Source organism: Ictalurus furcatus, chromosome 27 (assembly GCF_023375685.1).
Source record: "Ictalurus furcatus strain D&B chromosome 27, Billie_1.0, whole genome shotgun sequence".
Lineage (NCBI taxonomy): Eukaryota > Metazoa > Chordata > Actinopteri > Siluriformes > Ictaluridae > Ictalurus > Ictalurus furcatus.
Genome location: NC_071281.1, coordinates 7,657,703 through 7,719,622, shown reverse-complemented (window position 1 = coordinate 7,719,622; position 61,920 = coordinate 7,657,703). Strand labels below are relative to the sequence as shown.

Below are 61,920 nucleotides of genomic sequence, written 5' to 3'. Positions count from 1 at the left end.
AGTTGTATGTGGATGGCGGGGGCCATAACTGGAGTGAGCTATAGTGATGATTTCAACATATTTCATAATAGTATCTCAAAATAGTGCGCAACCGATGCAGTTATGGAACCTAAGGCCTTCTGATCTGGCATAGCATATTTATTAGTGCGAAATATACTTTGGAATGCAGCCCATGTGATGGAGGTCATTTGGGGGTTTTAGTCTTGGTAAAGGCATGCAATCAGATTTTCAACATAAGTAGGTGATATGACTAGTTTCGGCATTTCAAGCATTTAAAACCACACTAGTCAGGTATAACAGAAATCAGTCGTCACTGTCAAAGGCAATGCTCAAGTATTGACTTGAAGGTCCAAGATGGCAAAGATGTTATAGATGTGCTTATAGATAGATTTACTCAGTCATCCTACTGTTAAAATCCAGCTGTTCAGCAGATAGACGCAGGATGATTCATTCATTCAGCTTTAGACTGAAGATGACGTTATAACGTCAGCACAGGTAAAGGGAGAAAATGGTCCAATTTCGCCATCTGGTGTTTACCTTGTAAGCTGCAATCATCTGCCTATGTTGATGGCATGACAGGACTAGTTTTTATTCATTGTTCATTCATTTTAAGTAGTGTTTATCCTGTTTTTTGTGTATTTTTTCCCACAAGTTCCCAGTCACTCATCTTTCCACAACAGCTAAACACCTGATTAACACAAGCGTTTTATAACACTTCCAACAGAAATGTAAACTCACTGGAGGTTCAGTTGTTACATGGTGCTACTTCATTATCAACATATGGGAGTTATAATTGCCCATCCATCCATTTTCTGTACCACTTATCACAGGGAGCCTGGAGCTTATCCCAGGGGACTTAGGGCACGAAGCAGGGGACACCCTCAATTTGGTGCCAATTCACTGCAGGGCACAATTGCACACACACTACGGATCATTTTCAAATGCCAATAAGCCTACAGTGTATGTCTTTGGACTGGGGTAGGAAACCGGAGTACCCGGAAAAAAACCCCGAAGCATGGGTAGCGCATGCAATTTACACACCCAAAAGGTGGAGGCGTGAATTGAACCCCAAACTCTGGAGGTGCGTAGCTCAGGCTCTGAACTTTGACTTGCTCTGATCACAAATCAAGTTCTACTGGAAAACTTTGGAGCAGCACTGATAAAGCAGAGGATTGGCTTTTAGTTTAGATCTCAATTTCCAGTGTTTGCATTTGTTATACATTTACTTATGAAAAGACGTAGATTAATTGTGTTGTTTATACACAAAGACTTTTGTTATTAGGAACAAGGAGTCTACAGCAGCTGTATTAGGTCTTGCACTATAAATATTTGGACTGAGACAATTAGTAGCCTTTACCATCATATAGTTTGGAGTTAATGTTCACAACAGTTTTGGGAATTAAATGAAGCATAATTTTATGATGATATTCTAACATAAGCATATGGTCACTTGATGAGGGTTGCTTTGTTTAAATTTACTGCCATCATATTAAATTATTACACACTTACAAAAAGGTACAGGTACATTTGTTGTTCTGCAAGGTAGAAAGCATGCAAATACTTTTTTCCAATAAAAAATGCATTTTAAAAGGTTGCATCTGCAAGCACAAAAATTATACTATCTGAGTACCATACCAGGGAATAGCATATATATGTTAAACCCTGGATTAGTAATTTTAAAAGAGGTAAACAATATGTTTTATATTACAGTTTAATTACTGTATATGTTAGGGCTCAGGACACAAAGGTTAAAGGCTGAACACAATATTGGCCATTGATTTTACAGATTTTGGTTGTCTCACCCACCTCCTGCTACCTTGTTTAATTGTTTATCTTGTTTTATTACTGAGGAAGTGCCACCTGTGTCGTGTTTTTCTGCTGGAAATACGGGAAGTGTTATGTGTTTCTTCTAGGAGGAACAGTCAGCACTGTATGTGCTGAAGAGCCCACGCTGCTATTTATGAGAGGTTAGGTTTACTCTCAGTGTCTCTCCATGACAGATATACACACAAGTGAATGTGGAGGTAGTGGAGATGTTTATATGTGCCTTGGACTGCTTGGCAACGAGGTTCTCTAGCTGAGGTGACTCACTGCTGGCTTTGGATCTCTTTGTTCTGCACTTTCAGTTGCATAGCGAGTGGAGAGGTGTGCGTAGGACTAATGTAACCACGCTGGTTATTGTGTCAAACAAGATAATGGACATGATCAGGCTGGCTAAAAAAGGAAAAATGAGAGACATGGCCCCACGCTGCAGGTTGTTTATGGCAATATTTTTCATAGCAGAGCTTTAAAGAGGTAATTAACACAAAAATCAGAGACCTGAGAATGAGCGACATCATGTGGATGCTGATATAAATTACAAGCTGCAGCCACTGATTTTGCTCTACAGCTAAGCTGCTTATTAAAATATCTGTAAAATAAGCTGGACTTCTCTACTAAGGAGGATAAAACAAATTAATATATATAAATCAATACTTTCGCCAGAAATGAAATGTACATAGTTTTCACCCAAATGTAATAATAGTCAAGACATATTTGGTATAAGAGGTTACAGTGGTGCTTGAACGTTGTTTAAACCTTTTGAACTTTCTATATTTCTATTATATTATATAAATATGTCCTAAAAGCAGACAAAGAGGACACAATTATATAGGCTAAATGAGACAAAAACATACTTGACCACTTATTTACTGACGATGATGAATATTATTGAAATTAAAAATTTATTGAAAATATTATGAAAGAATATTACATATCTGTGAGTTGCAATAGTATGTGAATCTTTGCTTTCAGTATCTGGTGTGACCCCCTTGTGCAGCAACAACTGCAACTAAATATTCCTGGTAACTGTTGATCAGTCCTGCACATCGGTTTGGAGGAATTTTAGCCCATTCCTCAGTACAGAACAGCTTCAATTCTGGGATGTTGGTGGGTTTCCTCACATGAACTGCTTGTTTCATGTCCTTCCACAACATTTCTATCGGATTAAGGTCAGATTTTGACTTGGCCATTCCAAAACATTACCTTTGTTCTTCTTTAACCATTCTTTGGTAGAACGACTTGTGTGCTTAGGCTCATGTCTTGCTGCATGTCTTGCTCCAACTTTCTCTTGAAATTCAGTTCATGAACAGATGTTCTGATATTATCCTATAGAATTCACTGGTGTAATTCAGAACTTATTGCTCCATCAATGATGGCAAGTCATCCTGGCCCAGATGCAGTAAAGCAGGCCTACCACCTCCATGCTTCACAGATGGGATAAGGTTCTTATGCTGGAGTGCAGTGTTTTCCTTTCGCCAAACATAACGATTCTCATTTAAACCAAAAAAATCTATTTTGGACTCATCTGTCCACAAAATTTTTTTCCAATAGCCTTCTGGCTTGTCCACATGATCTGTAGTAGGCAGCAATGTTCTTTTTGGAGAGCAGTGTCTTTCTTCTCACAACCCTGCCACGCACACCGTTGTTGTTCAGCGTTCTCCTGATGGTGGACTCATGAACATTAATATTAGCCTATGTGTAAGAAGTCTTTGGTTGCTTAGAAGTTACCCTGGGTTCCTTTGTGACCTCATGGACTATTACACGTCTTATTCTTGAAGTGATCTTTGTTGGTTGACCACTCCTGGGGAGGGTGACAATGGTCATAAATTTCCTCCATTTGTACACAATCTCCAGTAGCTGACTGTGGATTGGTGGAGTCTAAACTCTTTAGAGATGGTTTTGTTACCTTTTCCAGCCTGATGAGCATCAACAACTCTTTTTCTGAGATCCTCAGAAATCTCCTGGTAGATCCCTGTTTTTTTTTTTTTTGTTTTTTTGTTTTTGTTTTTTTGTTTTTGTTTTTTTTGTTTTTTTAATAAAACAGGGTGTTCACTCACATCTGATTGTCATTGACTGAAAACACCTGATTCTAATTTCACCTTTAAATTAACTGCTAATCCTAGAGTTTCACATACTTTTGCCACTCACAGATATGTAATATATAATAATATATAAGATATGTATATGTAATCATTTTCCTCATTAAATAAATGATCAAGTATAATACTTTCGTCTCATTTGTTTAAGTGGGGTATCGTTGTCTACTTTTAGGACTTGTGTGAAAATATGATGTTGTTTTAGGTCATATTTAGACAGAAATATAGAAAATTCTAAAGGGTTTACAAACTTTCAAGCAGCCCTATAGCATGAAGGACAAGCGAGCAAATGCAATGATTTCCCCCTCTTAGTTCATTAATATTTCTGTGACAACATATACAGTATATGTGGTAATGAACATCTAACAAATTTTGGTTAAGATCTCAATTTTGTTCTTTTTCTTTCTTTGCATACGTCACCATCAGCATCAGCATCAGAACAGCCTAATACTAAATAGTAGGACAACATGTATAACCACTGTCCTTTTTTGTGGCAGTATTAGTTAAAAGTCACTTAGCAGAGGATGGTTTCGATCCATCGACCTCTGGGTTATGGGCCCAGCACGCTTCCGCTGCGCCACTCTGCTGCTAGAAAGAGGTTGGTTATGTGGTATATAGAAGGCTTACAATTATTATTAATTAAGTATTGAAAGATATATTGAATTCTTTCGTTCTACATGTATATCGGAAATAAAACAACATACATCAAATTCTGAATGTCTTGTTTAGATTCTCCACTAGGGTGCACTGTGGGAATAAGGGAAAATAAGGAAAAGCGTGCGTGCGTGTGCGTGTGTGTGTGTGTGTGTGTGTGTGTGTATCATGCCGGGCTTAACTTAACACTCAAACACACCTGTTCCAACTTGAACCTGATAATTAACTGATGATGATGAAATTTGATTGGGTAATGCTGGAAGAAAGGAGAACATGAAAGTCACTAGGGTAGTATTCCTCCTGCAGTGGTGCTGACAGATGTCAAACTCAAATTGTTGATTTACTCACCTACCCTGCTACAAATTCTGTCCGTATTTTTAGGTGACGAAAAGTTCTAGATCATATAATGATAGCCATACAAGTAATACATAAATAGGAGCATTTCATACATATCTTTATTTTAAAATGGCACTATACTGTACACAGTATATTTGTGAATCTGAAACAATCAAGCCTACCTATAATTGAAACATCCGATACAAAATACAAGGTCAAAAGTTTGTGGACTCCTGAATTCACACTCTCATGTGAGTCTTTGCGAAACTGATGCCAAAAAGTGGGAAGCACAGAATTGTAAAGGATGTCTTTGTATGCTGTAGAATTAAGATTGTCCTTCACTGGAACTAAGCAGCCCAAACCTGTTCCAGCATGACAATTCCTTTTGCACAACGTGAGGTCAGTAAAGACATGGTTTGCCAAGGTTAGCTTGAAAGAACTCGTGAGCCCTGTCCTCAACCCCACTGAACACTTTTGGGATCAATTGGAACACCGACTGAACCCCAGGCCTCCTCACCTGACCTCACTAATGCTCTTGTAGATAAATGAGCAAATCCCCACAGCCATGTTCCCAAATCTAATGGAAAGCCTTCCCTAAAAAGTGGAGGATTTTATAACAGCAGAAGGGGACTAAATCTGAAATGGAATCCTTACAAAACATAAATGGGTATGTGGTCAGGTGTCCATAAACCTTTGGTCATATAGTGTGTTTTAATAATATCTTTCCTGTATAGTTTAATGTTTAAATCCATCAACCATGCTGAAGATTCAAAACAAAAGGCTGAGCTGGTTAAGCTGGTAGACCCATCTTTGCCAGCTTGTAAATAATTTTCCAGATCAGTGCATTTTGGAGAAATTTTGAAAGTGCCTTACTTTGAAATTGTTTTCTTAAACACAACTTATCTAACATATTGCGCTGGTAGCAGTAATTCAGAAACTGTTCCCATCTACCAGCACTTACAACCTCTGGCAAAAATTATGTAATCACCACACTTCTAGGATGCTCACCCATCTTTTTTACTTCGTAGCAAATAAATAAATCACAGATATGACAATTTTTGTTTAATAGCTGAACATTCTGGCTTCATGAAACATTGTTTTAGTTAATGACATATTTTTTCCAGATCAAGTAGAGGAAAAATTATGGAATCACTCACTGTTGAGGGAGAAAAAATATGGAATCATCAACAAAAAAAAATCACAATTAATACTTTGTTGCTCCTCTTGGGGCTTTTATGATGGCCTGAATTCTTTGAAGCGTGGACATCACTCATGAAAAACAATATTCTCCATCAAGCTGGTTGAACTTTCTCGAATAACGGTCGACAGATCAGCTTTGCAGGATGGCACTTTGTCATAGACCATTTTTTAAAATTTCCACCATAGATTTTCAATCGGATTGAGATCTGGACTGTTTGATGTCAATGAGTTGAACTGCCTTTTCTGAAGAAAAGCTTTAACACTCTTTGCTCTGTGGCAAGATTCATTATCCTGAAAAATGACTTCATCACCACCAAGCCTATTTTCTATCGATGGAATGAGAAAAGTGTCCAAAATTTCAACGTACACCAATGTTCAACTGTTCAGGTCTCCCCTGGTATTTTACCTGGCATGCAACCCCATATCATAAATAAGGAAGGAAATGTGATTGTTTTCTTCGTCTTTATATGTTTCATTAGAACAGCACCAGACAAAAGTTCCAGCATCATCTCCGTGGCCAAAGCAGATTTGTGATTCATCACTGAATATCACTTTCATCCCATCATCCACACTCCATGATTGCGTCTCTGTAGTCCACTGTAACCTTATTTTCTTCTGTTTAGGTGTTAGTGCTGGTTATGGTTGGCTTTTCTATACGAAAATCCCATTTCATTCAGCCACTTTCTTACAGCTCTGTCACAAACATTGACTCCTGTTTACGCTCATTTGTTTTTCATTTTGTATTTTCTATTTTCAAGGCATATTGCACCAAATTTTAGACACAACTGACTGGGAACAACCGGCATCTTTTGCCACACTCCGTGCTGGATTTCCTTTTTGAAGGAGTTTTATAATCCTTTCCATTGTTTCAATTGACCACTCTCTTGTTGAGGCCATGTTTCCTTTCAAAAAGTCCAAGATTAAAGTCAGTAAGCACACTCTTAATATCTGTAGGCACTATCTTAACTGCAGACTAATTTACTGCAGTTTTTAGACTTGTGCTGGTATTTGTTATAGAAATGAAATTACAAGGTGATTCCATAATTTGTTCCTCTACTTGATCTGGAAAAAAAAATATGCCATTAATTAAAATTTCATTTAACTTGTTTGAGGTATGTTTCAAGAAACCAGAATGTTCAGGTATTAAACAAAATTTGTTTTGTGTCACATCTGTGCTTTGTTTATTTGTTATGAAGTAAAAAAGCCAGGTGAACATCCTCTAAGTGTGGTGATTCCACAATTTTTGCCAGGAGTTGTTCCAGCAGGTCCAGCTTGATCAGCTCAGCCAGTGTTTTGGCAGCTGGAAACCATTTTAGGGCACAATGTTTTCATACCACTTTAAACTTTACTCTTCTTTGAGGTGCATTAGGGAACAGTAATTGAAAATTACATTTTCCATGGAAAAACTTTTGTTTTTGTCAGAAAGTAACACGGTCTGCAAACTGGCAAATATTAAAAAAAAGAAAGGAAAAAACTTTAATATGAAATCATCTGAATGAATTCCAGATCATGTCTGTCATTACATTTTGTTCATCTTTTAGAAGTTGCTTGCACTTACATAATTACAAACATATTAAAACATTTTCTTTTCCTTTGCATTGCATTTCAACTGTGCACAGGACCAAAAATCTCTTAACGAACATAAGAAAGAATGTTATCAAGCATGTTCAACCTAGCAAGTGTGTGAGTTGAGAGAAGTGTGTGACTGAGTTTCATCCAAAGAATAACAACTAAACACTAATTGTGTCATGCAGGTCTTGTGGAAAGGCATTGGTTGACAACCTCCAACAGATGAGCGTTCTCCAAAGCTGCAGCCACTCTCTCCTTATCTGCTAGCTGCTTATTAACTAAGAGGAAATGGAAAGAGAAGGCCAAAGTAAACTTACTGGCAATGGAATACGATTAAATAATCTAGTTTGATAAGAAGTAGCAGTGTAAATAAATATGTAATAGATTTGCTGTTAATATTATTCTATAAAATAGTTGACCGCATTTTCAAAACAAAACAGCTTATTATTAAAGGAGAAAAAATATCAAACCATGAAATTGAGTTTTGTGGTTATCATAATGTGAATTAAAAGTACACAGGTAAATTGATGTTTCACTGTCAACAATGCACAGTTAATGTTTTTGGATTTCTGTAATCTCTTTCATCATCAACATTAAGTACTGAGAATATGAACAGGGTTCTTAACCTTTCCTTCTGAATGTAATGCAGGGTTAGTGACAGAATTTTGCAGTGTGCATCATTAATATGTGTAATTTTGTGTTATAGCATATAACTGATTATCAGCACTTGCCTGGATGCTCACTGTATGAACACAGAGCACATAACAAAGAAAGTCTGCATTGTATTACACTGAGGCAGTGCTGACTTACCTGCATCTTCTGAAGCATGTGTTCCTGGCGTGATGTGGACATCAATCTACAGGCACAGGTACAACAAATGAATAGCACTAGAAATATCAATAACAAAACCTTGGATCTTTTTAAAAAAAAAAATAAATAAAAAAAAATAAAGCTTAACCATGGGATATACCTTAAACCTGTCAGGCAGTGAGCGCAGTAGCTTGACTTTGATAGAGAGCCCTATGAGAGTAGCCATGCTACAGTGAGGGATGGTTGGTGTGAACTCCACAGAGACTATGCTCTCCTGATCATTCACCTGAAATTAAAAGACTCTTTTAAACAGGATAGAGTTTTCTGATTGCCTTACCATTTCATTTTGCATTTTCTACAATAGAATAATGTATGTCAGCAGAAATGTAATACGATGCTTAAGATAATGAGCCAAATAAACTCACTTTCACACGCACTTGCTCCACAACATTTAACTCCTCCAGGGACAGTGGGTGCTCAGGATCATTGATGGACCTAATGTGATGTGAGCATTAAGTTAAGGTTTCATATAGTATGTGGCCTGATAATGAGTTAAAATGATAAAATATATCCTGTGATCATCCGCTTAAGGTGGAAATGGCATTACACCTATTACTGACAGTCTGTATTCATAATATTCATTTAGATGCTGGGCATTAAGAGATTTAGCATGAGTGAAGCTTAATATCATGTAAAGTCGGGTCAATAAGTATTTGGACAATGATACGATTTTCGTAATTTTGATGGATTTAATTTTTTTTTTTTTACATTTTAAAAAGATGGATAACAGTGAAAGCAACCGAAAGAAATTGACTGTTCTCAAATGGCCGCGTCAGTCACCTGACCTCAACTCAATGAGCATGCTTTTCACAAAACTGAAGGCAGAAAGACCCACAAACAAGCAGCAAAATGCGGCTGGAGTAAAGGCCTGGCAAAGCATCTCAAGGTAGGAAACTCAGTATTTGGTGATGTCTGTGGGTTCCAGACTTCACAGTGTCATTGACTGCAAAGGATGTACATCCAAATATTTAAAAATAGTCCTTATATTTATAATTAATAATGTTAGTTTGTCCAATTACTTTTGAGCCTGTGAAAGTGGAGGGACTATGTCAAAAATGGCTGTAATTCCTAAACAGTTAATGCAATATTTTTGTTAAACCCCTTGAATTAAAGCTGAAGGTCTACACTTCAATCACATCCAGACTGCTTCATTTCAAATCCACCAAATGTGGTGGGGTACAGAGGCGAAATGACCAAAATTGTGTCCCTGTCCAAATACTTCTGGACCCTACTGTAAATAAGCAGACTGACAGATGAAATGGACAGACAGGCACATAGACCGAAACGGGACAGGAATTATATAAATATATAGGAGTATATATTACTGTCGCACGCTTGCTTGTTTATTTGTGACACTTTTTTTTTTTTTTTTTTACTTAATTTGTCTTTGAATTGTCTCCATTGATGGTCTTTCCTTTTTTGGTAGAAAGAGTAACTACACGACTAAGTGGGTATGTAGTTTTAGTGTAGGGATGCTCTAGTGAATATGTATTAGTATTAGCATTTTACTTTGTAATATTGGCTGTGCTAGCAGCTCGCTAACGCTACGTCTGCAGAAGCACATCGCTCTCTATTAGACTCACAATGCACTACATAGTCTACAGTCTGTTATACTCATAGTGAACCTAATTACAGAGCGATTTGCGACGCACCCTAGCTTGCCATCAGCTGTTCATACAATATTTTCGGAGTAAAAAAAATAATGTTAGACAAAATAATGCACTGGACCTTAAAAGAAAATTAGAGGCAGTTATTTAACTATCCAGCAGTACACACACACACACACACACACACACACACACACAGAGTATGGATGTTTTTAGCATGAAGCTTAGTTAAACAGTCAGGCTACATGGTATATTTTGGAACATCGAAAGGATATCGAAAATTTCTCTATCATCAATGGGATCAGCCACATCTTCGTCCTCTTCACTCGCAGTCAGGAGTCTTTCTCCAGATCGCTGAAAAATTAAAGGATTTGCGTTTTCTAGTCGTGTTCCTCCAGACATCCTCCTCCTGACACCTAACTGCTGCAGCCACTCTGTGCCAGCGCTAGATAGTTACATACACGTGTGATTGTTCCAAATTATTTTTTAAATACATACATATAAATCAATAAATAACCAAACTGGCTAAACTACAAGGCACACGTGTATATTAAGTTCAGTAAGTAAACAAATGTAAAACAAAACTGTCAGTGCTGACTGCAAGGCTCGTGAAGTAAACTTCCGGATACAGGAAGTGGTTTTTTCCACAACAAAAGTCTCGAGCGCATGGTGGAAATGCATCACACCACTGTGGTGAACTTGCAAAGTGCACAACTAATCCATCCGAGCGCAGAAGCAATCAAAAATGGCAAAGTGCAAAATTAATCCATAATTGCAGTGTAAATTTAAAGTAATGGACATTTAAAGGTTTAAACGTAGTCTCATATAAAACCTGGATTAAATAATTGCATAAAATTCAATATTGTTTGTATTTAAATAAGGCTGAAACAAAATTAGTAGATCGACTTAATCAAAGTTAAATCTTAATCTACTGTATGTTGGTGCATAATCATTTAATTTTCAATTTGTGCATAAACCTAAACCTTTCTGTAATCAATAGCTAATTAATTCTCTGTCAATCAATCAATCAATCAATCAACCAATATATATATATATATATATATATATATATATATATATATATATATATATATATATATATAAACTACAGACAGCTGTAGTGCAACTGTCCTCAATGAATTGGCCCCTACAAAGTACTTACAGTGGGGGAAATAAGTATTGGACGCGTCAACATTTTTTTCAGTAAACATATTTCCAATGAGGTTATTCATATGAAATTTTCACCAGACATCAGTATTAACTCAAGAAATCTGCGAATATAAAGAATTCACAACATTAAAGTTCATAAATAAAGTTATGTGTAATAAAGTGGAATGACACAGGAAAAAAAGTATTGAGCACGCTAAGAAAAAGCAGTTCTCCAAGATAAGGTAAGGCAAGGAACCAGCTGAAATCTGTAAGTAATTATACCCCCTATTTGTGCAAATTAATATCAGCTGGGTTAGTAAATTGATGGTCTATAAATAGGCATTTAGTTACCAAGGTGTCACACAAGAAACATCTCATGATGGGTAAAAGCAAAGAGCTCTCCCAAGTCCTTCGGAACCTTATTGTTGCAAAACATATTGATGGAATCGAATACAGACATATTTCAAAACTTCTGAATCTTCCATTAAGCACCATTGGGGCCATTATCTGCAAGTGGAAGCAACGTCACACCATCATCAACCGGCCACGCACAGGAGCTCCTCGCAAGATTTCTGACCAGGGAGTCAGAAGAATAGTCAGAAGAGTAGCCCAAGAACCAAGGACACACTCGGAAAGAGCTCCAGAAACACTTGGAGGCAGCAGGCGCCACCGTCACAGAGAAAACAATATGCAATGCACTCCACTGCTCACCGTCACCCCGCAAGACTCCATTACTAAAGAAAAGGCATGTCGACGCTCGTTTAAAGTTTGCTACAACTCATTTGGACAAGAATATGAAATACTTGGAGAGTGCAGTCTAGTCAGACGAGAGCAAAACGTAACTTATTGGCTGTCATACTACACACCATGTTTGGAGACTGCACATCACCCTTAAAACACTATACCAACAGTAAAGTTTGGAGGTGGAAGCATCATGGTGTGGGGCTGATTGGAGCCCTTTACAAGGGAGATTCTTGAGAAGAATCTACTGCCATCCACTAGGCTTCTCCACTAAGTATTAAATAAATTTCAGTTAGCATGTTCAATACTTTTTTCCTGTGTCATTCCACTTTATTACACATAACTTAATTGGATTTCTTTATATGAGTGGATTTCTTGAGTTAATGCCAAAGTCTGGTGAAAATTTCATGTGAATAGCCTCATTGGAAATATGATAACTGTAAAAAATTTTGACGCGTTCAATACTTATTTCCCCCACTGTATATGAGTTCCTGTTGCGCTGTTAGGAGAGGCGGAGGAGTAGCTGCAATATTTAAAGATATCTTTCAATGCAAGCAGGTGTCACTTGGTGATTACTTGTCATTTGAGTATCTTAGTATTGTACTAAAAGGTGCTCCACAGATTTTATTCTTAATTATTTATAAAATAATCTTCCACATTTATTGATGATTTTACAGAACTTTTATCAGCAACTTCATCTGAATTTGACTGTTTTAACAGCATTGCCAAAGAGCTCATATCTGTTTTAAACACTTTTGATCTAACTCAGCACGTGAATAGACCCACACACAATCGGGGCTACACTCTGGATCTGCTCGTTAGTAAGGGTCTAAACAGCTCATCTATCTGACCATTATTGTGCTTTCTTGGATACACTGATTTTTCTTGTCACAGAAACTAGATCTGTAACAGTCAAAAAGAGGTACATAAATGAGAATACTAGTGTGCAATTTAGGAAGGCTATATCTATGACAGCAAGTATATCTGCAGACTCCGTTGATGTTCTCCTTGATAATTTTACCTCAAAAGTTAAAAATACTATTGATGCCATTGCTCCTGTAAAGGTCAGGAAGATGACTGGTAAGCGTAAGGCACCTTGGAGAAACACAACAGCAGTACAAAGCATGAAAAGAAAATGCAGGAAAGCTGAACGCTTGTGGCAGAAAACAAAACTTGAAGTAACATCTACAAAGACAGCCTTCATACTTTCAATGCAGAACCACGCACAGCTAGACATACCTACTTCTCAAACATTATAAACAGCAACATCAACAACACACATACTCTTTTTGCTACAGTAGAGAAATTAACAAACCCATCAACTCACATTCCATGTGAAATGCTGACTGAACACTATGCTGCACTCTACTGATTGATCTATATCATTTTAGCTCTGTAACCTTTCCTCTTTTTACCCATTAAATTTTTTTATTCGTATCTCCTGCTCATTTTAATGCATTTTTCTCATTTTTATTTCTTACATTTATTTCTTGTTCTTATATATTTTTAAATATCTTGTACTTTCATTATGTAAAGCACTTTGAGTTGCCAGTGTGTATGAAATGTGCTATATAAATAAACTTGCCTTGCCTTGTCTTGCCTAAACAGTTATTGCACATGCACCTGTGGAACAGTCATTAAGACACCAACAGTTTACAAATGGTAGGCCATTAAGGTCACAGTTACAATAACTTAGGACACTAAAGAGACCTTTATACTGACTCTGAATCGCACCAGAAGAAAGATGCCTTAGGGTGCCTGCTCACCTGCGTGAACATGCCATAGGCCTGCTGCAGGGAGGCATGAGGACTACAGATGTGGCCAGAGCAATAAACTGCAATGTTTGTAAAGTAAGATGCCTAAGGGGCTGTTTATAAAATATAGTTAATAAAATATAGAAGCAGACTGAGTGCCAGTGTCTCACTATTTGATTTGTATTTGCTGATTTTGTTCCATTTTTGTACAGTGATGGTCAATTTTTAGTACTTAAAGATGAACTATTTAGATTTTTTTCAGTAAGTAAAAATGAACGAGCTTTGTTAACTGAATTCTGACATGGAGCACAAGAAAAGCTAAAAGATGGGAAGACAGAAAAATCCATTTCCACAATGAAAATAACTTTATGCACACTTCATGCACATTAAAATATATTACATTGGTGACATCTCAGCACTTAATAACCAAGAAAAATAAGCCAGATCTGTGCTTAACAAGCATGAGTTTTCACTCCTTATGACAATTAATAATTTTCCAAATCTAACTATTGAGATTCTAAGTAACTGGAGACAGAACTTTTTTTTGTACTCTACGTAGATCATAAACCATTGAAATCATTTGAGAAATGTAAACGTTATTGTACTTTTTATCCAGAAAAACCACAGCTCCTCCAATTACTTGTATTTGTTTGTAGGTCAGTCTTGCCCGGATAAATATGGCGGACACTTTGTGACGTGAAGGCGCATAATGTTTCTTTACAAATTGACATTGCCAACTACTGGCCTGGCATGCATAATACAGTGTTTTTAGTTGTTCTGTGTGAATGGGGATCGTTTTGACAACATTGTCATCTGTATGTGAAACTTTTCAGAAACACAAAGGAAACACTTTTCCGTTTTTAGTACATCATTGTCATGTAAATGTACACTAAGACAGTGCTACATGGAGACAGGAAGGACAGCTGATAGTCCTTGCAGTGGAATATTACATGTAACCATTTGTCCCCACAGATGTGATCAAGAACTTGCAAATACCTTGGTGGAAGAGTGGGATAACATCTCACAGCAAGAACTGACAAATGTGGTGCCTTCCATGAGGATGAGATGCACTGTAGTACTTAAAGCAACTGGTGGACACCAGATACTGACTGTTACTTTTGATATTGAACCCCCATCCCCCCTTTGTTCAGGGACTCATTATTCCATTTCTGTTCATCAAATGTCTGTAAAACATGTTCAGAAATTAAGCAACTTTCTGGAAATAAAAGCAGTTGAATGTGAGAGGACGTTTCTTTTTTTTGCTGAGTATAGATGTGTAAACAACCTAGAACATGGCACCTTTTGTTTGAACCAGGGGCGTTAGCTGGATTGTTAATCATCCGGGGCTGAGCCCAGACTCACTAATCTTTATTGATGATGTAACTCATGATGGTAGCAGCAGAATTAATTCAGAAGTCTACAGAGACATTCTGTCTGGCAATTTACAGAGAAATACATCCAATGTAATTGGAAGAAACTTCATCATGCAGCAAGACAATGACCCAAAACACTGCCAACACCACAAAGGACTTCAATGGGGGAAACAGTGGAAGATTTTAATCTGGCCAACCACCAGACTTTAACCCAATTGAGAATGCAATTCACCCCCAGAAGAGGAGACTGAAGGGAGAAACCCCCCCCCCCCCCCCCCCCCCAAAAAAAAAAAAAGTACAAGCCTGGAAAAGCATAACAAAAGAAGAATTAAACAAATTGGTGATGTCCGTGGGTTACCAGCTTGATGCAGTTATTGCAAGCAAAGGATATACAACCAAATACTGAGTGTTATTTAATTTTATTTACTTTAAGTCTATCTCTTCCTATACTTTTGCTCACCTAAAATTGGGTGGTCTGCCACCAAATATGCCATGCTATAAGTTGTTTAACACATCTAGATGTAAATATCAGGAAATGAAAGCCAAAATTCTGTCATCTCATATTCATCTTTTGATTTCAAACCCAAATGTCTTCAGTGAATAGCAAAAACAACACAATTGGCCTTGCCATTCCAGTACTTTCAGAGGGGACTGTAGTATGACAGTTGCACTTTTTTATGAGGGCTGTCTGTTAATGTCTTGGAAGGGGTACCATCAGGTGGTGGTCGGGAAGGAAAAAGAAATAGAACAAAAAAAAGTTACGTATGTAACCATGGTGAGTATGGTGGTACTGCTAGGGCCACCTGGATCCACTGGGTTGAGAAGAATGGGCAAAGAATTAGTGTGACACAGAGAGGGCCTTTATAGGCTGCTCCTGTGAGGTTACAGTCCAAGCTGACGACTTTGATATTAGTACTAGGCAAGGAAAAAAGCAAATGGGAAAAGTCTACTACTTCTGAAGGAAACCACTCTGGCAATCTTCCTCTCAGCCATGGTTACATAACCCGAAAAACAAAAAAAAAGACTATTGTTAAAGTTGAAAGCCTGTCTTTCTATCATGCACAAATGACTAAGCTTTTTTACAATGTTTCTGACAGCAACACCACACTCAGCACGCTATATTCTGATTAATTACAGCAAATGGCCTGACCCAGAATGATTCATTATTGTCCTGGTTGCATAATTTATGGACACTTGTCCAATCTGAGAAAGATTAATTGTCATCTATAAACAACTTCTGGCTATATAAGTTTAGCCAAGATGATTGATTACATGAAATTACACATCATGGTGACTTATCCAAAGTCACAGTTTTTTATTGCACACAATGAGGAACAGTGTTTTTTATTGCACACAAAGAGGAACAGTAGCTCACACCTCAACACTTTAAAGAGTGTTATGCATTAATCTTATCACAAATAGTGGGGGGGGAAATGGCTGAAATGAGTCACTAATTTAGTGATCCACCCATAACTGATGTGTTTTTGAAAGACATATACACATTTTCACCTTTTTTATTCATATTGTTTCAAATGCACACAATAATGTGTAACACAAAAAGTACAAGAAATGATTTAAAATGATCCAAATGTTTACAGCTGTCATGTTTATGGCAAAATATTTGGAAGTGGGTTTTTACTGAAAAGCAACAGTAAAATGTATATGTAAATGCACTCTTAAAACAAAGAGATCTTCAAGGGTTTTTGGCTGGTTAAGAGTTCTAGCTTCATAGTAGGGTTCAGCATGGAACTGTTTACTTTTGCTTGTATTTTTCTCATTTGTAAGTCGCTTTGGATAAAAGCGTCTGCTAAGTGAATAAATGTAAATGTAAATGTACTAGCTCATCCTGCTTTGAGCAGTTTCAAGTTGTTAATGAAAGATGAAATTCCATATACAACTCAAATGTGTGAATTCTAATTAGGATGCATGAATTAATCTGCTACACTCAGTGGTTCTTCAAGGTTCTACCTTTGGACTTGCAACCTTATGTGAAAAGAAAACCTCTATTTTTAAGCCTTACAGAGAATCTTTCTCAGTTTCTCCAGAGAGACAAAAAAAAAAAAAAAAATTAGGATGCTATATGTATCTTTTTCCCTAAGAGTGTTAGAATAAGAGAATATGAGACATAAGACCTCCATATTTAGTCATCTGTTCAGAGAGTACTGATAGAGAGCATTTAATTACTCTTTAAAGGCATTTATCAATTAATCATACTGCAGAAATACATGTAATTATCAGTCAAGAAGAATTTAAAATACTACAAGTTATTGTCCACATATCTATTATATTTGCAATAAGCTAGGGTTAGAGTTAGGGTTAGGGTATTTGTTTGCAAATATGAAATGCATATCTGAAATGCACTCATACATTGTTTGATGCATTTGGATTCATTCTTGGCTAATGACTGAGATTGTTGCAATGCAAGCGAGTAACATGAGTCATTATTAGCATTATTACAATTCAACATTATTAAAAATATCTATTCATTATTCACAACTGAATCAGCCATGCTTTTTCCGCTCTGTCATTGTTTGTCATGTGATTGAAACTGAAGAAATTCGGCAGAGAACCACAGATAGGTGCAAAGGAGTGGCAGAACTTCATCTGATCCTATCTGTAGCTCTGACTGATATCTCGGTGTTTAGGTTTTGATTGGCATTACTATAAGTGCCACCCACGTTGATGAAAGTAGCAAGATTTCTATAAGTGGAGGAAAGGCTATAATCTGTTATGACTTATTGACATAAGGAACACTGACATGAAAGTGTACAGCATTTCTGACCTTACTGGAAACTTTTTATATCATAGATTGATTAACTACTCTTCTGTTATGAGGCCTCCACCCTGTTTCTCTGATCACATAAATACAGAAATCACAGCAATGACGGGGAACTTCACTGGCAGGTAAGTCTCATATTCTTTTAATGAGAAAATAAGTTTTGATATTATTATTGATAAATTAATAATAATTAAAATGGCTTTCAATGGTGGTAATAGTTAGGACATAACTGATTCTTAAAAACTGGTAGAAAACAGATATTCAACTAAAAACATGATTACTGTCAATAACAAAATATGTGCTTTAGCTCAAACTTTTTTAAAAATGAAAAATACCAGTACTAGATTTTTACCAAAAGCATCATATTTAAAAAGCTACACTCTAAAAAACACTGGGTTTAAAAACAACCCAGATTGGGTTATTTTTAGCCCTACAGCTGGGTAAATATAGGACAGAACACATTTGGGGCTAAACTAACCCATCAAGTTGGGTTGTTAATTTTAATCCAGCAAATGGTTAGTTTTTCAACCCAAAGGATTGTTTCATTTTTACAAAAATGCTGGATGAATTTTATTTCATAAATGGGTTAATAACCAGAATACCCGGAGAAAACCCCCGAAGCACAGGGAGAACATGCAAACTCTGCACAAACAGGGCCGCAGCAGGAATCGAACCCTCAATCAAAAGGTCAAAGCAATGAATAGTTCACGCTGAGATGATTTGACCCAAGGAGCTGGGCTGACGCGTCGGGTGGGGGAGGGGTACATTGATTCAACTGTCAGTGAAAATGACCCCGCCACTAACCCAGCAGTTGGGTTACACAAAACTACCCCAAAACTACCCAAGACTGAGAAAATAACCCAATTAAATGAATCAAAACTCTCAAAATAAAAATAACTCAGCATTTTTAGAGTGTATATTGCTCTAATTAATTCTGTTAATACAGATATTTGTTTCATCCAGGTTTAGATATAAAGTCAAAGAAGTGCTTTTATACATGTACTTCACTCTAAAAGACTAATCTTTTAATACAAACAGTTGAAGAAACAGGGAACAAGTATGTAAAAAAAAAAAAACAGTAAAAAATAGTTGTTTTTTTTTAAATGTCTTTTAAAATTTTTCTGACCCAGATCAAAAACTTAATTTTCTCTGTTTTGTCCACGCCATCAGGAATCACTGTCATGATCATTTTAAAAAAACAAACTGTACAGTGTTACTGAACTAATTTAATGTTATCTGATGCAGGCCTTCTGTTTGTCCAAAAAGAGAAGTTCACAGAATGGCAAAATCTTGCACAGCACTTTTCCTGTTCTTCATAATTGCTTTTACATCTTGTGTCTCAGGTTAGTATTTTACAAGTGACCATAGAGACTGCATTATTTGTCCTTTCACTGTATTATCTTTTTTCAGTTCCCTCTGCTTCTCGTTCTTTCATGTGTCATTCTTTGTTAACATTGTCCAAACACTTTAAATGCCACTTCTTGCGAATTAAATAAAAAGTGACATTAACTGAACATTCATGTTTATTTAATGTTAAGATCACGCTGAATGTAGAAAATGCTTAAAAATCTTAAGATTTAAAAATGACCTGCTATTTAATTTGATTTAAACTGCTGTTCATTCATTACTGTCATTCTTATTGTGTCTTGGTGACTCTATGTTAATATGTCTGTGCTGTTCAGGTTTGGTGGTAGTCACTTCCTGTGATGCGTGCCATAAGCATGCCTCCTGTGCACCTGTGCTGAAAGAGTCTCGCACTCAGGCTGATTCCTTCCCACCCACATTTACCTGCTCCTGCGCTGAGGGTTTCTCTGGCAATGGCATCACCTGTTATAACATCTCAGCATGTAGTAAGCCTGGCGCCTCCTGCTGCACTGATGGGTACCATTGGTCTGAACATGGCTGTGTTGACATTGATGAGTGTTCTGGTGAGAAGAGTCCCTGCACTGCGCCACTACTGTGTAAAAATACACCTGGGTCTTTTGCCTGTCTGCCCCCAGTTGCTTACACTAAAGATACTGTACAAAATATTGAGCTAGCCTCTAACCAGCTGACCTGTGGGGGTGAGGTGTGCAGCTCAGGCCAGGACTGTATCACTATAAATGGAGCCCTCCGCTGTGTTGATCCCTGCCAGTACTACACCATTCTGGATGACCCATGGCGCTCTACTGACTTACAGACAAGTGGTACACTGCACTGCGATGTGGGCATCAACTGGCATGGCTGGTACAGGATGTACCTGGGAAATGTCAGTGTCCAGATGCCTCAGAGGTGCATCCAACCCAACACGTGTGGCACAAATTCCCCTGTTTGGCTCAAGACGCCCCCTCCATCACAGTCAGAAGGTGTGGTACAGGCCACTGTGTGTGCGAGCTGGATAGGAGGCTGCTGTAACTTTGAGTTCTCCATTGGTGTCAAAGCCTGCCCCGGAAACTACTATGTCTACAAGTTTGTCTCACCACCTCTGTGCTTCTTGGCATATGCAGCAGGTGAGCTACTCAATGTACATACTCAGTAGGTTTTAACATTGAGCAAGAGTGGTGCACCTTAAAACCTCCTGCTCTGTTCACTTCTTAGCCATGTATGTCCCATTGATACAGGCCACCACTTTTGATTTTCAAGCAATATAATTGTAAATGGCCAATGAATCTTACCTTGACCTCAATTATTAGCAATGACAACAGCAATGCAAATGGAGCCCCAAAGTTACATCCATCTTTAAGGATGCTCTCCAGGACAGAGAATGAGACAGAAACTAAAATTCCCTTATTTCACATCATTACTCTCAGGACTAAATGAACCTGAACATCATCCCTGTAATATAAATTCGATTTTTAGATATTATTTTTCCTGTAAATTTATTTCATTTTATTAAGCTGGGTTCCTATTCATGTCCATTTTGAGTACTGACCTATATTTAATAAACATTTTAAATGAATCATTTAGACTTCAAATTATCATGAGTAAAAAGATAAGATGCTTAATTGGTCATTAATGGTTGATTTAAAATAGGATTACATTTATCACTCATGAAGTCTATCTTAATCTTTTATTAGATGCCAACTCAAAAGTGTGTGACACCTGCAAGAACGGAGAGTCCTGTGTCAGTGAAGACAAGATCACCTGGACGTGCAAGGCTCAAGGTGACATCTTATCATCTGTGTGAATCCCAGTTATGGTTCCATTAATATTAACAAGCAATTATTTAATTATAAATCCAGGGACACTTTTACGCTTAAGTCTCAGTGAACAGAACCTAGTGCAAAACTAAATTTTTTAAAAATATTTCTGAGCACTGTAATCCAGCAAACACCCTCTCTACTAGACCCCCAGCCTACTACACCTCTCAAAAAGAATTAAGCACAACAGTACAAGTATTCAATCCCACATACTGTATACTAGCTGACTATATTATAGAAATTGCACAATAGGCTATACTTTAGGGTTAAGCTTTATTGACATATGCTTTTAAGTTAGCTTTTGTTAGCTTTTTCAGACTGTTTAACTAGGAATGTACATCTTTAATAAAAGCTACAGTATGTGAGAGAGACAAGAGATTTCAACCTTGTAACTGGTGAGTGTGATGTTTATGCAAGGGTGACCCCACACACTTTACACTGAAAGAGGACAATTTTGGCCACATAGACATAGGACAAGTCCATATAGACATGGGAAAGGCACCAAATATTGATACTATGTGCTGCATGTTGCCATCAAGTGGTAGGTTTCCATTTCAAGATAGTTAGTGACTCAGGTGATGCTCATTCCTCCACCTGGGTGCTAGAGAAGACAGAGAAGAGCCTTGATCCGTGTCTTCCTTGATCCTTGAGGGATTTGGTAGTAACTTGAAGTGAAAGTGGTGAAAAGCCAGGTGTGATTGTAGGCACTTGTAGGCAAGTGTCAGTGTTTTAAACTTGATGGGGGCAGCTACAGTTAGCTGGGAGAGGAAAACACAGCAATGAGGTGATGTGAGAAAATTTGGGGACATTGAAAACAAGGCATCATATAGTTGGGATCAGTTGCAGGGGCAAGATGGTACATAGGGGAAGGCCTGATGAACATTCTAGGGTTTTAAAGTTGTTCATATTGTAGTCTTAAGACTAGAAAATTGTAAAAATAAATAAATAAATAAATAAATAAAAAGAGAGAGAAAAATACCGTAAAGAGCAGTAAACAGTAGTAAATGCAACAAATTCAATATTTGGTGTGACAAAAAAATTAAAATAAAAATAGGAGTCTCCGGTAGAATTTGTGCAGTTTTATAAGGAAATGAGCTGTAAGTTTTATTGAAGTTTTACAGAACCAGCCACAGTTCTTCTGGAGATGTTACTTTCACACTTGCTTCTTCTTTCTGCAGCAAAACCCAGCAACCTTCATTGTGTTTTTTTTGTGAAAAGTGGTCTCTTACGTAATATGCTGCTTTCTTCAATGACATACAAACATTTTCCTGTAACATAAAATTTTGTGCTAGAAAACTAATGTTTGGGAATCTAAAATGTTTTTTGTGCTAACTCGATAATGTAGAAGTCATAAAATAAAAAATCTATAACAAAGTTTGTACTAAAGAAAATAGGGTGCAAAAAACTTTTGCACAGTACTGTATATATATACACTATAAACCCCCTAACGCATCTATGTGCTTATCTGCAGCTCCAGATCCAGTGCGTCTTGCTGGTGGCAGTAACAGATGTGAGGGCAGAGTGGAGCTGTACCATGATGGCCAGTGGGGCACGGTGTGTGACGACGGCTGGAGCATGAATAATGCTGAGGTGGTGTGTAGGCAGATAGGTTGTGGGAGGGCCATTGCCGCACCCATGAATGCATACTTCGGCCCCGGGACCGGTCCCATCTGGCTGGATGATACAAACTGTGCAGGCAGCGAGCCATTCCTAGTAGACTGCAGACACGGTGGCTTTGGGAATCACAACTGTGGCCACCACGAGGATGCTGGAGTGATCTGTGAAGGTAGTTTTGTTTGTCTGTGATTTTCCAGTCATTACCAATCACCGTAATCAGGTTTTTGTGGCTTACTGATGGTTTACATCTTGTGGTAAACCCTCTGTATTTACTCTGGTGAAGTCTGCTCTTGACTGTTGACTTTGACATAGATACACCTACCCCCTGGAGGGTGGTCTTGATCTGGCCTATCAATGTGAAGGGTTTTTTTCTTCAAAAGGGAAATAATTCTTCTGTGATTCACCAGTTTTCTGTGGTCTTCCAGGTCTTTTGCCATTCCTGAGCTCACCACTGTATTCTTTTTTTTTTTTTTTAAATGTACAAAGTAGTTGATTTGGTCACACCAGATACTTTTCTATCTCTCTGGTGGGTTTGCTTTTAATTTTCAGCCTAATGATGGCTTGATTCGCTAACAGTGACAGCTCTTTGGACTTCATATTGAGAGTTAACAGCCACAGAAACCAAATGCAACATACCTGGGCATGTAACAGCTAAGCAGCCAATTGTGTCATTAATTTTGGTCCCTAAAAAAGCGTGGGACCACATATAAAAAGTGTTGTAATTCTTACACTGTCCACCCAATTTGAATCAAAGCTGAAAGTGAACACTTCATATGATCAAAGATCATATGCATTATTTAATTTCAACTCCTATATACTGTCATAGAAAGCTAAAATAGAAATAACTTTGTTATTGTCCAAATATTTTTTGACCTGACTGTATATAAACCCCCTACTGCAACTGTCACAATTGTATACCTTTAAACTGGCCAATGAGTATAACATGATTCAATAAGGGAAACTTAGTATATAGTTATCGAATTAATGTAAATAATTTAAATAATTACCATCCGTGCTTTGTTGGGCTCTTAGCAAATGTTAACGTAGTACATCTCTCTCTCAGATGTGTCCCCTGAGCTCGTGTGTAACAGGACAACTATGTTGCTGGGGGTTCCATCCAACTTCAGAGTCTCCAGATCCCTCGACCCTTCATCAGGTCATCTGGCAGACCCAAGCTGCACGGCAGGGCATGAGGTCAACGGCACTGTGTGGTACGAGGTGCAAAGCCAAGAGGGAGTGTGTGGAAATGTAATGAGGGTAAGAACATGTATGTCAGTGTGTCACAGGACTGGTGACCCTATGCACTTAGAAGCATTGCTCAAAATACAATCCCCTCAGAAAATATTAGAACGGCAAGGCCAATTCATTTGTTTGTGCTCTACACCAAAGACATTGGGTTTGAGATCAAAATATGGATATGAGACAAGAGTTTATGATTTCAGCTTTTATTTTCTGGTATTTACATCTAGATGTGTTAAACAACATAAAACATAGAATCATTTGTATCAGGCCACCCAATTTTTAGATGAGCCAAATTATAGGAACAGATAAGTCTTGAAGTAAATTAAGTTAAATAACACTTAATATTTTGTTGCATATCACTTGCTTGCAACTGTATCAAGCCCGTGACTCATTTACATCACCAAATGGTTGGTTTCTTCTTTTGTGATGTTCTTCCAGGCTTTTACAGCAGCCTCTTTCAGTTATAGTTTGTTTCGAGGGATTGCTCCCTTCAGTCTCCTCTTCAGCAGTGAAATGCATGCTCAATTGGGTTAAAGCCTGGTGATTGATTTGGTCAGTCTAAAAATTTCTACTTTCCCACCCTGATGAAGTCCTTTGTTGAGTTGGCAGTGTGTTTTGGATCATTTTCTTGCTGTATGATGAAGTTCCTCCTGATCAATTTGCATGCATTTTTCTGTAAACTGGCAGACAAAAGGTTCCTGTAAATGTTTGAATTCATTCTGCTGCTACCATTATGACTTACATCATCAATAAAGATTAATGAGCCCTTTCCAGAAGCAGCCATGCAAGCCCAAGCCATGACACTACCTCCACCATGTTTCACAGATAAGCTTATATGTTTTGGATCATGAACAGATCCTTTCTTTCTCCACACTTTGGCCTTTCCATCCATTGGTAGAGGTTTAACTTGGTTCAAGAAATTTTGTGACTCATCTGTGTATTTCTTTGCAAATTTCAATCAGGCTTTCTGATTCTTACTGCTGATGAGTGGTTTGCATCTTATGGAATGGCCTCTATATTTCTGCTCTCGAAATCCTCTTTGAAAACTGGATTGTGATACCTTCACCCCTGTTCTGTGGAGGTTGTTGGTGATGTCACTGACTGTTGTTTTGGGGGTTTTCTTCACAGCTCTCACAATCATCAGCTGTTGTTGTTTTCCTTGGCCGACCCATTCGGTGTCTGTTGCTCAGTACACCAGTGTTTTCTTTCTTATTCAGGACATTCCAAATTGTTGTTTTGGCTATGTCCAAAGTTTGAGCAATGACTCTGATTGATTTTCCCTCTTTTCTCAACTTCAGAATGGCTTCTTTTTCCCATAGACAGCTCTCTGATCTTCACATAGGTTTATCCATTTTTAACAACAAATGCAGTCTTCATAGGTGAAACTAAAGGCTTAAAGCAAGAGTAGATGTTCAGAGCTATTTATTGTTTAAACAATCAATCTACCAGGACACACCTGTGTAACAAGAAACACCTGTCAGTCACATGTTCCAGTATTTTTGCTCACCCACAAATTAGCTGGTCTGATACAAATTGTGCTATGCTCTATGTCATTTAACACATATACATATAAATACCAGAAAATAAAAGCTAAAATTCCAAACTCTCTTCTCATATTCATCTTTTGATCTCAAACCCAGCTGTCTTCAGTTGAGCAAAAACAAATGAACTGGCCTTGCAGTTCCAATAGTTTCAGAAGGGACTGTATAAAGAGCTGGATAATTGGTAGTTAAATATTTGGTAGATATAGGTGGTAATTAGAAGTAGGCCTATTTCTGGGACATACATTTCATTTTGCAATTTAATGTACATAGTAACTGATGTGAAAATTAATGTTTGGTAATATATTATTAGGTTATATTGTAGTAGTTACAGTACTACAAGTAATACTTGGTGTTGAGTTGAATATGTAGATGCATAGTAACTAATATAAAGAAAGTAACTAATAAAGAAATAGCAAGTATATGGCAGAAGTTGATGCTACGAAGTAACATGATGGGGTAAGTCATATGAAATTGCTTCAGTATGTGTAAATACATGTGTCTGAATAGAGTACGTAAGGATAGGTGACAAATGTGTATTAATGCTTAATGTATTAATGATTCAACATTTACCTAAAATAACACAGTACTTTTCACATTCACTCTGTATTAGCAGTGTAACACAATGTCACTATAAACCAGAAGTTTTATTTATTTATTTATTTATTTATTTATTTATTTATTTTGAACTAAATCTGAACCCTGAAACTATGCCCCTGGAAACATTGAGAAGAGAAAAGTTAGAAACGCTAGCACTGTCAGCATGGTTTGTGAACTCTGACTCTGGCAGTTGTTTAAATTCAGCTGCATCACTCAAGTTCATAATAGGTCTCAACTAGAGATGCACACTGCACTGTTTTTAAATCTTCTTCATGCAGTTATTTTAGTTCTTACCTCTCCGGGATATTTTCTAGTGAATTTGGAATTTAGGTAGTTACTAAAGATGAAAAATAAACAGTGCAAATCCATCATACAGCTTCACACGTTCTTCTGATGTTTGTTCCGTGAGTTTCATATCTGACTGCTTGCTGGTGCCTGCATGAAAACAAAAAAACTCACACAACTTTTTATTATGTCTCATGAGATCCCAGTCCTAATGCACACCTTTGTTTTCAACCAGATTCCCTGTGGAAAACAAAAACTAGTAGTGTGCCTGTTTTATTTCTACTTGTATCTATTTAGAACACATTATCTGTTCATTCTGAATAATATATTCATATTTACGTTACTTGCACACTATGTACCAAGTATTGTTTGTAATAATCACATACTCACCCATTAAGATCAGAGTAATTATTGCACTACCATACCTATCTACTAATTTTACATATATTACTATTTTGTACTTTATTTTGTGCCACAGACCAACAGTACCCAGGTAGCCTACTCCAACATTTTATACCTCTACCCTGTAAATACCTCTACATTCGCACTGCCCACGGCATTCCCCTTCTCCTGCATTTACCCCCTGGACTCTCTCACAAGTTTGGATCTGGGACTGAATCCTTTTCTGCCGTACGTACATTTCACACCACCATACACACGTCATTCCACTGATAACTGAAAAGTTTATCAAACCTACACTGTTTGTTGCAAACATGTGTTCTACTCTTGAATTAAATTTGTTATTTAACTTGACACTTACTTTTTGAGTTAAAGGAATGGTTTATGTTCTGCCATGGCAGGATGCAGGAGTCAGGTCTGGTTGGTTACGGCCCCGGTGCCAGTGTCACCATGTTGCTATTCCATGATGCCAACTTCACATCATCATATCCACCCGGGCCTGTAACACTACCTGTCGGCACTCCACTTTATGTGGGTATGAATTTGCAAGAGGTGGAGTCCACTCGCTTCAATGTGGTTATAGAGGAGTGCTATATTACAGGCAAGCCAGATGCAAATAGCACCGAGAGATATTATCTTATTCAAAGCCGGTAAGTTCTATGGTCTGTTTATATATACAGTGGCTTGTGCATGAAAGATTTGAAAATTTGTGAATTTAGAATGTTCTATATTTCTACATAAATACGACATAAAACTTCATCATCAGAAAGTCCAAAAAGTAGACAACGAGAGCCCAGTTAAACAAATATTAGAACATTATATTAATTAAAATGAATTATAGTACTTCAAACATTATACTTGGTCATTTATTTATTGAGGGAAATTATTGAATATGACATATCTGTGAGTGGGAAAAGTATGCGATCCTTTGCTTTCAGTATCTGGTGTGACCGCCTTGTGCAGCAATAACTGCAACTAAACTATTCTGGTAACTGTTGATCAGTCCTGCACATCAGCTTTGAGGAATTTTAGCCCATTCCTCAGTACAGAACAGCTTCAAATCTGGGACGTTGGTGGGTTTCCTCACATGAACTGCATACTTCAGGTCCTTCCACAACATTTCTACTGGATTAAGGTCAGGACATTGACTTGGCCATTCCAAAACATTACCTTTATTCTTCTTTAACCGTTCTTTGGTAGAACAACTTGTGTGCTTGGCATCATTGTCTTGCTGCATGACCCACTTTCTCTTGAGATTCAGTTTATGAACAGATGTCCTTACATTTCCTTTAGAGTTCACCAGTATAATTCAGAATTCATTGTTCCATCAATGATGGCAAGTCGTCCTGGCCCAGATACAGCAAAACAGGCCCAAACCATGATACTACCACCTCCATGTTTCACAGATGGGATAAGTTTCTTATGCTGGAATGCAGTGTTTTCCTTTCTCCAAATATATCCCTTCTCTTTAAACCAAAAATTCATCATCAATCCACAAAATATTGTTCCAGTAGTCTTCTGCCTGTAGTTGCTTAGAAGATACCCAAGCTCCTTTGTGACCACACAAACTATTACACGTCTTGCTCTTAGCGTGATCTTTGTTGGTCCACCAATCTGGGGAGTGTAACAATGGTCTTAAATTTCCTCCATTTGTACACAATCTGTCTGACTGTGAACTAGTGAACTACAAACTCTTTAGAGATGGTTTTGTTACCTTTTCCAGCCTGATGAGCAACAACAACTCTTTTTCTGAGGTCCTCAGAAATCTCCTTGACATCATACACTTCCACAAACATGTGTTGTGAAGATCAGACTTTGATAGATCCCTGTTCTTTAAATAAAACTGGGCACTTACATCTGACTCTAATTTCACCTTCAAAATAACTGCTAATCCTAGAGGTTCACATACTGTTGCTACTCACATATATGTAATATTGTATCATTTTCCTCAATAAATAAATGTCCAAATACATTTTTTTCTCTCATTTGTTTAATTGGGTTCTCTTTATCTACTTTTAGGACTCGCGTGAAAATCTGATGATGTTTCAAGGCCATATTTATGCAGAAATGTAGAAAATTCTAAAGGGTTCACAAACTTTCAAGCACCACTGCACCACTCTTAATTGAATGTGATGTGCTTTTTAAAACTTTTGAAAAAACAGTCAAGTTTTCTACTTCATCATTTGTCTAAGCTGTGAAACATTTGATTTACCTTGTTAATGGTACAATTACCTTGTTAATGGATTGATGCTGCTCAAGTTAGCTAAAGTTAACTAGCTAACAGGTGGTAGTGATATTTAGTTTAACAGTTGCTAGCACAATTTAAGGTAACAAACTCAACTCATTGGCTTGTTTGCAAAGTAAAATTGAATGCAATACTTATGTAATACACTTATGTATGGGTGATTATGCAATTAAAGGTATACATAACAAAAAAAACCTTGCACCCCATGCTAAAGCACCTGGTTATTCATCCATGCTTATCAGCTAGACAAGGAAAATGTAAAATGTTGCAGTCCTCAGAGTTAGCACTGATAATGCTTATACATGTCATTGTTGATATTTGCTAATGTGTGGATGTTTACTACAGAATGTGCTGGTTTTTATGACAGATTATATGTTTTATTTGCTGTGTCTTTTCTTTCCCCCAGTTGTTCCAGTAACCCACGTGATGTGATAGTGAATGAGAATGGCGTGTCTCAGAGTGCACGCTTCACTGCTCTGCTTTTCCTGTATCAGGGCAACTATAACGAGATGTTCCTGCAGTGCCGCTTCACCCTGTGTGATAGAACGACAGACTCTTGCTCTGCGGTACATTTACACCCTGCATTAAATATAATGTGTTTTGTTTGAGCATAATTCAGGGCAAGCAAGGGGGACCATTACTACTTTATATACTCTCTCTGGGCTCCTGGGTGACACAACAGAAAAGTACTCACACTATTGTCAGGGGATAGTGAGGTCGAATCCTGATGATGCCACAGCCATCTGCCACGGGGAGCCAAGGAAGCAATGTTGGCTGGATGGAAGGGATGCTATTACTCTCTATCCCCTGTCAGTCAGAGTGACACTAGCCAATTGTGGATGTCTGTGAGTTCATGCATGTGAAATAGAGCAGCTAGAGCTTTCCTCCAAGTGTGTTACGCTGCCCTGTGACATAGCATGTCCTAATAGATGTGGTTGGCTGACTTCACATAGATACATAGGAAGCACATGTTAGCCTTCACGCTTGGTAGAAATTTCTGAAAACTCAACAAAGTTTGTGTTTGCGAGTGTGATGATTTAGTCAGAAAGTTTGCTAAACTGACAGCTTTAAGTTGACCTTATTTGTACTTTAAAACACTAATGAAGAGAGATTTTACTCTCAAAAACTCACTTTGTGCTGTCCTGTACTTGCTCTCCTCAGAGGTGTCAGACCAGAACTACACGCTCTATCTCCAACCACAAGTCTCTCACCATTGGGCCAATTACCTGTAAGTTAAACAATATTACACTTTAATCCTCAGGATATTCTGATTTATCCTGCTTAAAAAGGCCCATTCAGAAATTTCGAATTTGGGAATGTGCATTTTGAGTTGCATATGTAAAGCTGGAGCATATATCAATGTTACATTGTTAATTTTTTTTTGTTCTTTTAGGGACCAAAGAAGGACAGTAACCTGATCTACAATGGACCAGCCTATTCATGTTAAATGTTCAAGCAACCAAATCTTGCTAAAATGATCAGGGACATGTATAACTGCATGACTAAGTAGTTCAGGATATAGGGAGTAATCTGCAGTGCTTTGGCACACAAGGGATGGAATTATTTTCAAATCAAAATTATTGCCCAACCTTTAAAAACTATTGCCCAACCTTTATTATAACAATGATGTGTTTAAAACATGATGACATTCTTAAAACATTATTCTTCGGTTTTGTATAGATTTGCATTTCTTAAATTTCATGTAAATCCTGTCCAAATAATGAACAGAATAATGTTATTTACAAAGAAGAATGGAAAAAGGAATACAGGGTTAAATGTGGAGGGAATTGCTTAGCACTTTGTTAATGCCAACATTTATATTTCTGCTTCATGTAATATTTTCTAATTTAATAAATGAATACATTAAGTAGGGCAAGCACGTTCTGTATTTCTTAGCAATAGTTGTGAGTTCTGGAGAATACTTTAAAGTCACAGGAGTGAAATGTGACATCTTGATTAAAAAAGCAGTCTCTTTAAATGTGCTCCATTCTCGTTTCTTACACCCCGGCGGTGCTCGATGTGGGTGGTGTTTACAGACGGAGGGGTGTAAAAACCCACAGCTTCAAAAAGAGCACACTCAAAGTGCGTTTACATACTGTAGTGGTTAAGTGGCTCTATAAAACAGTCCAAAATTTCTTTAAAAAAAAAAAAGAAAAGGGAGAGAGAGGGGGGGGGGGAGGGAGAGAGAGAGAGGGGGGGGGGAGGGAGAGAGAGAGAGCGAGATTAGAAAATATTTCTTAGCTCCTGCACACTGGTTTTTAAAAAGATGCTGAGAAATTAGAGACCATCTCTATATTCCATTCAGATACTAACAGCATACCTGTTCTCTATCTGACGCAATTTTTTATTTTTGATTATTCTTTATTTATGACTATGAAGTAACACTATGCTTAAAGCTTTTCAAGGTGTTTTAGGTGGTTAAGAAGTCTAGCTTCCTGAATGAAAGTTCTACTTGGGACTTTTTCTGAACCCTCTCATGTAAGGTTCTATAAAAAACCTTTAAGGGTCTTTAGGGTGGGTGTTGGATGGAACCTTTTTTTAAATAATGCTTTCCATTGAAGAGTGTGGCTAAGCGCAGCAAATTAACCTTGGTTTTGTCTGTATTTCCACTGCCAGGCAAGCTGTGCTGTGTCAAGGTACCTATGCTAAATTGGATTACCATTATTATGTGAGTTGTGCCGTGACATAGCGGTGGAGCTAAAAGTAGTGCAGACCAATTTCATATCAAGCTTTTGCAAATTATCATGTGATTGCCATCTTTGAGAAAAATGGTCAGTGGAAAAAAAAAAGTAGGGATGCATCCTGGATGAGTGATCAGTCCATCACAGGGCACCATTATTGCACACATTCACACACTCATTCAGGACTAGTGACAATTTAGAGTAGACAGTCAACCTACCAGCATTTTGATCAGTTGGAGGAAATGGGAGAATCGACAGGAGACACTGTGAAGTGGTGATACTACTGGCTGTGCCTTTGCTACCTTTCTCATATCAAAACTTGCTCAACTTTCATCTAGACTTTTTTAATCTAATACATTACTGCAAGTAAAGTAAATCTGACTTCTGTATCCTTTAAAATATATAAAATAATAAAATATATATCTAGTTCCATTTCAGAGTCAGTTTTTTTCCTTTTCCCAACACCTCTTCAAGTCTCAAGGTCACTTTTTGATGATTGGCTCTACATTTATTACTGATCATCACATTTCAGGCAGGGTAATTGATACACCAATTTTTTGAACTGGACCGGACTGCTAGAAACTGGTTTATTAAATAAACAATGAATATCAGGTGCATGTCCAAGTGTGCTACTTATCTACCAATATAAATAAGCTAAATCTTTTATTGCTTTGCGTCTATCTGATAGTTTTGGGGGGAAACATCCATCCATCCATCTTCTATACCGCTTATCCTTCACTTCAGGGTCACGGGGAAACCTGGAGCCTATCCCAGGCAGCATCAGGCACAAGGCAGGGTACACCCTGGACAGGGTTGGGGGGAAACATGTAAATACTTTATTTAACTCTGTTAGCTAGCTCAGCTACAGACGATCCCACAATAAGTCATTTCATACTGTTTAGGCTTAGTTTAGTGTTTGTTTAGCTAGGAACGTAGCCATCGAATGTGGGTTAAAATATGAGCTAAGTGATAATAGACGCAGATAATAGCAAGATAATAGACGCAGACTGATAGTTACCTCAATAAACCACTAGAGGGAGACAAAAACAGCACACTCAGCAGCTTCCTTCTCTTCCTTGTCCTTTTGCGTTAAGAAGATTTGGAAATTTGAGCATCGCTTTTAATAAATCACTTACATGGAAAACTTAAAATTCTTTTTAAAGCTAACAGCATTCACGTTAGTGCTTTAGCTTGTATGCCGTTTTAGTACTGTTGAGTTTAGAGGATTAATACCACCCCCAATTAAACTCCCTTTAAATCTTACATGGAATATTGACATAAATCAATGGGCTATTTAAATGTAGTTACTGAGGTGATGTGATGTCATTCATTACTGAGTAATGTCAGTAGTCCTGATTAGTCACAAATGATACAACTAAACTTTTGGTGATGTGCCTCAACTGTTCCTAAAAACACACACTCGTAAATCTTGGTCTGGTGTAAGAGACTATAAAACACATTTATGCAGTTATGAAATGGTTAAAAAGAAGGAAAGACTGTAAGCAGCGAGGGTGCTGAGAGGGTGCTGAGGGGCAGAGGTACTGTTCTCAGCACAAACTGAAACAGGCAGCTTGTTATTGTTGAAGATCACATCAAGCACTTATTTCATGACACCACTAATTGTGGGTGCGGGTTTGAGCCAGCACCACTACTGTGTAATTACAGAAAAAGAGAGAAAGAAGAAGCGAGGAAGAAAGAGACAGCTTTTTTAGACAGATGCACAAACACTCAAACTTGCTTTCACATGCTCCAAATCTACAGTCATGTGGTGTTGGTCAGGGGATCACTGGGGTGTTTTAAGGGTCATTTTAGGTCTTAGAGATGGCACTGATATAGAACATGACACTAGAACACACTATGATAAGAAATTACAGAGGTGTGAAGATGGAGCTCAGAAAAGAAAACACTTAGCTTGGGACATGACTCACTTGACTGTACACTTAAGCTGGGTGTCTGAACATTTCACGAAAAACAGCCAAGAATCTTGGCATATCATGGTCTATATTTGCCAGCATGAAGAAATTCTCATCTGACTGTCATGTCCTCTTCTCTATACTCTGAACTGATTCCTACAACTATTTTGCACTTGTTTTTTTCTCAATTAGTGAAAAACTTCTACAGTACATCAGCATTCAGTCATCTCCATTACCATTACCATGTCTTTGCTTAGATTCGATAGGAATAAATGTGTTAATGTTTAAAAAAAAAAAAGACTGTTAAATTCACCACAATTTACATGCAGTGGGTAGAGTTCTTGCAGACAGGTGCAAACCTGTACATTTATATGTACCAAATGTTTGTCACTGCAGTGCTACCTTCAAGAGGATGTCTTTTCTAACTTAGAGGACCTAGACAAGGTGTTGTATCTTTCATAATCATTTAAGGTACACAGTTTTACCTTAAAGGTACAGTTTGTAATTTATTTTTTTTAAAAGTGTTTCTAGACTTGTTATAATGATATACTTTTAAAGAAACATTAAAAGCATTGTGATTCACAATATTGCCATGCGATGAATATCATTAGTTTCTCAGTTTCAGGCTTCTGTTTATATTTCCAACCTAGAAATTGGGAATAAGGCTGCTCGACTCCGCCCCTTTTCATTATAAGGTATGCAAACCCATACGGCATACAAAGTTTTCACTAAGTGGGTGGTGGGGTTGGCTGGGGGAAAGTGGAGGCTTGTCAGTGTTTCCATTGCAATTTGTTATTTACTTCACCGTCAACAGAGCACTCTAAAAATGACAAACTGCTCCTTTAAAGACCACACTCTTGGAAAAAAAAAGTCAATAACCCTAAACTTTTTTGGCTTGTCCCCTTAAGGGAACCCTTTAAATTTATTGTAAAACACTACAGCAGAGGTTTCCGCAGTTGACGAGGGCTCGACATAGATTCCCTTTTGGAAGGATGATGCCATTATTTCTCATATTTTTCATTTATAAACTTCACTGAGTGCCTTCCTTCTATCAGGTTCAATACAAAATTGCACTTCTTGCCCCTAAATATCTGGATGAGCTCCTCTATCTATATACCCCAGTGTCTACTTTACATAATCAGGGTCTCTTTTTTCTTCGTTTATCTCCCATATTTGGTGTCCTGCCAATTCCCACCACCAGCCAGCTCTCCCCTATCATACAACAGATACCGAACTGGGAGGATGAAGCATAACACATGCTTTCTCTGAGACACGTGAAGTCAACCATGTCAACCATGATTTCAAACTGTTGCTCTTGCTGCACCACAGGGCAGAGTAACACATTCGGAGGAAAGAGATATCTTTTGCATATATGGTCTTACAGATGCTATAGTCATTGACAGAGGCGATAGAGCTTGCCATCCCTCCCAGAGAGCATGACCAGTTTTGCTCCCTTGGCTCCAGGCCATGAATGACTGTGGCATCTTTGGGATTTGAACTTGCGATCTCCTGACAATAGAGTGAATGGTTATGGAAAAAATAAAGGACACATTATTAATATATGTTTGTCTTATTATTAGATCCATTGCTCTGTTTATTCCTGAATGTTCCAAAAACAGAACATCAAGTTGACATTATTTGAAGGCATACATGTTTTTGATTTCCAGAGGTTTGGATTACACCCACCACTGCAAATGAATGAATAAATAATTTAAATCACAGACCCCCTAGCTATTCTTCACAGATCCCTGGGACTCCCAGGACCCCACTTTAAGAACCTCTGCCTTAAAGTCATCTGAACCTGCTTTGCTTGTGGTTTCAAGATAACAGCCTTCCATGGATGGCGTGTCTTTTACCATTATAGTTCCCACACTGTGGAGTTCCTTCTCCAAGAATAATCAGCGTTTTTTTTTTTTTTGCCTTTGAATCTCAACTTTTAGAACTCATTTCTTCTCCCTGTGCTATCACTCTAGCAGTGTTTTGTGTTTCTTTGACATTTTGATGTGGTGGGTTTTTGAAATGCTTTTTTTTTCCTTTCCGAAATCATATGTGTAATACTGCCGATTCTAAAGCAGCCTTGCGCTTATGAAAAGTAAAAATAAAAACAACGAATTATTTATTAGATGTACTGTGTATTGAGCAGAATGTTTGACAGGTGCTGCCTGAGCAATAGTGTTTTACACCAGACATGCCAGTGATTTTTCTGTATAGTCTTTTCTACATTCATGTTTTTGAAAAATAAAAAAAAACCTGCACCCTGTAATCACACCCTGAAAGGTTCATAAGGTCCAATTATGCATCATAAATGAGTTTTAAAGGTTTGATACTTTCTAAAGTCAGTAGGGTGCACTAAAGGTACACGAGACATGCCCAAAAAGTGTTTGTACCCTAAAAGGCACCATTTATTAACATTAATTTCTGGAAGTGTATTGTATAGAATAAATACAAAGACCAAGCAAAAGAAATTGAAAAACAGACCTGGGGTGGAGAAATAGATGGAAAGGGAAGGAGGGAACAAGAACAGAGAAGAAGTAGAGAGGGAGGGAACGAGAAAGCCAGAGGGAGAGAAAACCAGATCCCGAAACCCTCACGCACCCTCTGTTCTTCTCAGTCAGAATCGCTGTGAAAAAGCTCTGGTGGTTCATCACAGGAGCCTCTTCTAACAGGTGAGTAGAACTCATCTCTCTTTTCTCTCTCCTTACTCTCTCTCTCATCATCATTTTATATTCTTTTGTGTTATTTCTCTCACCCTGTTTGTTCTATTATTTCTCTCATCCTGTTTTTTTTTTTTCAACCCCATGCACTTGTCACCCACTGTTTTTGCCATTTCATAGCTCTCAGTGAGTTGGCACTTGGCATGCTGTGTTGATTCAAACCAAATGTGCCACTGGTTTTAAGATGCATCAACCTGTTACACACCAGACAGAGTCTTAATATCTGCAACATTAAATATCAAGCTGTATCTCACATGGTCTCAAATAGCGGTATAATAATAACAATAGCTGTGGTATTAGCTGGTCAGTTTGTGATGACGGGGGTTCTACTTATAGTACTGTTTTTCTTTTTCTCCTTCTCCCTTCTTTCTCTTTCTCTTTCTCTCTCTCTCCTGCTCTCTGTTTGATTTCATGGTTGTTTTGCCACTGCTCCAATGCTGCAGTCTGATTCTCACCCTTGGGAGTTTTCTGGAAGAGTAGAGAAATATTTGGATTGCTAATTATAAGTCAGTCACTGGAAAATGCACTGTGAGTGTTTTATGGTTTTGTGGGAGTGTGCAGCAGATCTGGACTGGCATCACAACATCCACAGAGCATTGAACTCCATGCGTAAAAGAAATTCTAGCTCCTCTACCACAGTTCTTCATCTTTACCTGCATAGGTCATGACGTGTAGTTGCAGATAAATATGAAGATAGAACATGGTTGATAAATAGAAGATAGTCGCATTGGACGGTTTCAAAAAATTACTAAATTTCATTGTGCAGCTGCAACAATATGAGATAACACATCTAAATAGAAACCCTAACCATAAACTTTTACTAACCCTAATCTCTAACTCAAACCAAAAAAACTAACCTAACATTAAACATGAGCCCAACCCTAAACCCTAAACTGAAAGGTTTACCTAAAAGAGTGAAATCTATATATGCCAGATATGTGATTTAGAAACTGCTGATCTTGTGGGCTTTTCACACAAAACAGTCTCTAGTGTTTGCATCCAGTGGGTGGCAGTCCTGAGGCAGAAACACCTTTTTTATTTGATGATAGAGGACAGAATGGTCAGACTGGTTCGAGCTGACAGGAAGGCCACAGTCACTCAAATAACTATGCTATACAGAATAGTGATCAGAAAAGCATCTCAGAACAAACCATGCATCAGATGGTCTACAACAGCAGAAGAACCCACTGGGTTCCACTCATGTCAGACAAGAGGTCTACTCTGATCTCTCTCAACAACAAGGTGTTTACACCTGCAGAACTGTTGCTCACTAAAAAAATTTGTTTTATAGTCAAAGTTTTTCCCCATTCTCATGTTTGAAGCCCTTTACCTGTATCTGATTTATTTTTGCATTGGCACACGATTGGCTAACTGGATAATTGCATGAACACTATGCAGTGCACAGTGTGTGTGTGTGTGTGTGTGTGTGTGAGAGAGAGAGAGAGAGAGAGAGAGAGAGAGATACAGGTGTAAAGAAAGCAGAAGTTTGTGTACTTCCAGATTGAATCTGAAGCTTCCTGTTAGCCCCTGTGGCTAGACTAGATTTCCTCCTTCAATAATTGCAGCTGGAAACCAGCTTGCGAGGAAACACTGACTCGGCTGATTAAAGTGCGTGAACAATTTTTGGTTGTCATTCTGAAATGTCATTAACCTTCATTCACGCCTTCTGGATTTCAGATGGAGACGATGCTGACCTTAGCCCTCGCACTGTGTATTCTCCTGCCGCTCGCGCACGGAGTGCCACCAGGGTTCAAGGTGCGTCTGGAGGGCGGTTCAGGAGTACACGAGGGCCGAGTCGAGGTGTTTCATAATGGAGTGTGGGGCTCGGTGTGTGACGACGAGGTGGATATCAACCTGGCTAATGTGGTCTGCCGAGAACTCGGTTACGGACAAGGTCTAACGTGGGCACACAGTGCCAGATTCGGACAGGGTCGAGGTAAGACGTGTGTGTCTCAGGGCGTCCACAAGAGGAACACTCCCCCCCCCCCCCCCCCCCCCCCAACTACAAACCTGCTGTTTTTATTAATTAAAGAAAAAAACCTAAAAAAGCCTAAAGGTGACTTGCTCTGCAGCTACTACTACTGAAACTTGGGCTGCTAATAGCTAAATTGGCCATTATTTCAGCATAACTTGATTTGAGTCACGTTTGCATGTTCTCCTCACACCTCCAGGGGCGGGGGTTTGATTCCCAACGTGGCTCTGTGTGTGCGGAGTTTGCATGTTCTCCCCGTGCTGCAGGGGTTTCCTCCGAGTACTCCGGTTTCCTCCCCCAGTCCAAAGACATGCATGGTAGGCTGATTGGCATGTCCAAAGTGTCCGTAGTGAATGAATGTATGTGATTGTGCCCTGCAATGGATTCACAGCCGGTCCAGGGTGTACCCCGCCTTGTGCCCCATGCTCCCTGCGATAGGCTCCAGGTTCCCCGTGACCCAGTAGGATAAGCGGTATAGAAAATGGATGGATAAACGCACCACAAAACAAACACACCGCAATAACTCTTAGACTGAGTACTTGAGTAGCTGTCTCACTGTTACTGCAAGTTGTTAGGCTTTACATCGCAGCGCTGCATATGACTATAGTTCGCATAATAGAATAATAGATTTTCAAAATGATTTTCTTATAAATAAAATCTATTACATGAAAAGGCAAAAGCAGAACTAAAAAAAAATTCTATGATATATAGTGTCAAATTCCTTCGAGGGACTGGCTTACAGTGTACGGCCTTGTGCCATCCAACAAAGCTTAACATAAACATCAAGCAATAGCAAACAATATAAAGCATCCCAGTCAAAACAGACAGCCCCACAGCTGTTCCTCTTCAGTGCTGCTCAAGTTTTACAGTAAAATACAGCGTTGATTTCGCCACCAACAGTTTCTGCATTATGACACATGTTCAATGACCCCTTTCCAGTTCTGGGCCGCCTGAATTATTCAGGGCCTTCCTTTAGGGCCTGGGTTCTACTGGGTCATTCAGCATCAGATAACAGAGTTCAAGCTAACCAGGGCAAGCTAATTGACATTTTAGCAAAAACAAAACTTGCTTGAGGTTTGAAATTTTGTCATAGAACAGTTTGTACAGATTATATGCTAAAAATGCACACAGTACAAGACGTCTGCGAGCTTGTGGGAACCAAAATGGTGTAATTGGCATGTAAGAGACAACAGAGAAATACAACAACAGAGAGACTTGGGAGAGATAGCTTGGAGGTTTATTCAATGCCATTTTTTATTATTATATAATAAACTGAAATGAGAAACTGAAATATATTTTTAACAATTGCGCTCCATCCTTCACCCTTTATTGCTCTAGAGAAACTTAATTTCTTCAACTACAGGTTTCCCTGTAAGTCAAGCCCTCTTCTTTCCTTGCAGTTTTCAGTATCTTGCCTGTGCACAGTCGTGTCCATAAGTATTTGGACAGCGACAGAATTTTAGTGATTTTGCCTCTGTGCCCCACTGCAATGGATTTGAAATGAAGCAATCTAGATGTGATTAAAGTGTAAACTTTCAGGTTTATTTCAAGGGGTTTAGCAAATATATTACATTAACTATTTAGGAATTGCAACCTTTTTTTACATAGTCCCCCCACTTTCATAGGCTCAAAAGTAATTGGACAAACTAACAATCATAAATATAAGATTTTTTTATGCATGGATGCAAATACTTTGCAGTTAATGATTACTGATGTCTGGAACCCATAGACATCACCAAATATTGAGTTTCCTTCCTTGAGATGCTTTGCCAGGCCTTTACTCCAGCCTCCTTCAGTTGCTGCTTGTTTGTGGGTCTTTCTGCCTTCAGTTTTGTGAAACGCATGCTCAATTGCATTGAGGTCAGGTGACATTTAAGAAAATTCCATTTCATTGCCTTGAGAATCCATGGGGTTGCTTTCACGGTATGTTTTGGGTCATTATACATCTGTACTTTGAAGCGCCATCCTATCAGTTTTGCAGTATTTGACTGACTCTGAGCAGAAAGTATATACTTACACTTCGGAATTCATCCTGCTGCTTCTATCAGCAGTCTCATCATCAATAAACACCAGTGACCCAGTTCCATTGGCAGCCGTACATGCCCATGCCATAACACTTCCTCCACCATGTTTGACAGATGGTGTGGTATGCTTGAATCATGAGCTCTTCCATTCTTTCTCCATACTCTTCTCCTCCCATCATTGTGGTACAAGTTAATATTACTTTCATGAGTCCAAAGAATCTTATTCCAGAACTGGGCGGGCTGTATTAAGATGTTCTCTAGCAAAGTCTTACCTGGACTTTCTGTTCTTGAGTCTTACCAGTGGTATGCATCTTGAGGTAAACCGTCTGTATTTACATTCATAAAGGCGTCTCTTGATTGTAGACTTTGACAATGATATGTTTACCTCCTTGAGAGTGTTCTTGATTTGGCTAGATGTCGTGAATGGGTTTTTCTTCACCAAGTAAAGAATTCTACAATCATCCACTTTAGTCGCCTTCCATGGTCTGAGCTCAACAGTGCATTCCTTATTTTTAAGAATGTACCAAATTGTGGATTTAGCCACTCTTAAAGTTTCTGCTATCCCTCTGATAGGTCTGTTTTGTCTTTTTCTGCCTATTGATGGCCTTTTTCAACTGCATCGACACCTCTTTGGGCAACATATTGCGAGTTCCCATGAACAGCTACCAAATGTAAATTCAACACCTGGAATCAACTCCAGACCTTTTATCTCTTTAATTTGTCATGAAATAACGAGGAAACAGGCCATACCTGGCCATGAAACTGCTTATCATTCAATTTTCAAATTACTTTTGAGCTTGTAAGGGTCTCCGTAAAAAAAATAAAGGCTGTAATTCCTAAACAGTTAGTGCAGTATTTTGTTAAACCCCTCAAATTAAAGCTGAAATTCTACTTTTCAGTCACATCTTAATTGCTTTATTTCAAATCAACTGTAGTGGTGCACAGAGACAGAATTAAGAAAATTGTGCCACTGTCCAAATAGTTATGGACCTGACTGTATGTGTGTGTTTTTGTGCATATGTTTTCCTCTTTATCAGGTTGCATCGGCACTTTTACTCATTAATTCCAGCTAAGCTTATAAGTGTTTTTCCTTTGCTTTCATAAAAGGATTATGAGTTTAACTTGCCTTTCTTGTGTCTTTCTTCACATTCAAGGTCCAATTTGGTTGGATAATGTGGTGTGTAAAGGCACAGAGACTTCTCTCTCTGACTGTCGCTCTAACGGCTGGGGTGTAAATGATTGCACCCACGCTGAGGACCTGGGGGTTGTGTGTACCCAACAGGGCCCACGCCAGGGCCATGTACCCCGTTATAGTGAATCTGCACAGCCTGCTACTGCTGTACCTCGCTCACGAGAGAGCGCATACAACAGGCGAGGCCATGAGATTGCCTTGAACAGAAACTCTGCCCGGAGCTCTCCAGCCTCCTCCTCACCACACGGCCATCAGATCCAATTGCGCAGGAACAGCTATGATAATGCAGCCGCACACAGGCAAGAAAACTCGGTGCCACAAGGGCACGAACTGCCCAATTATCTACGCAGTGGGGCATCATACAGACGCAATCAGGACAGTCAACCCAGACCTTTCGCCCAGTCCTCCGGCCCCGAGAGATCTGGAGCTCTACAGTCGGGTCCGGTGCCCAGGTCTGAACAGTCAGACCCCAATGTAGAGCATGACAACAGAATGAACACTGATTTCACAAACACTGTGGAACAGGTATGACGAACATTGTATTGAACGGCATTGATCCTATCTGAACAGTAAATTCTAGTGTGGTAATGTAACATGACAGTATTTTAATTTGTTTGGTAGTTCATTCACTGATCTGTAATTCAACAGTTTCCCTGATTGCACTGTTTGACTCTGATTTTTATTTAACCCATTTACTATCATTGTCATTGGTATAACCCACATCCTCCAGGCACACTAGATTACAAAGCAATGAAACTATCATAACACCCCCAAACACCACTTTTGAGCCATCATAGCCCAAATATTGTAACACTGCCAACAAAATACCATTAAATTTTATTCCCTTAACATTTGACTAGTTTAGTTTGTTTTTGTATCATATTTATGTCTTACTACAGTCTAGTGGCTCTAGGTTTACCCTAAGAAAACCTTCAATTGCTTTTAATTACTGTTTACCAGACAATCTACCTCCACCATCTGTCATGTCTTGGCATGCACCAACAATTATTTTGCTAGGAGCACTGACATTTTTCAGTGCGACTAGAATTCCACTGAACCCAAACATTTATTGTACTTGCTTTCTCATTGGTCCATATATTCTACGGTACACTGAAGATGAAAGTTGTACTATTGTTTTGAGAACACAGGATGAAATGAAAGACCAATCTGCATTCCTCTTTCTGCAGAGTGTAGGAAGAGTGAGTTTGGAAGTGGTTCGACTCCGCCCAGTTTTGCCTGCTACTCGGGGCGCTGCAATGGTAACGGAAGGGGTGCTTGAAGTGAAGCATGCTGGGAGATGGAGACACGTTTGTAACCTTGGCTGGGATCTGAGCAGCAGTAGAGTGGTGTGTGGGATGCTGGGATATCCAAAAGCAGAGCAGCACAATGAGCGCTTGTACAAGTAAGTTAACTGCCCAGTTCCATCTTCTTCATTTGCATTCCCCTTTTTTATTCAGTTGTTTTATTTATACCCCTAGGGCACAACTACTGCAGTATGGGCAATATGCTACTTCATATTTATATTTATATCCTACATCCATTTACATTCCTAATAATCTAATACAGTCACTGGATTATGGGCATGTCAATGTTTTTAGACATGGGATAGAAAAACTGGTGTGGACGGACACCTATGCAGAGGACTAAGTTATTCTTGCAGAATACCTGTTGTATTCCTTGGTGCAAAGTAAATGGACACATTATTGACTTCATAGTATACTAGGAATATATATTTAGTCTGTAGTATATATAGAAGTATTTATAAGTCTATATAGTTTACGATACTCAAGGAATTTTGTCAAAATACTTGCAATACTGGAACAGTTATTCAAATCAACATGTGCAAGAATTTGGATAGAAGTAATAGAACTCTAAGAGATGGGATTTGAGGTCAGAGTTGGGATGGCAATGCTGGGGTTGATGGTTAATTTGGTATATATTCTCTAACTTGGCTTATTGTATGAATAAAGCACTTTAAAGCTTAAACCTTATAATATCCCATTTTCCCACTAAAAAAACTACAATTATTAAAAAAATACATGTTTCTTGCTGGAATGATTTTCATAACATTGTCTAAATCCACTCTAAAATGCAGATTCCCCTATGAACCGTTTTAGAGAAACAAAAATGTCAAGCCTCTTCCAGTTTCAAAAGCCTTAATACGGATCAGTGATCCAGTCATCCCAGTATACATTATATGGCCAAACGCATGTGGACACGTGACCATCACACCCATATGTACTTTTTGGACATCTCATTCCAGGTTTAGTCCCATTTTTTACTGGTATATTAACCCCCACTCTTCTTGGAAGGCTTTCCACTAGATTTTGGAGTGTGGCTGGAAGATTTGCCCATTTAGCCACAAGAGCATTAGTTAGGACAGGCACTGATGTCAGGTGAGGAGGCCTGGAGTGCAGTCAGCGTTCATCAAAGGTGTTCACTGGGATTTAAGTCAGGGCTCTGTGCAGGCCACTCGGTTTCCAGTCGGTTCTTCCACTCCACTTTTCTTGACAAACCATGTCTTCATGGAGCTTGCTTTGTGCACAGGGGCATTGTCATGCTGGAACATGTTTGGGTCTCTTAATTGCAGTGAAGGGAAATCTTAATGCTACAGCATACAAAGTCATCCTATACAATTGTGTGCTTCCAACTTTGTGGCAACAGTTTGGGGAAGACCCACACCTCGGTTTATCCACAAACATTTGGCCATATAATGTAGCCAGATCTGTGCGTGACACGTTTTGATGTATTTTTTTGTTCATCTCAGATCATGCTGCAGGCTATCAGTAACATTGGAGATAGTGTACAGGAATAGTATCATCTGTGTAGATGTATTTATGAAACAAGCTACTGCTCTCACTTAAGCCATGCGTTTGTGTTTTTTAATGTCCTGTATGTTGAGTGGAAATATACACTACGTGTCTCTTTCTCCGTCTTTGTCGAATTAAGTACATTTGTCACCTCAGTGTATTTTCTCTGCATATATCATGAAAGATTCATGGTTGTTCACCCAAACTATAGCCATTTTAATCTCCTGTCAGTTATTCCTCCTCTACTTTACTTTTCCTTTAACTGGAAATCCTTGAGCAGCCCACTAAATCATCCACACCATGTGCCTGCCCCCAGCCATAAATAGACAGCAGCCTGGAAAATGCAGCTTCTCTCTGTCTTTATACTTTACCACAGGTCCTTTTTCTGGAAGTTATACCCTGCACTCCAAACCCCCTAAATTAGACAGACTACGTGCTGAAAAATCAACACTGGCTAATGTACTTTTCCATTTCATGAATTGTTGTTTTCTCCTTCCTTCCTTCCTTCCTGACTTTTGAAGTCAGCACTCCTGTCAACACTCCGTTTGCCAGTTATGTACTGGACCATTTCAGTAAGAATAACATGGAATATATATTATTCCATTTTAAGGTTATTTATTTATTTTATTTTATTTATTTAAACATTATTATATGTTTATTTATATATTTATTTCCATCTTTCATTACTGTTTTTGATCTTTGGTGGATCATTCCTATAGTTTGTCCCGATACAATCATACCTTGAATCTCTTGTTTGGGAGTGTATATTTATTTTCCACAAAAAAAAACAAAAAAAAAAAAACATGCATGGCCACATGCATTTAGTGGCATTTAGGCAGAAACATGTTGTCAAGGCCCCTTTCCACTGATTGCGTCTGCGTTTGCATCATGATCTCGAGATCAAAAAGCTGATAGAGGAAATGTAGTCAATGTTATGAAAAAGGTTGCGTGCTGCTTCAGTCTCAGGATTTAATCAGCTTAAATGTTTTCACTTTTCTTTGTCCATCTCTCACACCTGTATTTCGGCCTCTTACAGGCCAAAACACATAAAACATAAATATTTATTCATTTATTAGACACTGTTATCAAAGCAACTTATAATAATATGATCCAAGCACAGGGTAACAGTATTTAAGATGCTGAGTAGGGTTAAAAATTTGTTCAAGAATCCAACAATGGCTCACTGGCAATCTTTAAACTCACAACCTTAAAGTAAAAATACACTTTAAACAACTGCATAGCAATATTTATAATCATTATGTAATTTTCAGTGGTGCAGAAGATTTATTTTATGATTAAATTCTGAGCTGACTTTTTATTTAAAATTCTTCCATCAACATGATTTGACTACCCACTGATAGTCGTGCCAGTGGGAATTAATCTCTACCAAAAAAGCGACTAGTGCAACAAGCCTTTCATCCTTTAGTCTGTCGAGTTCTCTCACCATTTCATCTGTACACTCTGCTCAAACACATACGGTTCCAAGGCTTCAACCTTTATACTAATACCACCATCAACACCTGCCTGTCATCTCCTTGACTGCTAACTAGCTGAACCGAGTATCCACTGTCACTCTGTGTTTTGTTGTCTTCCCTACTTCTACATTACATTTCTCATTATGATGTAGAATGTTGCTTGAAAAACAGTGAATCCTTTTGTTTTTAGGAGCTAAAAATGGTAATGGCACAGAAATGTAACCACTGGCTTACCACTGCCCTGTTCATCTCAGTCCTTCCTCACTCACTTTGAGGTCACACCACGTCATCTGCTGCTTCCATCCCAATTTCCTCAGCTGTATACTGGCGTTGTATATCATCTCCATGTAGAAAGATCTCATGTCCTCATCTTGAGTATTTAACAGGAAACATGTGGTCACGGTCCCATCCACTGATTGCAAGTGTGTTAATCTAAAGGTTGTTGCCATCATAGTCTCCACATCAAACAGCTGACAGAGGAAATTTAGCCAGTGTTATAAGAAGGGGTGTGTGATGATTGTCTCCATGGATTTGTTTTTGTCAAAATTATGTGATAAGGGTTGAGGCTTGGCAAAATAGCGTCCTAGGCTAAACCCACACTGGGATAGATGAGGGAGTATGTTTATGGATGTTTCATCTCATGTAAACGCTGTGATGAAGAAAGTACATTGTGTCAGAGTAAAATCAACAGTTTTCTTTAAAGACCTAGGTCGGCCTGTAATTAGGAGCGACGTTTGGGTTAGATCGGATCTGTAGTGTTGTGATAGCAAGTGGTTAAAAAGGCCGAAAGGAGATTCACACCCACACCCACACATAATGGTGCAGCCCACACTTTGTCATACAGTACTGTCACTCGTCTAAGGGACTTCATCAGTTATACTGAATGCTGGGAAATTTCCCACATTATCCGCCATAGAACTTGAGTAGATTTTAGATCCACGCAAAACTCTGGCATGCAAAAGACCAGACACCAAAACAAGAACTTGATGGGACATTTTCTCAGATCAAGTGTCAGCAGTCTACTTATACCTGCAAATGTATATTTATATAAGGGGAGGGGGCCTTTTCTAAGCCCAACAATGTTTGCATTTCTGCACAGAGAAGACTCAGAAAAAGTCTTAATTAGTGAGAAAGCAGAGTAAAGGAGTCATCTCTGAACAGAAGAGGTTTGCAATACCACTATATTATATATTAACAACGCTATCCTGACATCTTTACTTGGGTGGGTTCCATTGAATTAACTCCACATCCAAATGTCATTGCAGTGTGATGTCATTTGTGTGAATCATGGATTTAATGCTGACTTTTCTCTATTCATTAAAAGTCTTAGATGAGTGACAAAAAGTCTTTAAGATCTGAAAACCAGTACAGTAGCATAAACGTACTACTCAGATGCATTTTAAGTCCGATCATAAAGCTTACCATTCTTATTTGGTATTTAGGCTTGAATAGGACGTTAAAATTAAACAAATGTGCAAAAATCTAACTGCAAATAATCAGTTTACAACCTTAATTCACGCAGTATTTACACTCACTTAAAAAATCTGATAATGAGAGCACATAAGTGACCAAAGGTTGTTTTTCTCTGATTATTGGGCAAAAATCCAGGGTTCTTTTTTCCTCATTTCTAAGAAATATGCTAATAGCTTTAATTTGATATATGATTTTACAGTATGCTGTTTACATGACCATTTGAATAATCTGTTAACTGCCAAAATTGGATAATGACCATATATAAACACAATCATTATATAATATCTTAGTGACCATTCATGAGTCCCACATGGAAAGGAAGCACACTGAGTGCTGCTGCTATAACATATGATTATGCCCAGAGAAAGTGCATGTTAATTTCTGTCCAGAAATACCTTGTTATGCGAACCAGAAATAAAAATGGCATTGAATGTAACCACTAAATTAAAGTTATACTAAGTAAGAAGACTAAGGTCTAGATTACAGTACAAAGCTGTTGTTCTTTCCAGGTTTGTTGAAGCTTAAATGGCCAAACTTTGGCAGGAGACAAAGTAGCACCATTACATAATACAAAGAAACCCATTTAAGAAATATTCCTCTGAGCATCCAGCGCAAAGTATCAAACAGAATTAAAATATTAATATACTTGAATTGCTCACTTTAGTCTTAAAAGTAATGAGGCATGTTATATGTAATGTTCAAATCTGTTGAAATATGAACACAAGTTTCCATCGAGCTGGTTATTTTATTTTATTATTAAAGTCAGTGATTTGGTGGTTTTTTTTTCCACTTATAGTTCATTTAGACTTTAAACATGTTTAATCTTACTAAATTAATGAACTATAATATAAATGCAGTGTAGTGGTCTGTTTTTGTCTTTGCACGTATAAAAAGTATATAATACAACAAATTACTTGGGAACTTGTAAGTGAATTGGGGTCAGAGTGCAGGACCAGCCATGGTACAGCACCTTTGAAGCAGTTCAGGGTCATGCTCATGGATTCAGCAGTGGTTCTATGGTAGTTCTGGGATTTGACCTCAGAACCTTCTGGTAACTACTGCAGAACATTATCCTTTACTGTCCTACATAAGCAAGTATGAATAACTCTATATTTATTAATGTGTTTAAGTAGACTAATTCTTGTATTCTCCATCTATGTTTTTTATCCAGGTTATGAGCAAAAAACGTTTTTTGATTTCCAACTTTGGTTACGATTACGACAAATTTTCAGCATCCGAGTAGCTACAGTAAGCCCATTTAAGTGTAAACCCATTTTCATACTGTCCATTCAATCTAAAAATGAACCATCGCACCTCAGAGTTCACTAAAATCCAATCTAAAATCCAATCTCTGCGTGACCGGTATCACTTTCTTTTAGTTGTGGTCATTGTGGGATGACAGTATAGCCTATGTGGCCTTGTTTATTTGTTTGTGTTTGTAGCTGCCTCCAAAACTTCTGTACTTTTGGAGAGAGATGATAGTAAGTCTGTTTTATGTGACTGGAATATGTAATTACAGGACCGTGTACCATGATATTTGATAAATTTAGCACAGTTTAATTCGATTTTAAAACAAGATTTTGTTGACTGAATTGTATATTTAGACATGATATTTATCATCTTCTGAAAGGTTTTTATTCCTGGTTTATGCATACAGTTTGATGCGCAGGCCGGATTTTCTCAACATACATGTTCAACTAAATGCCGTACATATGCTTCTGTGATTACATTCTGCAAGAACAGTCTTGGATCTGGGATGTTGGAAAATGGCTGATTTGTGATGGACTATAATGCTGTTGATAGTCCTCCAGACTGTAGGTCACCTTTGGGCCAAAATCACAAAATTCCTCGTTGGCATTAGCATTGGAAATATAAACAAATAATCTGCAAAGATGCTCAAACTGATCATGTCATAATTGTGTAACAGTAAGCTACAGAACATGTCTTACGCTTATCATCTCCGCTGATTCTGTTAGAACCCAGGGAACACTGCATGGGTAGCTTGACGCTATCATTAAAAGATGCAACATGTTAGAAGGAACCCCAGAAATGGAAAACACAGCACAGCATCCATTAACAAGAATTTGAATACACAAAAAATGACAAACTAAAATACTATAAAATAATATGAAACCTTGGATCATCTAAATATTTGGCTAGATCAAGTACGTGTTGTACTTTTGTCTTTTTGCTGAACAGTCTGATGTCCGTTCTCTGAGGTTTACTCTCTTCGCGGTTCAGGCTTCCGGCCTCGTGTCACGTCTCGGCTTTGAGCTCCGAGCTGTGTTCCTCTCAGGCTGGGACGCACTGCTCAAACTCCAGTAATTATAAGGTGGTATCCTGCGGCAACGTCTCTGACTGCGTTTTAATAGCCGTGTTCGATTTGGCTGTGTCAGCACAGGACCTCGCCCATGTGGCCGTTAAAGCCTCGGCGCTCTCTTGCCATCATTTTGGTTAAAGAAAGGTTTGTGTTTGAGAGAAGAAAAGCCATTTCTCGCCTTTTGGATGGTGTTTATGTAGCCAATTTAAATGCCCAACATTTTATTAAATCCCCTTTACTAAATATTGAAGATTGACACTGTTTTCTTTGTGGTTGCATGCAGTACATTGCATTTTCATAGCTGGCTGGCTAAATACAGCAACACTTTGCTATTCAAAAGCCTTCCTTTCAGCAGTCCTTACTTTTCTGAAGAACAGACTAAGCTATTCTCTAGAAAGAGCACGTGTTTCTTAGACACGTTTTAGAACATTTAGAAAAAGTTACGCCAGAATGAACTCTTCTGGGCTGCCTGTGGTGGTGGAAGTGGGATTTTGACTCCTAAACTGAATAGGATGGTCTGGGTCACATTTTAATGCTGTCAGACTTTTAAGTGTCAAGCGGGATTTAGTGTGGTTTTTCTTTCCATCACAAGTCACATTTTGGGAGGCATTACATGTATGAGGGGCAACCATAAGAATTTTGAATCCAGGCCATTTTTCCTGCAATTTCTCTTGGTGTAGGGTATAAATATTCTTGTTTGTGCTGGATGGCTATTGTGCATATCTACAGTTGGTGTTTGAAAGTGCAGAATATTTCCAAATATAAGTCTGGATGACACTGATTGGATATTATTGCTGATTTTAAACATTGTAATGTAATCTAGATTGAGCAGGAGTTATTGTGACTGTCCAGGCTCATTCGTGGAGAAATTAATGGAGCATTATTTGATAAAATGGAGTAAACTGATGAAATAGCGGTTTCAATATTTGACAGGAAGTTGATATAGCTAGTTAGTAAGAAACAACACTGTTTATATTTTGTAGGATGATGTAGCTACTAGTAGGTGAGCCCTGAATTTTAACCCATAAATTCCACATAATGCAACTTTGCTCTTGAAGTGAAACATTAACCAAACTGAAAAACAAAACAAAACAACAGAAACAACCAGCTACATAGTTTGGTAATTCAAGTGCTTCACTAATATACAGTACAGTCGATTTAGCTTGCTCAGTGTCGTAGAGGATCCAGCGCTTACCCCCGGAATGTTGTGTGTAAGGCAGGAATTCACCCTCAGAGCACAAGGGTCCATGAACACTCACATTCACACTTATTTACCTACCTACCTACCTGTCTTTGCCAATCCAGCTACTGGCATTTTATTTGGAGGTGAGGAGAGACATCTCTCCATCTTAGATAAAGGCATAAGTAGCTGAGGCAGAATACAATCCAAGAACAAAGGCCCAACAATGGCTCTCTGCCCCGCTGAACTTTGAAACCACAACCCTCCAGTCACTAGCACTGTGCATGTATGGATATAGATATACAAGGTATAAGTCAGATAAAGGCATAAGTAGATGTTTGCCTAAAATTAGCTCTTAAAAGTAGTGGTGTCAGGGCAAAAGTAGTATGTGTTGTGTAAGTCTTTCACAATTCCACGCTGATTCACATGCTCAGAAATGTGTCTATGATCTTAAGTGACTGCAATTAAAGTAGTGGAGGATCATTTTCATACTTTCACTACTTGTCTGGTGCAAACAGGGTGCTCCAGGGTCAGATTAATGTCATTTGCACCTGCGTTACTACAGTCTACAAAACTCTCCCTCTTTCCCCTACAAAACTTTCCCCCTCTCACACTAAATGCAAAACCACTCACACAGACAGTGTCTCCTGTCAGTCATGCTTACTGTGAAACCACATTAAAGCAAGGGTAATACAGCCATCGCTCCTCCCGAACACAGATCAGCCACTAAAGAAATTAGCAATGACTCAGTAAGTCCGTGGTTTGAGGGTTTCTGCCATTGTGCCCTTGATGAACTTTCCCAGGGGCTACTTCATATAAAAACACTAGTTAGATGACTAAATTTATATTTCGAAAATGACTTCACTTCCTCTGAACCTTTTCTAAACTCTTTTCCTCTCCTTTTCTTTCTAAGTTCTCCAGTTCTTTGTGAGCAGCTCATGAAAACCTCTCGTAGGTGTACAAGTGGCAAATGAGCACTTCTGCAAAAACCATGGCCTAAACCAGACCAGACCACCAACACACACATGATGTGTGTGAATCTCCTGGGTAGATAGCAGTGTGTGTGAGGCTTGCTTCTCTCATGGCAGTGTGTGTGTGGCACAACCTGAGATGCAGGCCTGTAAATGTACATAATGCCCTGACATTGTTTGATGAATAGTGTCCTGTATTAGCATGATATGTATAATTTATAGCTAGATTAACAGTTTCCTTTTAGCTTCAGACTAAAAGGTGACAGTCTATGATTAGTTTACTCAAGACAGCTCTGTTGTAACCCTGTTAACCCTATATGGAGCACCATCAAGCCTTCCATCCATTATGTGGTGTGTGGCTCCCAATCAGCACCAGACTGGTGGCTTGAAATCATCAGTAGCCTGTGCTTATATTTAGCTTAAATACCCATTAGCGTCTCAGCTTCCTGCAGTCTCTCATGGCTCCTGCACGGCTGCTTCTTTTAGTTAAATAGGCACAAAAGAGCTTAAGATGTTTTCCGAAGGGATGGTTTTGACACGTATAGCACTGTTTTGACATAATTTTCCTACTCAACCCAATCGACCAAGACATGTTTGTTGTGTGACTTTTGCTTCTTCACAGGAGCTATGAGGCTACTGTTGCTATCAAGTAACAGAAGTCAAAATATGTTGTTAAATTCTTGACCAAACAGGAAAATTTGATATGAACGGCACTCAGTCGCAGTAATTCTCACTCTGAATCAGACTTTTTCTCTGACTTCTTTGAATTGAAACTCCATGATGTCACTGTCATGGCTGCACCCATAGTGCAAACTAACAACTGGAAATCGTAGCCAGAGTCAACTCTTTAAAACAGACTTTTAAATTGTGTATTATGTGATCTACAGTTGTTAGATAATTGAAAGGTTAATTTGTTTTGTGAAAAATGTGACCAAACAGTGTCCTTTAAAATGTTTTTTTCCAGTACTATAATGAAGAACTAACAAACACTCATTGGGCTAACATAAGCCACTAACGTTCAAGGGTTCAGTTATGCTGAAAAGCTGAAAGAAATAAAGAAAAATAAGCTCTGTTGAATGTCGTTTGAAGCGACTGTATGAAGACATGTGCATGTATTTATGAAAAAGATTTTGAGATCTACTATAATTTATCTGTTAAGTATTAGCTACATAAGCCTTGTAGCTCCAGTGCAAAACTAAAGAGCATCAAACACATCTTGGGTGATACATCTTGTGTATGCCTTCATTACATGTTTACTCCATGCTCATGTATAGTGCTGTTCCTTCTGTGACAGAGGTGTTATACTAATAAGAAAAATGCCAGAATGAGAGAGGGAAGAGACAGGGGGAGAAAAAGAGACACAGGGGGTGTCTGGCTGCAAGCAGGGAACACTGAGATCTCTGTAAGGCTGTTTGGGATCCACGAAACCACCAGACCTCCTCAGCTTGTTTTGTCTATGTCATATATATACAGCTTCTATTTATTTAGCTGACCCCATAAGGTAAATTAGCACTCTGCTGATGTGTGTGCATGTGTGTGAGTGTATATGTGGAGTTGGAAGTCCTGCCTGTAAGGCAAAGACATGGAGACAAGAGTCTGAATCACTAAATCTTGGACTGGTGGCACTTCACCTAACATAAACACACAAAAATACACCATGTTTACCAGCCTGTCTTTATGCGTAGGAACATATTTATTGAGCTCAAATTTGGTATGAGGTGTCAGTGTATATTATTCTGGTTATTTCATGGTTTATTGGATCTTTTCTCTCTCAGGAAACAGTGGGAATCCAAGATGGCGGATCCAGCCATGCGGTGAGTTATGAACTTTTATTCAGCTTGTAATGTGCACATTATTGAAATGCTTAAAATCTCACTTCCTCTGTCTGTCTCACAGGTCTACAGTCAGTAAGAAGGGCTACTGGGTGGAGAAGGTGAAGTGCTCAGGAGCCGAGAACTCCTTGGCACGATGCCAGACTCAGCTGTCTTTCGCACGTAGTGAAGTGCCGTGTAATGGTGGGATGCATGCTGTGGTGCGCTGTGTACCTGGTCCGCAATTCTCCCGTCTGTCCATCTCTGGACAGCCTCAAGCTCCGCCCTCCTCCCAGGTGAGCACACCTGCTCATCACGAGCAGTCAATTATAATAATACACTATGTGGCCAAATGTATGTGAACACCTGACCATTAGACCTATATGAGCTTGTGGGACATCCCATTTCAAAGCCATGAGCATTAATATGGAGTTGGCCTCCCCTTTGTGGCTATAACAGCCTCTACTCTTCTAGAAACACTTTCTGCGAGATTTTGAATTTTGCCTTTTTGTGGATTGTGAATTTGATGAGAAGGCCTGACTCGAGATCGCCATTCCAATTCATCCTCAAGGTTTTCAGTGGGGTTGAGGTCAAGGCTCTGTGCAGGCCACTTGAGTTCCTCTACACCAAACTCTTCAAACCATGTCTTTGTGCACAGGGGCATTGTCATGCTGGAACAGGAAAGGACATTCCCCAGACTGTTGCAACAAATTCGGAAACATATGTTTGCCTAAAATATCTTTTCATGCTGTAGCACTAACATTACCCTTCACTGGAACTAAGGGATCAAGCCCAAACCCTGAAAAACAGCCCCAGACCATTACCTCTCCTGCACCAAACTGTACACTATGCATTCTGGTAGATAGCGTTCTTCTGGCATCCACCAAATCCAGATTCTTCCATCAGACTGCTAGATAGTGAAGTGTTGTTAATCACTCCAGAAAACACATTTCCACTGCTCCAGAGTCCAGTGATCATGTGCTTTACACCACTCCACAAGACACTTGGTGTTTTTAGGTTTATATGCAGCTGCTCAGCCATGGAAACCCATTTCATGAAGCTCCAAATGCAAACTTCTTGTGTTGATGTTGCTTCCAGAGGCTGTTTAACACAATAATAGCACTTAAAGGTGACTGGGGCAGATCTAGCAGGGCAGAAATTTCACAAAAAAATTCACTGAGCACTTCAGTATGACACATTCTACTGCCAGTGTTTGTCTAGGGGAATTGCCTGGATAAGTGCTTGATTAGCTATGGTTGTGGCAAAAAAAAAAAAAAAAAAAGAGCTCAGTAATTAGTAGGGGTGTCCACATATTTTTGTACTTTTTACAAATGAATGAACATAAGATTTACTTTAATAAATTTTTACCAAAGAAATGGAGTTTGCTTCCTGAATCTTTTAACTGATTTGCTAGTTAAAAGTTGCCCCTTTTTAATATTGTACCATCAACCAAAAATAAATTTAGTGAAGCTGAATATTACACATAAACTAAAGTCAGGGTAAAAGTAGAAGTATTATCGTTAACATAAAAGGACTTTGATCAAATTCTACTAAACATAGCATAGTAAAACAAAATACTGAGATACTGTAATGTGAGTAGTTGTCATTTGTTATTTTCCTCTGGAAATTATATTTCTAAAACAAGATTGTGTATTTATTAGTACCATAAAGTGCAAAGTTTGCACTCCTATAAAGAAGGATGAAGAAATTTCTTTTTTAACAAAGCATTTAATGTACTGGGCTTCACAGATGTTCCTTTATTATCACAAGTGTATGTTAATAGAGAAAAAAGTAAAATAGCATCTTGTATGCTCACATTTTGCCTCCAGTATCTTTTTTTCATTTTCTTAAAAGCTTTTGAAAGGTTTCCTCACAAAGCATTTCTTTGTATCTTCAAGCAGACTGTGCGTCTGAAAGCAGGCCCCAGGCTTGGAGAGGGACGTGTGGAGGTGCTGAAAGAGGGAAAATGGGGGACGGTGTGTGATCACCTGTGGGACCTGACAGCTGCCAGCGTAGTGTGTAGGGAGCTGGGCTTCGGCACTGCCAAAGAGGCCCTGAGTGGTGCACACTTGGGCCAAGGTAGGACACATTTATTTGGGTTACCACAAACCTGTACTCTGATTCATCAGTAAAATAACACCAGAAAAACTGGTGAGGTTGAGAAATCATGTATTTGCATTATGTATAAAAGAGTACAATATAAAAGGAGTATAGGACCAAGTTTAATAGCAAAAACATTCCTGCTCTTTCTATTAGAATTACTGAACTGAAACAAAGGCCAAAGGAAAAGAAAGAGGAACAGATTTCACAAATGGTTCTTTTCAGATCAAATGCGTCTTTGAAAGGAGCTAGAAAAACAAATAAGGAAATGTGTAAAGGCATCTCAGTGATGCAGGAGTATGTTTATGGGGTTGACTTTGATCCTAATTAGGTTTCCAGTTCCTTGTAGGGAACAGGAAACATCATATCATACACACACAGACATGAACTGCAGGAGCCTCATTACTGCTCACAGAAGATCAGAAACTTCAGGAATACAAGCAAAACTCTTTGTAAATAATTAATCAATATAAATAAATAAATACAAACAAATAATGGAATCTGTAACACAATCTTTATAGGAATTTACAAATTTTCTGTGCTATAAAACCATATTTGAGATTAGTCTGTCAAAAGAGGTGTATTTTAAATGATTACAGATGAGACCTCAGACTTAACTTCAGTAGTTTTTACAAGTAATAATTCAGTAGCAAATTACCTTTAGTATTCATGAAACAGATCTTCCACAGTAGTTACAGTGCTGTTTGAAAGAACCTCATGGAAATGTGTTCAATCAGTAAAATGATTGTTATTGTCTGGTATCACCTGTCGCATAATGCTGATAGGTACATCCGGACAGTGACGTGTCTGGGTTATTTGTGGTAATTTCTGCAAATTACACAGACAAATTCTGCACATTCTGTCCAAACTGACTCATCAGAATTTTGTGTAAATTGCATTACTGGACCTCCTCTAGTAAAAGAAATCCAGCTCAAATAATGTTTAAAGCACTAATTCAGACAGGGTTAGCTTTACATTGGGAGCCGGGGTAATTCCATCTGTTACAGGTGGTCTTCAGTGATTTTATTCCTGTCCAGACTGGCAATGTCAGTGTTTTTCTCCCTTTTCCACTGAGAAAATTGCAGCTGGAATCACCTACTGTTTTTCGATGCACATAATAGTGCGGTGATAATTTTAGTCCCATCTGGATACTGAATCTATGTGTTTTTGCAGCGAGTTGCAGTTGCGTTGGTAAAAACATTTTTTAGTGCTGCTTCTTGATGCATATATTCATTTTGCTTGAAGATTATGGCAAAGTATTTCCAGCAATCAAAAAATAATGGATGGTTCTATAAAAATATTGTTGCTGTAGATCGTCATTTTTGTCTGTCGTATGGACCAGGAGCTGCTTAGAAGAAAAGACAAAAATAAGAAAAATAGTGTTTCACAGCTTGTAAAAACCTTACGTACAGTATAATTACATACACCACCATAAGAAGATTGCAGTTTTATAATATATTTCGAATGCAGACATGTGAACATATCAGTGTGACACAAGCATGGGAGTTTGTAGAAAAAGAAGCTGCGAGAAACAGACGAATATTTTATAACATTTTACAGAAATAAGAATCCTGTCTGAATATGGTATGAGACACATACTTCTCTGCCCTCTAGAAAGTCCTGTGACCTATTCAGTAGGAGTGTAATGCAATGCCATTATCTGTATCTGTATTATTTGTTTAGTTCTCCAAATATTTGTATCAATAGTAAGATTTAACCCCAAAGTGGGTGTGGCTGAAACAGAAATGGGTTTTTTTTGTTTGTGGTATATATATTTTCATCCTGAGCTCAGATTACTGTCTGTGTGTATGGGTTTTCCTCCTGGTACTTTGGTTTCCTCCCACTGTCCAAAAGCATACAGGTAGGTGGATTGGCTATAATATATTGCCCCTACATCAGTGTGAATGAGTGTGTGAATGTGTGTGTATCATGCTCTCAGATGGACTGGCATCTCATCCAGGTTGAATTCCACCACTTAAGTGGGACAGGCTCCAGATACACCGCATCCCTTACCAGGATAAAGCTGTTACTGAATGAATAAATGAATTAAATGTGAAATCTTCTCACCATATTACTCAAGTTTTTAATTGGTCTCAACTAGGGATATGCGCAGCACTGTTATTTTATAGGACATTTAGTTGGTTCTATTTCCCAAAATACAAACAGACAGGTTTAACCCTCCTATTATGTTATGGGTCAGTCTGACTCATTTCCATATTTGAGATGTCTGAAATACTGGTTAATCTCTTTTTTTCTCTTTGAAATTTTTTGACTTTCCTCATTTAGGGTCATCACCTTATATAAAAATATTTCTTCTTATGGCCTGTCTCAGACAAGCCACAATAAAGGTTTACTCTTTTAAGCTGTTCTTTGCTGTTTTGGTGTATATTTAAACTGTGGAAGTCATTTTGACCCAGAACATAATGGATGTAACTTTTTTTCCCAACATAATAGGAGGTTTAAACAAGTTTAAACTACAACAAAACTAACCAGGGAAGTCCACCAGCCTTTATTTAAGCTTCATTTCTGACCACTCGCTTACACGAAAGTAAAAAGCTCCCGCTCATGTAACACTGTGGTCTCAACCAGATTTTTTTTCCTCAATGATCTTCTCCTAAATGCTAGAAGTCTGTAAGCAGGAAGTGAGAAAGTAGTATCATGATACACAACTTCAAACTTACACATTTTAAAACAGCTGGCTGTTCTGCATACTTTCATTGTCATGGATGATGTCCCACAAATTCTAAATCTCACACTAGAATGAAGAAAAAACAAACTATTGCTCATAGCAGGGAATTATAGTAATTATAGCCACTCATTTCATATCACTTTTCTGTATCTTCTTGATCAGTTACCATTCCATACTGGGAGTTTGTTCAGCTGAGCACCTACATAAACTGGCTGCATGAGCCATGACATATTAGATATTCATTTATAACCTTAAATGCAGCCTTTCTGCTTTAATTTGAGGGTGTGTACATCCAAATGGGGTGAACGTTGTAGGAATCCCCCCTCCTTTTTTATGGGACCAAAAGTAACTGAACAATTGGGCTGCTCAGCTGTTTCACGGCCAGGGTTGTGTTGTACAATATGTACCTTACAAGTAAGTAGATAAAAGGTCTAGAGTTGATTTTAAGTGTTTCATTTGCATTTGCAAGCTGTTGCAGTTAACTCTTAATGTAAAATCGAGAGAGCTGTCACTCCCAGTGAAGTAAGCCATCATTAAAATTAAAAACAGATCCATGAAAGAGATAGCAAAAACATTAGGTGTGGCCAGATCAGCTATTTATAGTATAGTCTCAAGAAAAACCAAAAGGCCAAAAAAACCACAGAAAACAACTGTGGTGGGTGATAGAAGAATTCTTTCCAAGCAGAACTAATTCTGAAGTGTATAGGGGTATATTATCTGCTCAGATTCAGCCAAATGCTTCAAAATTCATTGGATGGCGCTTCACAGCACAGATCTACAATGACCTGAAGCATACTTCAAAGGCGACCCAAGATGTTTTTAAGGCAAAGAAGTGGAATGTTCTGCAATGGCCAAGTCAATCACCTTACCTAAATCCAAATGAGCATGCATTTTACTTGCCGAAGGCAAAACACCTCAAGAACAAACAGGAATGCTGCATTATATTTCTTGTAGATCATCACCAGTCTGGTTCCAGACCCATAGACATTTATTTCTAGGCAAGTATTAAAAATGACATTTTAATTTAGGATTGTTAGTTCGTCCAATTACCTTTGGTCATTTGGATGTAAGTACCTTAAATTAAAGCTTAAATTAAAGTCTGCACTGAGCATATTCATTATAATTATACATTCACATTCATCATTTATTATCATTTCAACCTCGCTATACTGTGGTAGACATCTAAAATGTGTGTGTGTGTGTGTGTGTGTATGTGTGTGTTTTCTTTTACTTTTTTTTTGTATATTTGATTTGGAGGTTGTTCTACCAGTGTACGTGCTTTCTGTGTCTATATTTGCTTGCTTCATTGGGTTGGATAAAACACCCTCCCGCCGAGGTCACCTATCCAAGTTCTTTCTTCACCACATGACAAAGATTCTTTTAGATTTTGCCTTTAAAAAAAATATATATTTTTTTTTTTTTTTTGATCATCCATTTTCAGTCTCCTTTCAAAACACTATATGTTCTAAAATATTCAGTTTGATGCACCTGTGTATGTGTGCTATATTGTGCATATGCTTTTATTCAGTCCCTTAGAAGTTTAGATTATATGCATACAAATGACAGCATCTACTCTTCCCGGGAAGACAGCTGCGTAAAGGTTATGAGTAGAAAAGAAGCAGCCTTTTACCCTCGGCTCATCTTGATGACATCATGACCCAACTGTACTGTAAATTACAGGGATTCCTGTCTTTGTGCACTCTGTTTCCCGTCTCTCCGTCGTGCCCGGTGTTTCTATTTTGAAGCGTTAAACGATACGCTGGGTTTTGGGGTGTAATTTTGTAAGGGAAGCCGACTGCACACATGCTTTTCTCCCATCCACATCACAGCAGTGCCATTTTTGATCTGTTTTTTTTTTTTTATGACTAACCCAGTGGCTGTCTGGTCAAAGAAAAACATGCTAATCACTATTTCTAGCAGCTGAACAGGGAACTAGTGTAATGTGAGGATTAGAGAATTAACTTGCCACTGGTCCTTAAACACTAGACATGATCATATGGAATTTAACCTGACTATACACACAAAGAATGACAAACTCACACGTTTGTCTTAATATCCTTGAGACTATCTTCCACTGACATAATTATTAATACAGCTATTTAATACTACACCTAAATCTAACCCTAACCTCAACCACAGTAACCAAAAGGAAAACTTTTACTGTAAAAAAGCAGACGATACCAGACAAATCCATCCAATTATGTGCATCTTCTCTTGCAGGTACGGGTCCTATCCATATGAACTCGGTACAGTGTACAGGCCATGAGGGTTCCTTAAGGCAGTGTAAATATCGGGAGGTTCCACTGTATACCTGCAAACACAGCCAGGATGTTTCTGTTCGCTGCAACATTCCCAAAACTGACCTCTCAGCTACGGTGAGGCATACACACACACACACACACACACACACACACACACACACACAAGCAGGATTGTTTGTAATAAAATTATTTTGACTTTCACTTCTATCTCTATCACTACTTTCTTTCTTTCTCTCTCTCTCAGGTGCGTTTGGCAGGGGGGAGAGATGCCATGGAAGGAAGGGTGGAGGTATTGATAGATGGGCGCTGGGGGACAGTGTGCAGTGAGAACTGGGGCATTAACGAGGCCATGGTGGTATGCAGACAACTTGGCATGGGCTTTGCGTCCTCAGCTCACCAGGTATGGACCTACTACACACAACTCACACTTTCTTGGGTGTGTATGTGTCCTTCTGAGGTGATACAAAGCACAGAGGCCATAAACACACACACACACACACACACACACACACACACACACACACACACGCTCTCTCTCTCTCTCACACACACACACACACACACACACACACACACACACACACACACATCTCCCATTCTCACTGTGAAAGGCCAAAGGCATGTTTGGCCGTAAAGTAAAATCCACAGGCAGGCAGGCTAAGCACATTTGCTTGCAGTACACAACTGGAATAGATTTCTTGTAGCCTAGCATGCCACTGTGCTCTGGTTTGTTTATATCCTCGCTGCATTTGTTTTTCAGTGTTATTTCCCATGTGGAAGTTAATTGCAGACTTTCCATGAAATGCCTCCACACTTCCAAGGAAGCATAGCAGAAAAGTAGCAAAGTAGCACAGAGGGAAAATAAGCTTTAAATAGTTGTGGGGTTTTTCTTCAAACTTGCACTGGATGAGGACACTTAGAATTTTTATATACCTGGACTTCTAATTTCATGAGGAAGGGGAGAGTGGAAAAAGGCATGATAACATCCAGTGAATGCTGCTCATTGTCACGCTACATTTGAGTCCATACTGTTGAGTAAATCCTAGACAATGAATTCACTTCTCTGGCCTGGTTACTAACTCTCACGATACTGTTTGGACTTCTGAGGCATGTTCGTCTGGAATATTTGTTGTTCTGTGCATAATTGCTTTGGCATTTTTGGCCATTTTGTTATTGCTGGTTTTATAGTCTTGGCACTCTGTATTAACTTTAGTTTCTCAGCCACTATGTGAATATCATGTGGTTTTAAATCACCATGCCCTAATGATAGCCATGAA

General features: G+C 38.4%; 4 protein-coding genes and 1 non-coding gene across 6 annotated transcripts in view; 3 read left to right on the top strand and 2 right to left on the bottom strand.

The window, feature by feature from the left end:
* Positions 1-4,432: 4,432 nt before the first annotated feature.
* trnam-cau (transfer RNA methionine (anticodon CAU)) lies at positions 4,433-4,504 on the bottom strand. Its single transcript has one exon. It is a non-coding gene; the product is annotated as a tRNA-Met (tRNA).
* A 3,058-nt stretch (positions 4,505-7,562) lies between these two features.
* Positions 7,563-10,766, bottom strand: ciao2b (cytosolic iron-sulfur assembly component 2B). The gene is made up of 5 exons (XM_053617321.1): positions 10,424-10,766; positions 8,912-8,986; positions 8,647-8,772; positions 8,487-8,532; positions 7,563-7,954 (listed from the first exon to the last, which is right to left on the bottom strand). The coding sequence occupies exons 1-5, from the start codon at positions 10,553-10,555 to the stop codon at positions 7,854-7,856; spliced, it is 480 nt and encodes a 159-aa protein (XP_053473296.1). The 5' UTR covers positions 10,556-10,766; the 3' UTR covers positions 7,563-7,853.
* Positions 10,767-19,605: 8,839 nt separating this feature from the next.
* On the top strand, positions 19,606-21,298 carry LOC128603120 (uromodulin-like). The gene is made up of 2 exons (XM_053617346.1): positions 19,606-20,438; positions 21,006-21,298. The coding sequence occupies exons 1-2, from the start codon at positions 19,607-19,609 to the stop codon at positions 21,113-21,115; spliced, it is 942 nt and encodes a 313-aa protein (XP_053473321.1). The 5' UTR covers position 19,606; the 3' UTR covers positions 21,116-21,298.
* Positions 21,299-22,359: 1,061 nt separating this feature from the next.
* LOC128603119 (pancreatic secretory granule membrane major glycoprotein GP2-like) lies at positions 22,360-30,812 on the top strand. 2 transcript variants are annotated; one of them, XM_053617344.1, is made up of 7 exons: positions 22,360-22,914; positions 23,809-24,002; positions 26,892-27,043; positions 27,214-27,462; positions 29,464-29,623; positions 30,219-30,285; positions 30,451-30,812. In XM_053617344.1, the coding sequence occupies exons 1-7, from the start codon at positions 22,584-22,586 to the stop codon at positions 30,468-30,470; spliced, it is 1,173 nt and encodes a 390-aa protein (XP_053473319.1). In that variant the 5' UTR covers positions 22,360-22,583; the 3' UTR covers positions 30,471-30,812. The 2 variants fall into 2 exon arrangements, with proteins under 2 accessions (XP_053473319.1, XP_053473318.1); XM_053617343.1 differs by having other exon boundaries at positions 30,219-30,812.
* A 5,135-nt stretch (positions 30,813-35,947) lies between these two features.
* LOC128602698 (lysyl oxidase homolog 4-like) overlaps positions 35,948-61,920 on the top strand; it is a 38,528-nt gene continuing 12,555 nt past the window's right edge. The window contains exons 1-9 of the mRNA XM_053616651.1: positions 35,948-36,317; positions 38,043-38,301; positions 41,516-42,078; positions 42,741-42,955; positions 53,558-53,596; positions 53,679-53,889; positions 55,495-55,672; positions 60,603-60,757; positions 60,888-61,043. Coding sequence (XP_053472626.1) covers positions 38,043-38,301; positions 41,516-42,078; positions 42,741-42,955; positions 53,558-53,596; positions 53,679-53,889; positions 55,495-55,672; positions 60,603-60,757; positions 60,888-61,043 — 1,776 coding nt within the window. The 5' untranslated portion in view covers positions 35,948-36,317. The remainder of the gene's footprint in view (positions 36,318-38,042; positions 38,302-41,515; positions 42,079-42,740; positions 42,956-53,557; positions 53,597-53,678; positions 53,890-55,494; positions 55,673-60,602; positions 60,758-60,887; positions 61,044-61,920) is intronic.

Coding starts and splice junctions, on each gene's coding strand:
- ciao2b (XM_053617321.1), bottom strand. CDS start 10,555: ATGTCTGGAGGAACACGACTAGAAAACGCAAATCCTTTAATTTTTCAG. Junction 8,987..10,423: donor ATAGAGAAATTTTCGATATC/CTTTCGATGTTC, acceptor TGCTCACATCAC/ATTAGGTCCATCAATGATCC. Junction 8,773..8,911: donor TGGAGCAAGTGCGTGTGAAA/GTGAGTTTATTT, acceptor TTTTAATTTCAG/GTGAATGATCAGGAGAGCAT.
- LOC128603120 (XM_053617346.1), top strand. CDS start 19,607: ATGTTAATATGTCTGTGCTGTTCAGGTTTGGTGGTAGTCACTTCCTGT. Junction 20,439..21,005: donor CTTCTTGGCATATGCAGCAG/GTGAGCTACTCA, acceptor ATCTTTTATTAG/ATGCCAACTCAAAAGTGTGT.
- LOC128603119 (XM_053617343.1), top strand. CDS start 22,584: ATGTGCTTATCTGCAGCTCCAGATCCAGTGCGTCTTGCTGGTGGCAGT. Junction 22,915..23,808: donor TGCTGGAGTGATCTGTGAAG/GTAGTTTTGTTT, acceptor TCTCTCTCTCAG/ATGTGTCCCCTGAGCTCGTG. Junction 27,044..27,213: donor GGACTGAATCCTTTTCTGCC/GTACGTACATTT, acceptor CTGCCATGGCAG/GATGCAGGAGTCAGGTCTGG.